Below are 72,089 nucleotides of genomic sequence, written 5' to 3'. Positions count from 1 at the left end.
ATACGTTGGAGACGATCAGTCATCCATCTAACAATTCTTGTGAGGAAAAGATGTGATAACAAATAATGAGAAAAACTCGAATCGGGGCTCGAGGACACTTTCCCCAGGACACGTTCTATCAATAAAAGAGATTGTGTCCCGCATTTAAGGGGATTCGAATTAATGACCCGAGCCAACCTACGAACATTTCAACGGTGCGGTTGTTTCGGCAAGTGGGAGAGCTGGTGGCGCAGTAAGCAGAAACCCTTGGTTTCACGGCCTCCCTTAAAAAGGGAAAAAAATATCCAAAGCCCACCACAAGCATTCCAAACCCTTGCTCCTTCTCCTTCCAAGCTCGAGCACCCAAATCCATTCCATCTCCCACCCTTTCCAGTCGCCCTGCGTTCGAAGCTCTGCAATGGCCGGCTCGGGCTGTCAGGGAAAATGGGAGATTGATGACCCACAAGTGTAGGGATCTATCATAGTCCTTTCGATAAGTAAGAGTGTCGAACCCAACGAGGAGCAGAAGGAAATGACAAGTGGTTTTCAGCAAGGTATTCTCTGGAGGCACTGAAATTATCGGTAACAGATAGTTGTGTGATAAGATAATTCGTAGCAAGTAGCAAGTAACAATAGTAACGAAGGTAGAGCAAGATGGACCAATCCCTTTTGTAGCAAGGGACAAGCCTGGACAAACTCTTATAGGAGGTGAAGCGCTCCCGAGGACACATGGGAATTTCTGTCAAGCTAGTTTTCATCATGTTCATATAATTCGCGTTCGCTACTTTGATAGTTTGATATGTGGGTGGACCGGTGCTTGGGTTCTGCCCTTACTTGGACAAACATCCCACTTATGATTAACCCCTCTCACAAGCATCCGCAACTACGAAAGAAGAATTAAGGCAAAGTCTAACCATAGCATTAAACTAGTGGATCCAAATCAGCCCCTTACGAAGCAACGCATAAACTAGAGTTTAAGCTTCTATCAATCTAGCAACCCATCATCTACTTATTACTTCCCAATGCCTTCCTCTAGGCCCAAATAATGGTGAAGTGTTATGTAGTCGACGTTCACATAACACCACTAGAGGAAAAACAACATACAATGTATCAAAATATCGAACGAATACCAAATTCACATGACTACTTATAGAAAGACTTATCCCATGTCCTCAGGAACAAAAGTGACTACTCACAAAGCATAATTATGTTCATGACCGGAGAGGTATTGAATAGTATCAAGGATCTGAACATATAATCTTCCACCGAGTAATCCAACTAGCATCAACTATAAAGAGTAATTAACACTACTAGCAACCTTACAAGTACCAATCGGAGTCGCGAGACGGAGATTGGTTACAAGAGATGAACTAGAGTTTGGAGATGAGATAGTGCTGATGAAGATGTTGATGGTGATGAGTCCCCTCTGATGAGAGGAGTGTTGGTGATGACGATGGCGACGATTTCCCCTCCGGGAGGGAAGTTTCCTTGGCAGGATTGCCCTGCCGAAGCTCTAGATTGGTTCTGCTCAAGTTCCTCCTCGTGGCGGCGGCGATTCCTTCCGAAAGCCTCCTCTTGATTTTTTTTTTTCTGGAACGAAACCCTCCTTATAGCAAAAGATGGGAGCCAGAGGGGCAACAGGGGGCCCACAAGCCACCTAGGCGCGACTAGGGGGGTAGGCCGCGCCTGGCAGGCTTGTGGCCTCCTGGTGGCTCCCCTCTGATACGTCTTCCGCCCAGTATTTTTTATTAAATCTAGAATAATTCCTCGTTGATTTTCACGTCTTTTGGAGTTGCGCAGAATAGGTATCTCAAACAAGCTCCATTTTCAGACTGGAATTCCAGCTGCCAGCATTCTCCCTCTTCATGTAAACCTTATAAAATAAGAGAGAAAAGACATAAGTATTGTACCGTGAAGTGTAATAACAGCCCATAAAGTGATAAATATCAACATAAAAGCATGATGCAAAATGGACGTATCAACTCCCCCAAGCTTAGAACTCGGTTGTCCTCAAGCGGAAGCCGAGATCAATAAATATGCCCACAACTTTAGAGATAGAGGTGTCGGTAAAACAAAATACGGACATGCAGGCATCATGATCATAATTAGAACAACAATATCGTCATATAATCTCTTATGCTAAAGTGACAATTCCTTCACAAGTAAAGTATGGGTCAAGAACCCTATTGAGAATTAACAACCAATAGCCTATAGTCATTGAAGCAGTTGTAATTTATCATAACATCAGAAAGAGTCAAATAATAGCTTGTAAGGCAAATCCACATACTCAATCATCCTTTCGTCTCCTACAATTGCTAAAACTCAAGTGGTACTCATGAGATCAAGGTTTCAGTTGGACACAGAGAAAGATAGGGGCTTATAGTTTCGCCTCCCAACTATTTACCTCTAGGGTAATGTCAACAATAATAATTCATGAATACTTACTTCCAAGTTGACATATGAATATAGATCTTTCCCTAGCACATGACGTTAGCCAAGATAAAGGCGAAATAAGGAATTGGTGTCGATCACCATGACTCTTTTAAGGACGAAAAGTAAAGGTACAAGATAGGCCCTTCGCAGAGGGAAGCAGAGGTTGTCATGCGCTTTTGAGGTTTGGATGTGTGGCCTCTTAGTGCGAAGGAACGTCACTTTATATTGCCTCCTGTGATAAAGAACTTTATTATGCAGTCTATCGCTTTTATGTCTTCCTCATCACAGGTTCGTACAAAGCTTATTTTCCACACACTAATAGATCATACATATTTAGGGAGAAATTTTTATTGCTTGCACCGATGACAACTTACTTGAGGGATCTTCTTCAATCATAGGTAGGTATGGTGGACTCTCATGGCAAAACTGGGTTGAAGGTTTATGGATGCACAAGTAGTATCTCTACTTAGTGCAGAAGTTTTGGCTGATATGAGGTGGAAGAAGGCGTCACATGCTAAGGGATCTCTAATCATATAACATTTTTCGGACCAAGCAAACATAATTAATTATGTTGTCTTCCTTGTCCAACATCTACTTCTAAGCATGTAATAGTTTAATGAGTGTTCACAATCATAGACGGTGTCAAAGATGATATATTTATATGTGAACCTCTCTTTCTTTATTACTTCCTATTAATTGCAATAATGACCAAGGTATATGTTTGTCCACCCACAACAAGTTTCAATATACATTCTTTTTATATGTGAAGTCATCACTTCCCATAAGATCATTACATGATCTTTCATGCTTTTGTTCTTTTCTTATTCTTTTCTTTAGATCATGGCATGAAGCAAGGCCCTTAACTAAAACACTCTTTATTATATGACTCACGAGCTCGAATACATTGGGGCTGACACAAAGCAAAACTCAAGCCTAGAACACTAAGAACTTTATTCTACTAAAAATGATAAAACCAAAAAGGATCGAACTAAGAAAAAGATAAAGGCAAAAGATGTGATGGTGATACGATACCGGGGCAACAACCCCAAGCTTGGCACAAGCCAAGAAGAGCGCCCATACCCGTGCTTAATTGTCTTCCTTCGAAGGTGATGGTGGTGGAGTTGTTGCAACCTGGGTTTGATCCTCCGTCTTCCAAGGCATAGGTGCTCCATCATGGAAAGATGATCGAGTCTTCGGAATCCTCAAATCTGCAGCCAACCGTATTGATTTAAATCTATACTCATACTCACAGTTTTGGTTTTGCAGGTCGTATATCTGGGCTTGGAGGTGATCAATTTTGTCATAGAGCCTGGAGAGGTGCTTCCCGATGTGGTTGGTGAACTCCGTGATAATCATGTGGTTGGCATTGAGTCCGCGTTCCACCATCCCTTGGCACTTGAAGACTTGCTCATCCATTGCTTCGAGCCTCGCCCCCACGCTTCCGGTCGTCTTGGGCCCCTCAACATCATGGATGTGCAGCACCCCCTCATGCATCTCGATAGATTGAGGGTGCTGCAGCACGCCCGCGAGGTAGGGATTGATGACCCTCTCGAATAAGTTGTCCTTCGGAATTTTGGGGATGCCATAGCGATCCAGATCTGTCTGCACAGTAGCTCAAAACAAAAACAGAGGATATTTGCATGATACGAGGGTCAGACTTTCAGGAGAATATATAATGAATTTTTCCCGACCAAAAGGAGTACTACGCAAGAAAACGGAGTTCGGGAGGCACACGAGGTGCTCACAAGCCCCCCAGGCACGGCCAAGGGGGTAGGTCGCGCCTGGCAGGCTTGTTGCCTCCTTGTGCGCTTTCAGGACTACTTTAGTTTTTTCTATTTTTTCTAAAAATTCCAAAACGGAGAAAATTGCTACTGGAAAAGTTTTGGAGTCGGTTTACTTACCGAATCACATACCTCTTCATTTTTGGATTCTGAAACAGGCTGATAAATATCCCTTATGTACTCCTCCGGAGTTATGGTATTAATAACATTGCTTTCAACATTTATGGGAGTACCTGAGATATAATGCTTGAATCTTTGCCCATTTACCACTCTCGGAAAATTACCTTCCGTGTTGTTGATCTTGATGGCACCGGAACGATATACTTCCTCAACAATGTAAGGACCTTCCCATTTACAGAGAAGCTTGCCTGCAAAAAATCTTAAACGAGAATTGTATAGAAAGACATAATCACCTACATTGAACTCACGTTTTTGTATCCTTTTATCATGCCACCTCTTAACTTTTTCTTTAAACAATTAGGGATGTTCATATGCCTGAGTTCTCCATTCATCAAGTGAGCTAACATCAAATAACCTCTTCTCACCAGCAAGTTTTAAATCAAAGTTGAGCTCTTTGATTGCCCAATAAGCCTTATGCTCTAGCTCAAGAGGTAAATGACATGCTTTACCATAAACCATTTTGTACGGAGACATGCCCATGGGATTCTTATAAGCAGTTGTATAAGCCCATAGTGCATCATCAAGCTTCTTAGACCAATTCTTTCTAGACCTATTAACAGTCTTTTGCAGAATTAGTTTAATCTCTCTATTACTTAGCTCTACTTGACCACTGGACTAAGGATGATAGGGAGATGCAATTCTATGGTTGACATCATACTTAGCAAGCGCTTTACGGAAAGCACCATGAATAAAATGTGAACCACCATCAGTCATTAGATATCTAGGGACTCCAAATCTAGGGAAAATAACTTCTTTAAGCATCCTAATAGAGGTGTTGTGATCAACACTACTAGTTGGGATAGCTTCTACCCACTTAGTAAAGTAATCAACACCAACTAGGATATGAGTATACCCGTTGGATTTTGGAAAAGGTCCCATATAATCAAAACCCCAAACATCAAATGGTTCAATGACAAGTGAATAATTCATAGGCATTTCCTGACGTTTACTAATATTACCTATTCTTTGACATTCGTCACAAGACAAGACAAACTTACGGGCATCCTTGAAGAGATTAGGCCAATAGAAACCGGATTACAATACCATGTGTGCAGTTCTATCTCCCGCATGGTGTCCTCCGTAAGCCTCGGAGTGACACTTCTATAGGATTTGTCCCTGTTCATGCTCAGGTACACAACGTCTAATAACACCATCTACTCCTTCGTTATAAAGGTGAGGATCATCCCAGAAGTAATGTCTCAAATAAAATAAGAATTTCTTATTTTGCTGGTATGTGAAACTAGGTGGTATATATTTGGCAATGATATAATTTGCATAATCAGCATACCAAGGTGTACTACATGAAGCATTGATGACATCCAATTGTTCATCAGGAAAACTATCATCAATAGGTTGTGGGTCATGAAGAACATTCTCCAACCTAGACAAGTTATCTGCTACGGGGTTCTCAACACCCTTCCTATCAACAACATGCAAATCAAATTCTTGTAGAAAGAGAACCCATCTGATATGTCTAGGTTTAGCATCTTTCTTTTCCATGAGATACTTAATAGTAGCAGGATCAGTGTGAATAGTAACCTTGAAATCAACAATATAAGATCTGGACTTTTCACATGCTGCCGGAGATCTTCCCCGACCTCTCCCTCCTCCTTGCTGGATCAAGGTGCGGGAGACGTCACCGGGCTGGACGTGTGTTGAACGCGGAGGTGCCATGGTTCGGCACTAGATCGAAATCACACCGCGATCGGAATCGCCGCGAGTACGACTCCATCAACTGCGTTCTAGCAACGCTTCCGCTTAGCGATCTTCAAAGGTATGAATATGCACTCACCCCTCTCTCGTTGCTGGTCTCTCCATAGGAAGATCTGAATATGGCGTAGGAAAATTTTGAATTTATGCTACGTTACCCAACAGTGGCATCCGAGCCAGGTTTTTTATGCGTAGATTCTATTCATGAGTAGAACACAAAAGGTTGTGGGCGATGATTTTTCAATTGCTTGCCACTGCTAGCCTTATTCTTTTCCGGCGGAATTGTGGGATGAAGCGGCCCGGACCTACATTACACGTACGCTTATGTGAGACTAGTTCCACCGACAAACATGCACACCGTGCATAAAGGTGGCTAGCGGGTGTCTGTCTCTCCTACTCTAGTCGGATTGGATTTGATGAAAAGGGTCCTTATGAAGGGTAAATAGCTTTGGCATATTATCGTTGTGGCTGTCACGTATCTAAGAAAGCGTTCTTGCTAGAAACCCAAATCACCCACGTAAAACTTGCAACAACAATTAGAGGACGTCTAACTTGTTTTTGCAGGGTTTGACATGTGATGTGATATGGCCAAAGTTGTGATGTTGCATTTATGATGTATGAGATGATCATGTTATTGTAATAGGTTTCACGACTTCCATGTCGATGAGTATGACAACCGGCAGGAGCCATAGGAGTTGTCTTAATTTATTGTATGAGATGCAACGCCATGTGCTTACTACTTTTACTTCATTGCTAACGGTTAGCTATAGTAGTAGTGATAGTAGTAGTTGGCGTGACGACTTCACGGAGACACAATGATGGAGATCATGATGATGGAGATCATGGTGTCACGCCGGTGACAATGATGATCATGCGATGCCTGAAGATGGAGATCGAAAGAGCAAGATGATAATGGCCATATCATGTCACTATATGATTGCATTGTGATGTTTATCATGGTTTTCATCTTATTGCTTAGAACGACGGTAGCATAATAAGATGATCCCTCTTAAAATTTCGAGAACGTACTCCCCTAAGTGTGCACCGTTGCGAAGGATCGTTGTCTCGAAGCACCACATGATGATCGGGTGTGATAGATTCTAACGTTCGCATACAACGGGTGTAAACTAGATTTACACACGCGAAACACCTAGGTTGACTCGACGAGCTTAGCATGTACAGACATGACCTCGAATACAAGAGACCGAAAGGTCGAACATGAGTCGTATGGTTGAATACGATCAGCATGAAGTTGCTCACCATGGTGACTAGTCCGTCTCACGTGATGATCGGACACGGGTTAGTCAACATGGATCATGTATCACTTAGATGACTAGAGGGATGTCGATTTAAGTGCGAGTTCATACTTAATTTGATTAAATGAACTTAATTTTCATGAACTTAGTCTAAAAATTGTCTTTATAAATATTGTAGATGGCCAACTCAACCTCAATTTCAACGCATTCCTAGAGAAAAACAAGCTGAAAGATGATGGTAGCAACTATGCGGACTGGGTTCGCAACTTGAAGCTCATCCTTGAAGCAGCTAAAAAGGCTTATGTGCTTGATGCGCCGCTAGGTGACCCTCCCGCTCCCGCAGCAGCCCAGGACATTCTGAACGTCTGGCTAACGCGAAGTGATGACTACTCTCTGGTTAGGTGTGGCATGTTATACAGTTTAGAAACGGGGCTCCAAAGGCGTTTTGAGCAACACGGTGCATATGAGATGTTCCAAGAGCTGAAGCTAGTTTTCAAGCTCATGCCCGTGTCGAGAGATATGAAGTCTCCGACAAGTTCTTTAGCTGTAAGATGGAGGAGAACAGTTCTGTCAGTGAACACATACTCAAAATGTCTAGGTTACACGGTCGTCTAACTTCACTTGGAGTCGAACTTTCGGATGATGCTATAATTGACAGAATCCTCCAGTCTCTCCCACCAAGCTACAAAGGTTTTGTGCTGAACTACAACGTGCATGGGATGGAGAAGACCATTCCCGAGTTGTACTCGATGCTCAAGTCTGCAGAAGTAGAAATCAAGAAAGAGCATCAAGTGTTGATGGTCAACAAGACCACTAGTTTCAAGAAGGGAAAGGGTAAGAAGAACTTCAAGAAAGACGGCAAAGCCGTTGCCGCGCCCGGTAAGCCAGATGCCGGGAAGAAGAAAAAGAATGGACCCAAGCCTGAGACTGAGTGCTTCTATTGCAAGGGAAAGGGTCACTAGAAGCGGAACTGCCCCAAATACTTAGCGGACAAGAAGGCCAGCAACGTTAAAGGTATATGTGATATACATGTTATTGATGTGTACCTTACCAGCGCTCGTAGTAGGTCCTGGGTATTTGATATTGGTGTTGTTGCTCACATTTGCAACTGAAAGCAGGAACTGCGGAATAAGCGGAGACTGGCCAAGGACGAGGTGACGATGCACGTCGGGAATGGCTCCAAGGTCGATGTGATCGTCGTCGGCACACTACCTCTACATCTACCGTCGGGATTAGTTTTAAACCTTAATAATTGTTATTTAGTACCAGCTTTGAGCATGAATATTGTATCAGGGTCTTTCTTAATGCGAGACGGCTACTCATTTAAGTCAGAGAATAATGGTTGTTCTATTTATATGAGTGATATGTTTTATGGTCATGCTCCGCTGGTGAATGGTTTATTCTTGATGAATCTCGATCGTGATGTTACGCATATTCATAGTGTGAGTACCAAAAGATGTAAAGTTGATAATGATAGTCCCACATACTTGTGGCACTGCCGCCTTGGTCATATCGGTGTTAAGCGCATGAAGAAGCTCCATACTGATGGACTATTAGAGTCTCTTGACTTTGAATCATTTGACACATGCGAACCGTGCCTCATGGGCAAGATGACTAAGACTCCATTCTCAGGAATAATGGAGAGAGCAACCGACTTATTGGAAATAATACATACTGATGTGTGTGGTCCAATGAACGTTGAAGCTCGCGGTGGCTATCGTTATGTTCTCACTCTCACCGATGATTTGAGTAGGTATGGGTATATCTACTTGATGAACCACAAATCTGAGACGTTTGAAAAGTTCAAGGAATTTCAAAGTGAGGTCGTGAATCAACATGACAGAAAAATCAAGTGTCTACGATCTGATCGTGGAGGAGAATATTTGAGTCACGAGTTTGGCACACACCTAAGGAAGTGTGGAATCGTTTCACAACTAACGCCGCCTGGCACACCGCAATGCAACGGAGTGTCTGAACGTCGTAATCGCACTTTATTAGATATGGTACGATATATGATGTCGCTTACCGACTTACCGCTATCATTTTGGGGATACGCATTAGAAACTGCAGCATTCACTTTAAATAGGGCACCGTCTAAATCCGTTGAGACGAAACCGTATGAACTATGGTTTCGCAAGAAACCTAAGTTGTCGTTTCTTAAAGTTTGGGGCTGCGATGCTTATGTGAAGAAACTTCAACCAGAAAAGCTCGAACCCAAAGCGGAGAAATGCGTATTCATAGGATACCCTAAGGAAACTATTGGGTATACCTTCTATCTTAGATCCGAAGGTAAAACCTTTGTTGGCAAGAACGGATCCTTTCTAGAGAAAGAGTTTCTCTCGAAAGAAGTAAGTGGGAGGAAGGTAGAACTTGATGAGGTAATTACACCCCCTCTCGAACAGGATAGTAGCGCAGCGTGGGAAGTTGTTCATGTGGCACCTACACCAACTGAAGAGGAAGTTAATGATAATGATCATGAAGCTTCGGATCAAGTTACTACTGAGCCACAAAGGTCCACAAGGGTACGCTCCGCACCAGAGTGGTACGGCAACCCTGTAATGGAAATCATGTTGTTAGACAACTGTGAACCTTCGAACTATGAAGAAGCGATGGCGGGCCCGGATTCCAACAAATGGCTTGAAGCTATGAAATCCGAGATAGGATCCATGTATGAGAACAAAGTATGGACTTTGGTGGACTTGCCCGATGACCGGCGAGCCATAGAAAATAAATGGATCTTCAAGAAGAATACTGATGCAAACGGTAATGTAACCATTTATAAAGCTCGACTTGTCGCAAAGGGTTTTCGAAAAATTCAAGGAATTGGCTACGAAGAGACTTTCTCTCCCGTAGCAAAGCTGAAATCAGTCTGAATCATGTTAGCAATTGCTGCCTTTTATGATTATAAAATTTGGCAAATGGACGTCAAAACAGCGTTCCTTAACGGGAACCTTAAGGAAGAGTTGTATATGATGCAACCAGAAAGTTTTGTCGACCCTAAGGGTGCTAACAAAGTGTGCAAGCTCCAGCGCTCCATCTATGGGCTGGTGCAAGCATCTCGGAGTTGAAACATTCGCTTTAATGAGGTGATTAAAGCGTTTGGGTTCATACAGGTTTACGGAGAAGCCTGTCTGTACAAGAAAGTGAGTGGGAGCTCTGTAGCTTTCCTCATACTGTATGTGGATGACATATTATTGATGGGGAATAATATAGAGATGTTGGAGAGCATAAAGACCTATTTGAACAAGAGTTTTTCAATGAAGGACCTTGGAGAAGCTGCATACATATTAGGCATCAAGATCTATAGAGATAGATCGAGACGCCTCATAGGTCTTTCGCAAAGTACATACCTTGACAAGATATTGAAGAAGTTCAATATGGAAAACTCAAAGAAAGGGTTCTTGCCAGTTTTGCAAGGTGTGAGATTGAGTAAGACTCAGTCGCCGACCATGGCAGCAGATAGAGAGAAGATGAGTAGTGTCCCCTACGCTTCAGCCGTAGGCTCTCTTATGTATGCCATGCTGTGTACCAGACCTGATATAAACCTTGTCATAAGTTTGGTAGGGAGGTACCAAAGTGATCCCGGTATGGAACACTGGACAGCGGTCAAGAATATCCTTAAGTACATGAAAAGGACTAAGGAAATGTTTCTCGTTTATGGAGGTGACGAAGAGCTCGTTGTAAAGGGTTACGTCAACGCTAGCTTTGACACAGATCCGGATGACTCTAAGTCACAGACCGGATACGTATATGTTTTGAATGGTGGAGCAGTGAGCTGGTGCAACAGCAAGCAAGAAGTCGTGGCAGCATCTACATGTGAAGCGGAGTACATAGCTGCTTTAGAAGCGGCTCATGAAGGAATTTGGATGAAGGATCTCATCACCGACCTTGGAGTGGTTCCAAGCGCGTCGGGTCCAATGACGCTCTTCTGTGATAATACTGGGGCCATTGCCATAGCCAAGGAGCCCAGGTTTCACCGGAAGACGAAGCACATCAAACGCCACTACAACTCCATCCAGGACCATGTCCAGAGTGGAGTAATAGAGATTTTTAAAGTACACACGGATCTGAATGTTGCAGACCCGTTGACTAAACCTCTTCCACGAGCAAAACATGATCAACACCATAATGCTATGGGTGTTCGATACATCACAATGTAACTAGATTATTGACTCTAGTGCAAGTGGGAGACTGTTGGAAATATGCCCTAGAGGCCATAATAAAATGGTTATTATCATATTTCCTTGTTCATGATAATCGTCTATTGTTCATGCTATAATTGTATTAACACGAAACAGTAATACATGTGTGAATAAATAGATCACAATGTGTACCTAGCAAGCCTCTAGTTGGCTAGCTCGTTAGTCAATAGATGATCATGGTTTCCTAATCATGGGCATTAGATGTCATTGATAACGGGATCACATCATATTGGGAGAATGATGTGATGGACAAGACCCAATCCTAAGCATAGCACTAGATCGTATTGTTCGTATGCTAAAGCTTTTCTAATGTCAAGTGTTTTTTCCTTCGACCATGAGATTGTGAAACTCCCGGATACCGTAGGAGTGCTTTGGGTGTATCAAACGTCACAACGTAACTGGGTGACTATAAAGGTGCACTACGTGTACCTCCGAAAGTGTCTGTTGGGTTGGTACGAATCGAGATCAGGATTTGTCACTCCGTGTGACGGAGAGGTATCTCTGGGCCCACTCGGTACAACATCATCATGAGCTCAATGTGACTAAGGAGTTAGTCACACGATGAAGTGCTACGGAACGAGTAAAGAGACTTACCGGTAACGAGATTGAACAAGGTATAGGTATACCGACGATCGAATCTCGGGCAAGTTCTATACCGACAAACAAAGGGAATTGTATACGGGATTGATTGAATCCTTGACATCGTGGTTCATCCGATGAGATCATCATGGAGCAAGTGGGAGCCACCATGGGTATCCAGACCCCGCTGATGGTTATTGGCCAGAGAGGTGTCTCGGTCATGTCTGCCTGTCTCCCGAACCCTTAGGGTCTACACACTTAAGGTTCGATGACGCTAGGGTTATAGGGAATTGTTATACAAGGTTATCGAAAGTTTTTCGGAGTCCCGGATAAGATCCCGTTCGTCACGAGGAGCTTCGGAATGGTCCGGAGGTAAAGATTGATATATATGACGGATGGTTTCGGACACCGAAAGTGTTTCGGGCGTCGCGGGTAACGTACCGGGACCACCGGGAGTGGCCCCGGGGGTCCACCGGAAGGGGGCCACGACCCCGGGAGGCTATATGGGCCAAGTGCGGGAGGGAACCAGCCCCTAGGTGGGCTGGTGCGCCCCCCAGACTAGGCGCTGGTGGGCCTAAGGCCCACCTAGGGGTGCGCCACCCCTCCCCCCTGCCTTGGCCGCCGCACCTCCCATCTGGGGGGGCTGCCACACCACCTAGGGTGGGAACCCTAGGGGTGGCACCCCCCTCCCCTCCTCCTATATATAGTGGGGGTTTTGGGGCTGTTTTGCACACAGTTTTCCATCTCCCTCGACGCAGCCGTGCTCTTCTTTCTCCTCCTTTGTGTCGGTGCTTGGCGAAGCCATGCCGGGAGACCTCGTCTCTCCATCGACACCACATTGTCGTGCTGCCGGAGATCTTCCCCAACCTCTCCCTCCTCCTTGCTGGATCAAGGTGCGGGAGACGTCACCGGGCTGCACGTGTGTTGAACGCGGAGGTGTCGTGGTTCGGCACTAGATCGGAATCACACCGCGATCGGAATCGCCGTGAGTACGACTCCATCAACCGCGTTCTAGCAACGCTTTCGCTTAGCGATCTTCAAAGGTATGAAGATGCACTCACCCCTCTCTCGTTGTTGGTCTCTCCATAGGAAGATCTGAATATGGCGTAGGAAAATTTTGAATTTATGCTATGTTACCCAACACGGACACATCATGTTGATCCCGAAAACGGCTTCGCCTGAGACAGTAAGTGACTATCGTCCAATTACGTTGCTTAACTGCTGCCTCAAGATGATCACCAAGATACTGGTGCATCGGCTTCAGAAAATCATCCTACAGATTGTCACATCGCAACCAGTACGGGTTCCTCCGAGGTAGATCTATACATGATTGCTTGGCATGGGCTTTCGAGTACATCCATCAATGCCAAAGCTCTCGAAAGGAGGTAGTTCTTCTTAAGCTGGATTTCGCTAAAGCATTCGATACTGTTGAACATTCGGCAATGATCAAAATCATGCAACGTATGGGGTTTAACTCGAGGTGGATTCAATGGATCAAATGCATCTTCTCGTCAGGAAAATCATTGGTCCTACTGAATGGAATCCCTCACAAACAGTTTCCTGTAGATGTGGAGTAAGACAGGGAGACCCTCTCTCCCCATTGATTTTTGTTCTGGCGGCTGACCTCCTTCAAACTGAGATTAACAAACAGCTGAATCTTGGCACGTTATCGCACCCCATGGATCCTAGAGGTGATGCTGAGTTTCCAATAATCCAATACGCCGATGACACCATCATCATCATGCCAGCGTGCCCCGTCCAGGCTGCGAGAATGAAACGAATACTGGATGACTACACTATGACTATAGGCCTCAAGATTAACTATCAGAAATCAACCTTAGTCCCCATTAACGTGACGACAGGCACCTGCAACACCATCATATCGATCTTTGGGTGCGCACAAGCATCCATGCCATTCACTTATCTAGGGCTCCCGCTTGGTATGTATAAACCCACTGTTTTGGACATGATGCCGCTGGTCTGTAAAGCAGAGATGAAAATCACGGCTGCCATGTCACTGATGTCGCATGCGGGTAGATTAGCTCTGATGAACTCGCTCATCACGTCATTGCTTGTGTTTTCGATGGGGACTCTCAGAATCCCCCCGACAATTGTGGAGCAATTTGATAAGATCCGGAGGTGGTGTCTGTGAAGGAAGAAGACTGCGGATGGGTTTAAGAGCAATGCCCTAGTAGCCTGGGAATCAGTTTGCCGCCCCAAAGAAAATGGGGGCCTCGGGGTCTTGAATCTCAAGCTGCAGAAGGATGCCATGCTCCTGAAGATGCTACACAAATTCTACAACCAAAGAGAAATCCCATGGGTATCACTAATCTGGAACACACACTACGGTGATGCAATACCCCATGCACGAGATCAGTGTGGCTCTTTTTGGTGGGGGAGCTGACTAAACTCATGTCGGTGTTCCGAGGAATAACGGGGTCAAGATTAACAATGGGCTCTCATCGCTCTTTTGGAATGATGACTGGAACAATGCCGTCTATGCAGAAAAGTTCCCATGTGCTTTCTCTTTCACTAGCTCTGAGGATGTTTCGGTTCAGTCCTTCCTGGGAACGAGCTCGCTGCAAGAAGCTTTCTCGCTGCCGCTGTCGGAACAAGTGCATGAGGAGATCAAGGTGATGCAACAGGAAATTAGAAGTGTTCACCTCAACCCTAGAGGAGATGACTGGGTGTGTGCTTGGGGAGCTGACACTTTTACGACGGCGGCGTACCGTCGATTCTACTTTGGAGGAGCCACGGTTCATGAGGCGTTTAACTGGCTGTGGAAAACAAAATGTGTCCCAAAGATTAAGGTATTTTGGTGGTTCTTGTTGATGGACAGACTTAATACGAGGAATATGCTCAAAAGAAGGCATTACAATATCGGGTCTACTTTGGACTGCATGCTATGTGACCGCTGCGTCGAGGAAACCCTTGAACACCTCTTCTTCGAATGTCACTTTAGCCAACGTTGTTGGGATATGCTGAACATCAAATGGGCGGATCGACGACATAGGCTGGAGATACTGCAACATTAGAGGACGGCGCACCCTCGAAGCATGTTCATGGAGATTTCCCTAGTGGCGGCCTGGAGTCTATGGAAAGAACGAAATAACAAGTGCTTTGAACATGTAACCCCCTCTCTGGGAGCTTGGCGACGTAGATTCGTTATAGACTACTCCAACCTTAGATATCGTGTGCCTGCTAGCGAGGTGCAGATCATAGATAACATTGTTGCAACCCTAGTTGACGCCTCCTAATATGTAACTCTTCCCCTCCCCACCTCACCCCCCCCACACACACACCACCCCCCCCCCCTCCTGTATATGTGTAATTGTTGGCTTCATATATACATGCAGTAGGAGCATATCCTACTGTCCTACATTCAGAAAAAGAGTGTTGACCACTACTGTAAGTCACTAGATGTGATTCTCTCTTATTAAATAGGGTGTTAGCTACGATCATGCCGTAGGCTAGCGCAAAGCTTACGACATCTTCTTCTTCTTGATTCCTCATGCTATAGACAAATCCCTCATGCACCACTTCAAAATCTGTGTTAGATGTGCCCACGTGGCCATTGATGTCTCCTCCTATAAGAGTCTCTCGCTAATCGGTACTCTCCTAACCATGTCCTGCAGGCTTTTCCAGAACTCCATCTTGGTGTTCTTGTTGTGGCCTACTTGCGGGGCATGCGAACTGATAACATTGAGAACTAAGTCCCCAACTACTAACTTAATCAGGATAATCTGGTCCCCACGTCTCTTGACGTCTACCACTCCATTCTTGAGGCTCTTGCTGATCAAGATGCCTACTCCATTTATGTTTGCAACCGTCCCCGTGTACCACAGCTTGAAGCATGTACCTCCACCTCCTTCGCCTTATGTCCCCTTCAATTGGTCTATTGGATGAAAAGGATATCAATGCCTCTCCTCACCGCATAAATACAAATTTAAAACTTAAATTTACTACAAAACATAGAACCGGATATTTCAGAAATGCTAACACCGCATAAAAAATGTTATGCAATTTTCAAAAAAATTGCTAGCTTTCAAAAAGTGTTCGCGACAATGAAAACAGAACTTGCGTTCCAAAAAGATGTATTAATTTGTTTAACATAATTATATACACTATATTTATTTTTGCAAAGTATTAAACAATGTTCACATAATTCAAAAAATTGGTCGTGACACTTAAAGTGATTATACAATGTAAAAGATGTTGACCATGTACTTCAAAAAGTGTTCAAAAATATGTATTGAAAGAAAAAAAATTGCATCATAAAAATACACAATGTTAAAAAAATGTTCATGTAGCATAAAAAATCTGTGTTGTGCAATTTGAAATAATGTACATGGCAATTTGAGGAAAAGTCCTTGAGTTTTATAAAAATGTTGTGACGTTTTAAAATGTTTTACAATGTAGAAAATGTTTGCATGGTTATAAAAAATGTTGCATAACATTTAAAAACGTGGCATTTAAAACTATATTCATGTGTTTCTAAAATGATGTCCATGAAAACTTTAAATATGTTTGTCCTACGGATAAAAGATTATGGTGGTTTTGAAAAAAATATTGCCACTCAAAAAACCATGTATTTGCAAAGGACAATATTTCTGCAAAGTGTTAGAGATGTTTTAAGATGAAAAAAATACACAATGTATTTGAGAATGTACAATATGTGCCCAAAAAATGTTTCATGCGTACACTGAAAATAAAAATAGGTTTTTTATATAAAAAAAGATGAAACTGATAAAAAAATACAAACAAAAACAAAAAATGGAAATATGGTGAATAAAATATTAATTAAAGTACAACAAAGAGAAAATAAATCAAAGAAAATTGGTGAAGACACAAAACTGGTGAAGAAATAAATAAAACTGAAGTACAACGTAGAAAACAGAAACCAAAAAATACCAATGAAGAAATAAAGTAAACCAAAAGAAGAAACAAAAATAATAAGAAAGAAAAATTGGACAAGTCCAACGAAGCTACAACAAACGAGAAATAAAGAAATGAAACGGACCAGCCAAGTTACGCTGAGGGAAGCAAAACCTTCGTGCAAGAGTGAAGCTATACACGCTATAAGTCCATCTACACCCGCAACTTGCTAAATTGATCCTTCAAAGTCTGTGGATGGGTCCGATCACTGATCGTGCGTATTTATTTTGATACCTCATATTTCGATTTGTACATTCACACCTCTCAAATTACTCTCCTTATTTTCAGTCATTTTAACAAACACGATTATGTGCAACATTAGTAGAGCACGCAAGAAGGCCGATGCGGATGCGGGCGGGCACGCGCTTGCGGCCACGGCCACGGCGGGCTCAGGGCCACGACAACTGTGGGCGCGAGGTCAGGCCACAACAACGGCGGGTAGTGGGCGCGCGGCCACGAGGGTGTGGGCCCACGGCCACGGCGGGCGTCGAGAGTGGGCGCGCGGCCACGACGGGCGGCGGACGCTAGGCCACGACCACAACGGGTGCAGGCGCGGGCGCGGGCGCGCTGCCATAATGGGCGCCCTGCCACTACGACTGCGAAATCCGGCTCGGGCGCCACAGCGGGCGCGAGGCACAGCCACGGCGCGCGTGACCTCCAGCTCGGCCGCCACGGGTGCGAGCTCTAGCTCAGTAGCCACGGCGAGCGCAAGGCGCGGCCATGACGAGTGTGAGCTTCAGCTCTGCCGCCACGACGAGCGCGAGAGCACCGTGGTGGGTTGTTGCATGTGGAGCAGGGTGCAAGAGCCGGACATGATCGGGCAGCCTCATATTGTCCTCATATTTGAAACGGGTTTGAAGGTTGTTGGTCAATCCGGACGTATAGAGACAAAATAAGGTGTCCGTTCACGTCATCTTTTTTGATTGAATACTGACTAGGCAGGCATTTTATACACTTAGGGAAAACTAGGAATTATGCACGTGCGATGCAACAGAAAAGAATTATTTTTGTTAGAGACAACGAGAGAGATAATTAAGGGGTCAAGCAAAAACGGTCACCGCAGCGAGGAGTTGCATTCTTCTCGCGAGTCATGTTTGTCATATGAGATCTTGATAATGATGGGGTTGATCGGTGTGACGGCGACCATCGAACTCATGCTTTTTTTTCTTCTAGGTCCACCTTCGTCTTTGGACATGGTTGTTTCGATCACTATCTCATACGACGGTGTAACGAGATGGATTACTAACTCTATGCATAAATCTCATTTCATTAGCTTAATCAGCTTATAATCAAGCATGAATGTCTATCCTTTATCATGGTTTATCTGGGCCAGCCATTACCTAAACAACATGTGTTTGTAAGGCAATACTACTTTCTTTAAAGGCCTAGAAGAATCAAACTCACGACCTCAAACATCCGACCACGTATTGATAGCCAACGCGTCCTCCTAGTTCACGGACAGCACAAATATTTAAGTACATTTGTAGTGTGAGATTCGAAACCTTTCTTCTTGTTTATTTATTCTTTATGAACTTTTCAAAATAATAATAAAAGTTATGAACTGCCGAATATTTCTAGGAACGTGAATATTTTTAAATCTTGAACATTTCGAGAAAATGCTAATATTTTTTTGAAAGCGACATACATTTTTAGAAAAAAACGAACATAATTTGAAATGAGAACAATTTTTCTAACTAAAAAACATTTTATGAAAACAGTAAAAAAAATAAAAATACGAACATTTTTTAATTTGTGGCAACTATAAAAAACAGGAAACATTTTGGAGCACTAAAAAAATAGAAAACACTTTTAAATCCAACAATATTTTTAAAATTTAATATTTCAACAAAGTAAAGAAATCGAATTTTCAAACAATTAAATGCATTTTCAAATCACTTTTTGTAAAATACAAGAACATTCATAAAATATAAATATTTTCTAATTATTGGATTTTTAAATTTTGATTTTGATTTTATAATCATTTTATAAAACAAAAGATTACAAAAGGAAACAAAAAAGAAAAAGAGAAAAAACAGAAGAAGAAAACGAACACAGAAAAAAAATGGGAATGCGCTGGCCCCGTCTCGGAGATCTGTGATAAGCTCTTCATGCAGTAAATACTATTTTACCTGTTTTTCTTAATTTTGAGATAAAGTGTTTTATCCGAAATCATTAATTAGCGAGTACACCTTCAACGATTACTTCCATCACTACAGGTTGCGACAAGTGACATATTGCATGCGTGCTACTTGTCACAACTTGGAAGTTTTTCCTTTTTTCCTAGATCCGTATATTTAAAACATTTTATCTCCTAAACCGTGTGTCCAAATCCGAACCGTTTTCACCGTTGGTTTTTTCGCCTCGAGATCTTTAAAACTAGATCCCATGTTAACAGGTTTTGACAAACTTTTTTTTCACAAAAAAACGGAAGAAAAAACCGAAAGAAAAAAAAAGACGAAAAAACCATGCCTCACGCAATAGAAAAAACAGAAAAACACGTAGTTTTCCCTTTTCGAGAGGCACGGGTTGTGCCTCTCGCGAAGGCAAAACCGTGCCTCCCGCGGAAGCAAATAATGCCTCTCGCAGAAAAAAGAGAGCAGAAAACGCATTTCTCCTTTTTGGGAGAGGCACGGGCGTGCCCCTCGCGGGAAAAAAGAGAGCATAAAACGTGTTTTTTTTCATTTGAGAAGAGGCACGGGCGTGCCTCTCACAAACGTAAAACCGTGCCTTTCGCGGAAGCAAAATCATGTCTCTCGCAAAAAAACAGAAAACGCATTTTTCCCCTTTCCAAGAGACATGAGCGTGCCTCTCACAAAGGCAAACCCGTGTCTTTCGCGCAACCAAAACCGTACCCCTCGCAAAAAATAAAAAACATGTTTTTTCCGTAAAAACAGAAAACAAGGTTTTTTTAAATGCATTTTTTTCGTCCAAAAGCTACGAAAGACTGGTAAAAAACCTAAACATAAAAACATCTAAAAAACCACTCAAAAAAGACGAAAACGCGTGCGAACAAATAAAAAAGCAAAATCTGAAGAGAACGCTTAGAGCGCTTTACGTGGCGGCGACTGAAAACACGTTAAGTGACGACGCGTGAAAGTGATCGCAAAAACATTTGTAAGGGAACGCTCTCTAACTAGTTGCTCTCTGTTTTACCAGCTGCTTTGGTAGAATATACAGTGGGCTAGGTTCGGCGTGACACAGTGTACGCAGCACACGTATGAAAGTCTGGAAACATTGCTTTTCGTTTCGTAGCAGGCGGATACACAAACTTCTCAACAACAAAAAGCACACGGATACTCAAAAAATCAGTATCATCTTGCATAGATTTTTTTTCTTTTCACCGCCAAATGGACCAATTTTTTTAAATCAAACATTATTTACAAAAACTTAATATTTCTGTAAAATATAAAAAAATAATTCGGAAACAACTAATTGCATTTTTTTCTTAATTCTCGAATTGGTTTGGAAATCAAAAAAATCGAAAAAAGTTTTTTTTATTTTTTTAGAATTATTAACTTTTGATTTGGAAATTTTGAATTATTTTCCAAAATTTAAATGTACAAAATATTAATAAGGTAAAATAAACATGGAAGGAAAAGAAAAGAAACAGAAAATAAAAATAGAAATGAACAGGAAAATAGAAATAAAAGCAAGCACAGAAGAAAAGGGAAATGGGCCGGCCCACTCCAGGAGGCCAAGTGTAAGCTCTGACTATGTACCGCGTGCGCGGTAAGTATTGTTTTTCAGCTGCATTGGCAGAAAAGGTCTGCGGGCTGGGCTTGGTGGGCCACAGCGTATGGGGCCCACTTATGAAATTCTGGACAAATTGTTTTTCGCTTTGTAGTAAACGAATACACAAAAATTTATTACCACCTTGAATTGATTTTTTTTCTTTTCATTGACCCAAGAAAATCAGAAAAACACACCTTCTTTTAATATTAGGTATAGAAATAGGGATTCGATTGTAGATGCTCTAAGCGAGACAATCTTGCCACCGCCGTTCTCCCCGTTGACCAAATCCCACACCTAAGAAAATCTCTCTCATGTTGACTTCCCTAGAAAACTGTCCCATGCTGAAACTGAAATAGTCGGCAGATATGATCGCCCAATCAAGTGTATGACTGGCATGTCAAGTCGTTACATCAAAGGGCACTTCGTTTCATTCTGCTCATCCACCCTTTTCTTTACTGAAGTTTCTTTCTTTCCGCACACCGCTTGCCCGTCCTCACTGTCTTGCTACAACACTGGCTCGTCGGTCGTGGCCCTTGTAATATTGCCCTGCGCGACGATGTTCCATCTGTGAAAGAATAAAAGCAAATGACCGAACAGTCTTTCTCATTAAATGAAAACTGGATATTTATACCCTTCTTACAAGGCAGTTAGAGTTACAATGTCGGTAACCACAACCGACGTAAACAACCGACTTAAGCATTGATTATTAGGATTAAATTAATCCTTAACACTCCCCGTAATCTATGCTAGTCTAATACGCTTCATCTTGATAAAGATTCCTTCCGGTATGTGTTTGCCTTGAAAATGTTCATCGTCTTCATTTTGAGAAACACTTGTATAATCTTTATAGTCTCCTTCAAAAACCCTATGGGAAAAATATGAGGAGTATAGTATAGATATGTTGCTAAAACCCCTTTAAACCCAGTGGAAAAAATAATAAGGAGAAAATAATGCAACATATAATGATTATTGTCTCTTGATAACTCATATGAGAAAAACCTTTGAAGAAGGAGAAAACTCATTGGTGAGTTTAGAGAACAATTGATATGTCTTGAGTACTTCCTTTAAAAACCCCAATAGGGAAAATAGAAAGTATGACATATGATCTTTGATAAGATATTGCCTCATTAAAAAACCATTATGAGAAACTTTTGAGAGAAAAACTCATAAGGGAAAAGAGTGCATTTGACATGCCATTGAAAACTCCTTTATAACCCAGTGGAAAAAATATAAGGTGAAAATGATATGGCATATATATATATATATATACTTGTGTTTATATTATCTCGTTAAAAACCTTTTACGAGAAACCATTATGGAAAAACTCATCAAGGGAAAAAGAATACAATATATGCAATCTGATGATTGTTAATAGGTTATAGTCTGGGAGATTACTCCCCCCCGAACTTTGCAAATATGGAGGATGTCTCATACCAATGCCATTGACATGAACATGGGATTGTGTATAATCTGTTGGATTATCACAATATTTTGTTTGCAATTTATTTCCTCAACTTTCTATAATCCATGAGGATAAGTAATTTCTAAACAATGCGATTTATGATATTGCTCTTCATATAACCTGTAGGTATTGAGTAACACAAGTGGAAGTATCTTGATAAATCAAGTTATGTGATTCTGATGAATCTCAACCACACGATTTTGAGTGTGGTTAATCATTCTGCCAAGCCATACATATTTTTGCAATGCTTTTAGATAAAGCAATTATGTCAGAATGATAAGTGAGAATAACCATTAAAGTCCATTTAGATGACTTCCATATAAAGGCTATTCCAACAAATTCAGTCATTGATATGGCGTCATTGGGATCAAATAAAGAGCCAATATCATCATATCATATCGTGGTCATATCTTGTAGTTCTTGATGGAATTGTCCAATATTTATTCTGAGCTTAAAATATAAGATGATATTCCATATATCAAGCATGTACCTTTTGTTGGGGGTTGCACTCTGAACAAACATAGCAAATATGGTGTCAGGCCTAACATAGTTTGCAATCATATGAGTGCTTTGACATTAATGAGATATAGAACTCCAGGTCTTTATGTCACTTCATTATCAACCCTAGGTATGTACCTTATCAAAGGTAGTATGACCATACATGTCTTTTGTTGTTATGATATATCCACACTGAACTTCTCGTATATGTTTTGGATATATGTAGACTGATATGTATTCTTGAGAGAATGCTCAAGTTGTAAGCTTAAGCTAAATTTGGTTGAATCCAAATTTTCCGTCTTGAGATGATTTTGTGTATGTTTATGTCTTGTAGAGACATTGATGATAAAATCATCGATATACACTGAGGTGATGTAAGGAAATAAAATTTTGGGGTTCCTTTATTAACACATGAACAATCATCATCCTTTGAGTAATCCTCTGAAGAAGGAACTCGTCTAGTCGGTAGTACTATATGATTCACGACTATTTCTAGTCATAGAGTGACTTATGAAGTTTTACACAATACATGTTGCGATTTGTTTTTGGATTCGGAAATGAAGCCCTTCAGGGACTTTAATATAGATTTCCAAAATGAGTGACTCATATGGGTATGTAGTCACTGCATCCATTAACTGCATGGATAATATTATTGTACTGCCAACTGTGTTTATTATCGAAACATAGTTCCACTCATACCAAGAAGGTATGTTACATCGTAATCGATGTTTCGGTCTCTGCGTGAACCCTTTTGCTACAAGCCTTGCTTTTTCACCACCTCATTGACTTTGTCTATGAATGAGAAGTTTTTCGTATTCCATATGGAAGATACTTATGAGGAGTAGGTATTACCGTGGTAAATACCACTCTTTGATTGGCGAGTGCTATTCTTCATTACTTGCTTCCTTTTATGTGAACCAATATGAGTACAAGAGGCACTCTACCATGGATTTTGGTTCACGGCCCAAAAGGTTTTAGCAATCTTTAGAAGAAATATATGTCGACAAATGTAGACTTATGTTATATGATTCTAGAGGAATAGATGAAATCTGTGGAAATGTATTTATTCCTTTTAACTCCTTGAGATTTCTTACAACAATGGAGTCAAGGTGTTTCGATGTCCCGACACCAAAACATGTGTGCACATTTATGTCGGGCTTTGGATGATGAGCATCCAGTGAGGTGTCTTTCAACTTGATGTTGAATTACATTTACTGGTTGAGGATTTGATTTCCTCTGTTTCCGCGGAAGCATATGCGATATTATATCTCATGTGGTCAGATTTCTCCCCCTCTCGCTCTCATTTGGGGAGAAGAGTGGTTTATCAGGTACCTCCACTCTTTATGACACTTTACTGCAGGAATATAAATTCGAGTGACACCTTTGTCATGAGTAAATGTATATGGCAGATTTGCAATAAGTTGCACATATGTGATTCTAAACTTCTTGTTTAGATTCTTTGAGTACGTGGATATAAGGACTGAATGTAAATAACATGTCTAATTTATTTCTCGGCATTCTTTGTGGTACTAATCTCTCCCTAATGCTGGAAATGTCCTTATTGCTGATGCAATCAACATACGGGTTGTGAATAATTTTGATTGACGGATAAATTGTTATTCCTCACATAGTTCCCTAAATCATTTGTGAGAGCCCATTGATGTATGCTGGAGTGGTGTTATCGGTATGTAACCGAATTATCGCAGATAGGAAATGCTTTGTTGATTTCCACGTAATTACTACAAGGGGAAAGTAGTATGCTATGCAGTTGGTATGATTTAGATCATACTTACGGTGTGTAATGCCGTATTTGTCTAGCATGAGGCTAGTAAATTACGATTCTTTAAGTTTGGTCATATTATTAATTTCACTATCTTTGATAAGATATTGAACTAAACCATTATGTCTATGTACATAAAGTATTAGGTATAATCAGATATTGCTTGTGAAATGAGTTCAACGAAGTTGTCCATTCGAATGGATTTATCCCTTGTTTAGGATAACTAGCTTGCTCTTACTTTGAGAATTTGAGCAATTAATTTAGTTATATCATTCATGGTTTGTGTGATAAGAGACACACTGGAAATCATTTTATAAATGTTTTCATGAGTACCATGAAGTATCTATATAATACCACACAATTGTTGAGTAATGCACATATCTTTTGAATGTGTTAAAGGAAGAATGAGTTGGCTCATTTAGAATTGTAAGGTGAGAGTTCCTTAAATTAATTTCCCTTATGGCACATGTGGTGCACATAAAATCTGATGATTTGGGAAATTTTGCAACTTGTTAAGTTATGACCAATAGAATTGTCAATAATTTTCTAATCATCCCCAAACCAGGATGGCTAAGGCTATTAAGCTTTATATTTAATTTATTAATACTTAGAAAATCATTGTGTATGCAACAATATTCAGTATGAATGGATTCATACATTCAAAATTTATCAAATATAATGTCCAATAAATAGGATATTGGACATTACACTACATGTAGTAGTACAAGTATAGGCAAACAATATTCTGGGAATAATCAGGATATTGCATGAGATCTCCCATATTAGTGAGAAATAATTACGCAAACATATCATAGGCGCAAAAGAATTGATCATTCTTTTTGTGCACTATATTTTTGGTTCTCCTTCTGATGAAGATTTGAGAACATCATTTACGAGAATATTTTCTGGTTGTATGTTTGCAAATTTTCAAATACCCCAATGAACTTATTTGCCTTTTAATAAACTCATTGTGTGGTTTGACCATATGTTTGAGGGTTTGGTAATCATATGTACGATATTTATGTAACCACACATTTGACAAACTTAAGAGTTGTCTCTGTGATCATTTGGAAATGATCAATTCCCAATTAAAAGATAATTCTGTTATTGGTTGTCTTTAGCCTCCACTTTACTTTGAATTCCTCATGGTTCTATTTTGTGACCACTGACTTGCATAGTATTCTCAATGCTAGCAAATATTTGAAGCACCCGTTCGGTGAATATGATGATTTTAAGAAATAACATGTTTCTTTACCATGAAAATGGTAATACCATCATAAGGAGATGTAAAGTGTATCAAAGGCTTTTCAACCCGATCTGCATATAAAAATGTCAGATCATGAGATCTCAACTTCAAGTTGATTTTATAATTACCAAAATTGTAAGTTACTATAGGCTTGAGGCCTTGAAAAAATATTGGGTGATCATTCCAAATGTGCTCATGGCAACATGTTTCTCTTAAGGGAAATATTCAAGATGAATAAATATTCGTTCATTATGTACTTAGTTTGAGAACTAAGTGAAGTTGGTGGCAAACGAAATACATATAAACATATTTAGCTATTAAGAGAATAGCCATGACACATATTTCGAAGGTGGAGTTGTAGTGGCCACAAATGCCGCATGTGGATATAATGACTGATGTCATGAATCATCTTACAATAAATAATATCACCTAACATGTACTTACTGCATTTGGAAATGTCAACCATGCTTACTTGAAAATGCTAATGCATTTATTTAATTTACTTGTAGGAGTAAGTGACATCTATGAATAAATGATTTGTTTGAGAACAATCATGGCCAAGGTGATCCTTGGTGAACCTGGATATATCCTTGAGTACAACACACTGATGTGATGAAATTATTGCTAATGTTTTGGACTTCATTCTTGAGGAAGTGTGTGACTTTAGAGTCAGTGCCAAAATGTACAGACTTGCATGCTTAACATTGGTTAGTCACTATGAAAGTATAACCATGATGTGATGTGAACCTTGTGAAAGTGTTGATCCACTCTATTATTTTCATAAATTATGGGGTCCATCTTGATAGATGGACGACCCTTTAATTAGAAATAGTGACGTAGGCTCCATTGCCATGTATTTTATCAATGTAATAAAAGGTAATCATTGGAGTATGCAAATATTTGCATAATTCTCTATGACATATTCAAACAAAATGAGGCTTGAATAATTGATATTGGTAGATAGTACCATCAACATGTAATAATCATGCATGAATTTACTATGATAGTAAATCATTTTAGTGAACAACAACAATTGCTTCAGAGGAGTAAATTTTAGTACGACTGATGCCATATAGCCATATGTGTAGACCTCGGTTTATATAGGATAACACTTTAAAGATAATCACCAATATGGTGTAGATCTCGCAGTAATAGAAAACATAGTCTGACTTTTATCAGTAGATGTTCATATATCTATTACCTTATGTTATTCTATATTTAAGAAAATCACTTTGAAGGTAGTCATATGTCCGAATGACATGATGTAGACCTTGCACTAATAGTGGATAGTCTGTAAATTTTTTTTTACAGTAGATGCCAATATTACCTTATGATATTCTAAGGTAGTCACATCTAACATTAATATTAGGAAGAGCACTTTGAAGGTAATCATCTTGTAAAATTGACAAGATGTAGACCTCACAGTAATGATGAATAATCTACAAATGGTGCAGTAGATATCACCACACCAATACCTTGTGATTCACAAATAAGTGTATGTAGTCATATTGAGTATGACACTTCATAATCATTATTTTTTACTTCGTCAATATTTGCGGGGAAATTTAATTCCAATTGCAAATATATAGTTGTTGTATTAAAATGACATATCATAGAAAAATATTGAGTCTAGTATTAGGAAAATGCCATAAATTTCAAAGGCCTGTGTGAAATGAAGCAAAATATTCATTTCACAACAATTTTCTACGAAAATACATGCAATATATGAACATCTGAGGGCTTTAAAAAGAAATTTTACTTGTTGTAAAATGATGCATAATTATATTTTATGCAACCTTCGAAGATCCCTGCGGCCTAACATATGTATTTCTTTTAAAGCTGAGGCTTTATATAAATATAAATAATAATAACCTGAGCCTGAGGCTGAACCGTAAAGTCTAGTATGATGGCTCGTTCATAACATTCATTAAGCCAGATGGCTTAATCACAAAGATTTGTTAACCCATGGGTTCAGCAATAAAAAAATGCAGAAACTTATTTGTGATTATGAGAAACCACAAGGGCTGAAGTGAAAACACCCGAAGAGATAAGGTTCTCTTCTTTTTCTCTGCAGAGCAATTCCTCATGGGGATTTCTCCCGTAACCGCCGCGACCGTCCAAGGACGACGCCGCACGGACGGGCGGTGGCTCGGCGCAGCGTGGCCATGGCACCGGCGACCGTGGCGCACGGCCGGGCGCGAGACGCGGCGTGGTACGGACGCGTGGCACAGGAGGCTGGGCGGGCGAGGCCAGAGGCGGCCACGGCCTGGCGCTGCCGGCCACGGCGCGGGCGGGCGAGGGCGAGCACTGCCAGGCGGCGAGGTCACGACGCTGGAACGGGCGAGCGCGGCGCGGTGGTTGCGTCCTGCAGTACGGTGGCCGCGTCGTCGCCTCGGTCGAAGGACGCCGCTGCGTGCGCACCCGAAAGAGCCGCATCCGACGGTGTTGCCTTGCCATGGAGGTAGGGAGACGGGGTCGAGCGCCTGAGGGCCCGCCACCATTTCCGTTGCGGGAGGCGAGGTTTGTGGTGCTGGTGTTTCAGTCCAGTGCGAGCCGAGGCCAGATGAAACTGATGCAGTCGTCGTTCGCATCCTGATGGCGACGAGCGTCACCACCAAGTCCAACGACGATGCTAATCAAGTGAGACGTTTTACCTTTTCTTGATTCATGTTCTCAATTTGAAAGGTTCGATGGATGCTAATGCCCCTGCAACCCCGTTCTTCTTTCTCTCGTTCATCCCATGTATTCCTGTAGGAATCGAAGGGGCAGTTAGAGATTGAAGCCGTTCATGGTGTGAGGCTGCCGATTGGATGTGCTTCCGCCAGGCTGAGGGACGGCATGTTAGCGGCGCCACCACGCTGAATCAAAAGTTGTTGCCGACGAACTCGCGGGCGGGCGATGTTGTAGTCGGAAACCGTCGCACCGATGGAATCGCTCAGCGGGAGCGTGCTGATAACGTGTGAAAGAATAAAAGCAAATGACCGAACAGTCTTTCTCATTGAATGAAAACTAGGTATTTATACCCTTCTTACAAGGCAGTTAGAGTTACAATGTCGGTAACCACAACCGACGTAAACAACCGACTTAAGCATTGATTATTAGGATTAAATTAATCCTTAACACCATCCAAGCTTGCAGCACGGTGGTTGGCGGGTGGCGCAAGACCGCAGATGGTTGCAGGCTTGTAGCACAGCTGGCATGGATTGCGACTCTGCCGTCAATTGCCGCAACATCGACATGGACCCATCGTAGTTTTCCACATTTTTCGATACATGCCTACACCGATTGCAACATTTCATGTGTCCCTCCCATACAAAGCATGTCGCTCGCATCAACTCAACTCGATAGTTGTGCACGACGAGGGGCGGCCGATCGATTTGTCGATCTTTACCTTTTTATGATATTCAACTGCCACTCTTTCCTGCATGTACCCCCTATGTTCCTTTTTGCTATGAGAATAAAATTTGTGTCAAGTCAAATTTACAAAGTTTGATCAGACTTATGTTAATAAATTTTAATATATATATAACATTAAATATATAAAATATGAAACTACATTCCATAATAAATTCAATGATATTGATTTGGTATTGTAAATGTTCATATATTTTTATAAGTTTGATAAATTAGAGATACTTTATGATCTCGACAAAAAACTTATATGCAGATTAAAAACCGAGGGGAGTGTGTGTTTTGACATTTTGACTTTTTTATGGTAGTGCTTGGCTGCTTGAAGATTCCTGTGGTTGGGTCGTGCATGTGGCAAACGCGCACCATGAGCGCCACGTGCTGCCTTTTCTAAGAAGATCTCATGCACGAGTTTTTTTTTTTGAGCACCCTTATGCACGAGTTCCGACGCGTGATGGGCCGTCTGAGATAAGACATGGTAGTATGCACAACTTTGACAATGTGTCTTCGCCGCACAAGGTCATCTTGGTCTTCGTACGCGTTGCATGGCCACGCACGCATGCCATGCATGTGATCGCGTATGAACTGCAGCGATCAAGCCAAGCAGACCCGCAAAAAACGCATCGTCCAGCGCGCGCGCGTGTCACCGCGTGTCCCGCAGCCGGTGCCACGTCGCGCCCATGGACGCCCCCTTCCATCGAGGTGGGCACGGGCGCGGTCAACCCGATCTCCAAATCCAGCCATGCACAGATGCAGTTTCCTCCACCTCCACGTCAAGGCGTCAACCGGTCCGGGAGCGGGAAAAAGGAAAAGCATCATGCCACACGACACGCTACACCGGCCGTAGTTCCCACGCGGCCGGCGCACCCTCCTTTTTCCGGTTCCATAGTCCCCGGACCCGGCCAGCGTTTCGCCGCGACGCGAACGCGTGCAGAAACCCAAGCGGCGCCGGTGATCAAGGAAGGAAGCAACCACCGCGACGCCCGCAACCCCTAGTCAACGCAAGGCATGCGGCGACGCCACCTGACGACGCCGGGCGGGCGTGCCGCACGAGACGGGGACAACGCGGTATCCGGCCCCTGCCGGTCACGTACAGCCGCGGCGACCGTATCACTGCACAACGCGATCATCGGGGCCACACCCACCCCACCCCGGCCACGATTCTGATCCCGGATGTCGACGCACGGATCCACGGATGGCCGGCGCGCGATCGGAAGCAACGCGCGGCCTCCCCCGCAGCCTCACGTCGATCTCGGACACAACATTATTGTATTGGTTTTTTCTGTGAATGACCACAGGATGAATGGATGCGGTGACCGGCAATCGCGCATACGGAGTATATGGACGAGAAGCGGTCCTGCCGCTCGTCTATCATACGTACAGTACACACACCTCCTGTCGGGATCACTCTGTCATGTGGTACAGGTTACTACTTCATTTGGTTAGGCCAACTTTGCTTCATTAACAGGTTGAGTAGATCATGCCGTGTAATTTTCTTTACTACTCCCGTCGTCCGGAAATATTTGTCCTATATAAATAGATAAAATGAATGTATTTATAACTAAAATAAGTATGGATGCATCCATTTTTAGGACAAGTATTTTTGGATGAAGAGAGTAGATGGAAAGCAACAAGCCAGTCGATTAAGGTGGTGTTTCTTTCCAAGTGACTAGACTTTTTTAGTCCTAGGGACTAAAGAAAAAAGTCCCTTCAAGAGAGTCTTTTTGTAGTCCCTTAAGGAAAAGTCCCTCCTGTTTCTTTATCTAGGGACTAAAAGGGACTTTTTAGTCTAGTCCCTGGGTAAAGAAACACCACATGAGGAACATGATGCTAATACATGACTAGGGGTGCAGGGCGAGCGGGACTGGCCACTAAGCCGCAACGCCGCCCCGCAAAAAAGGCCTAGCTGACGCCGCTGAGCTGACTGCATCAGCTCAGGCGGGATCAGGCGGCATGACTAATCCATCCCGCTAGGTGTCCCGTGTATCCGCACCAGGAAGCACCGACGGTCGCACCACAGGGATCAGCATCTGCAGCATCGTCGTGGAGGTGAAGTCGGCGCTGACGTTGTTGGCCGCAGCGATGGCCCTAGCGTCGGATCCCATCAGCTTGCTCACCCAGGACATCGTGTCGACAGGTTGCCACATGTAGGTGATCTCCTGCTGCACCCCGGCACTCCGCTCCGTCGGCGTGGGGCACAGACAGAAGAGCGGTACGGTGACCAGCTGGGAGACATTGAGCTTGTTGAAAACCGCCTGCGGGTTGAGCTCCTGGATGACGTCGGGGGTGGTGAGGTTCTCGAAGCCGATGAGCGCGAACGCGTAGAAGGTGTCGCCGGTGACGTTGACGAAGGAGTTGTCGCCGATGCAGCCGCACCTGACGGGCACGAGGAACGGCTGGTCGGGCAGCAACGCCCGCGTCCTCGTCGGTCAAGCTCGGGTTGTTGGCGGCGGTCATTCATGGCCCGGCTCACGCCGAAGAGGTCCGAGATGGCGCCGAGGTTGAGGGACCCCGGGGACTTCGTGTGAGCGAGGTACTTCGAGGTCCTCGTACGCACTGCGCACTGACGGGCGCACCATCTTCGTATCCGCCCACGCAACGCGGCGCGACGGCTACGCGGACACCTTTTCCCTCAACACGGCAGACAACTCGTTGGGCGGGGACGCCGAGTAGACGCCCCGCGGCGACTGGCTGCTGCCGTTCCAGGGCCAGGGCCACTACGACGCCGCCCTGGACGCCTGGGTCGGGCTCCACTCGCCGGGGCCGGTACGAGGCAGGCGAAGCGCCCGGTGCCGGTGCCGTCTCGGACCTCGGGGTCCCTCGACCTCGGCGCCATCTCGTGCTAGAACTCCGGATACAGTAGTGGCTTCGGCGGCGGCACGACACCCTCGCCGCTCTCGGTCTCGTTGCCCTCGGGCCCTGCCCCCGGTGTTCTCGAGGAGCAACAACAATGCCGCTGCATAGTACATGCATTGATTGTTTGGCGGGTCTTTAGCGGGTTCATGCGGTCTACCGCGTTGTGTGCCAAAATGAAGTGGCATGAGGCGAGCAGCACGCGGTGCCTGCTAAAAATGCAGCCACCCGCTTCGGTGTTCGACGGGCAGCCGCATCCCGTCCCCTCTGCAACCTGACGCATGACCTTTCACAATTGAAATATGGCCGAGACGCACTTAGGTTGCACCCCTTTTTTTCATACCCTGATATGAAGAACACAATTGTTATTCTTCCACGCATTCGAAAATAGATAAACAACCATCGAGAAGCCAAAAGGCAATCAGTTCGTGGAATTCAAACTAACGAGTACAATATTTGACAGCTTGTGTCCTCTCGCAGCGATAATAACTTCACCTTGACCTCTTCTCCAATTCAGACTCTCAAGAGTAGCTCGAGTCAGCGGCCACGTGGTGGAGGCCGCCGCAGCTACCTCCGCCATGGTTTGAGCCTCGCGGGCGGGGGATGAGATGCGTGTAGTACTAGTCTTAATAGACTCATAGTTGTTGGAAATATGCCCTAGAGGCAATAAAATGGTGGTTACTATTATATTTCCTTGTTCATGATATTTTTTTGTTATTCACGCTATAATTGTATTAGCCGGAAACAGTAATACATGTGTGAATATATAGATCATAATGTGTCCCTCGTGAGCCTCTAGTTGGCTAGCTCGTTGATCAATAGATGATCATGGTTTCCTGATCATGGACATTGGATGTCATTGATAACGGGATCACATCATTAGAAGAATGATGTGATGGACAAGACCCAATCCTAAGCATAGCACTAGATCGTGTTGTTCGTCTGCTAAAGCTTTTCTAATGTCAAGTATCATTTCCTTAGACCATGAGATTATGCAATTCCCGGATACCGTAGGAATGCTTTGGGTGCATCAAGCGTCACAACGTAACTGGGTGGCTATAAAGGTGTACTACGGGCATCTCCAAAAGTGTTAGTTGGGTTGGTACGAATCGAGACTGGGATTTGTCACTCCCTGTGATGGAAAGGTATCTCAGGGCCCACTCGGTAGAACATTATCATCATGAGCTCAATGTGACTAAGGAGTTAGCCACGGAATGATGTGCTACAAAATGAGTAAAGAGACTTGCCAGTAATGAGATTGAACAAGGTATGGGGATACCGACGATCGAATCTCGAGCAAGTTATATACCGGTAGACAAAGGGAATTGTATACGGGATTGATTGAATCCTTGACATCGTGGTTCATCCAATGAGATCATCGTTGAACATGTGGGAACCAACATGGATATCCAGACCCCCGTTGTTGTCATTGACCACAGAGGTGTCTTGGTCATGTGTGCATGCTTCCCGAACCCGTAGGGTCTACACACTTAAGGTTCGATGACGCTAGGGTTATAGGGAAATAGTGTATGTGGTTACCGGAGGTTGTTCGGAGTCCTGGATGAGATCCCGGACCTCACGAGGAGTTCCGGAATGGTCCGAAGACAAAGATTCATATATAGTAAGTGAGGATTTGGATGCCGAAAGTGTTTCGCGCATCACCGGTAACGTACCGGGACCACCGGAAGGGTGTCGGGAGTCCACCGGGAAGGGGCCACCAGCCCCAAAGGGTATATGGGCCGAAAGGTGGGAGGGGAACCAACCCAAGGTGGGCTGGTGCGCCTCCACCACCCAGCCCAAGGCGCAAGAGGGCAAGGTGGGCCAAACCCTAGGGCGTGAGGGCTTGCCTTGGGTGGCAAGCCACCCCTAGGGCTGCCGCGCCACTTGCCATGGCCGCCGCCCTTTGCCTCTCATCTGGGAGGGCTGCCGCACCACCTAGGGGAAACCCTAGGGTCGCCAACCCCCTCTCCCTTCCTTCTATATATAGTGGGGCATTAGGAGAGCTGCAACGCACAATCTCTCTCTCTCTCTCTCGGCGCAGCCCAAAACCTCCTCCTCCTCGTCCTCCACATAGCTTGGCGAAGCCCTGCCGGACTACCACCTAGCTCCACCGCCACCACGCCGTCGTGCTGCCGGAGCTCTCCCTCAACCTCTCCTTCCTCCTTGCTGGTTGAAGGCGTTGGAGACGTCACCGGGCTGCACGTGTGTTGAATGTGGAGGTGCCATTGTTAGGCACTTAGATCGGAATCCACCGTGAACTGAATCGCTGCGAGTACGACTCCATCAACGGCGTTCATAGCAACGCTTCCGCTTAGCGATCTTCAAAGGTACGAAGATGCTCTACCCCATCACTCGTTGCTGGTTTCTCCATAGATAGATACTTGCATGACATAGGAAAATTTTGAAATTACTACGTTCCCCAACAGTGACAACCGAGCCAAGGTTCTGTGCGTAGATTCTATGCACGAGTAGAACACAAAAGTTGTGGGCGCTGATTTTGTCAATTGCTTGTCATTACTAATCCTATCTTTATTCGGTGGTATTGTGGGATGAAGCGGCCCGGGCCGACCTTACACGTACGCTTACGTGAGACATGTTCCACCGACTGACATGCACTTGTTGCATAAGGTGGCTAGTGGGTGTGTGTCTCTCCCACTTTAGTCGAATTGGATTCGATGAAAAGGATCCTTATGAAGGGTAAATAGCATTGGCATATAAACGTTGTGGTTGTCACGTAGGTAAGAAGCGTTCTTACTAGAAACCCAAATCAGCCACGTAAAACTTGCAACAACAATTAGAGGACGTCTAACTTGTTTTTGTAGGGTATGCTATGTGATGTGATATGGCCAAAAGGATGTGATGTAACATGTGTGATGTATGAGATTGATCATATTCTTGTAATAGATTCACGACTTGCATGCTGATGAGTATGACAACCGACAGGAGCTATATGAGTTGTCTTAATTTATTGTATGAGATTCAATGCCTTGTGGTTATTACTTTACTTTATTGCTAACGGTTAGCTATAGTAGTAGAAGTAATAGTTGGCGAGACGACTTCACGGAGACACAATGATGGAGATCATGGTCTCATGTCGGTAACAATAATGATCGTGCGATGCCCCGAAGATGGAGATCAAGGGAGCAAAGATGATAATGGACATATCATGTCACTATATGATTGCATGTGATGTTTATCATGTTTTTCATCTTATTGCTTAGAATGACGGTAGCAAAGATAAGATGATCCCTCATAAAATTTTGAGATAAGTATTCCCCTAAGTGTGCACGGTTGCGAAGGATCCTTGACTCGAAATACCACATGATGATCGGGTGTGATAGATTCTAACGTTCGCATACAACGAGTGTAAGCCAGATTTACACACGCAAAACACTTAGGTTGACTCGACGAGCCTGGCATGTACAGACATGGCCTCGAATACTGGAGACCGAAAGGTCGGACATGAGTCATATGGTTGATACGATCAACATGGAAATGCTCACCATCGATGACTAGTAGGTCTCACGTGATGATCGGACACGGGCTAGTCGACGTGGATCATGGCACACTCGGATGGCTGGAGGGATGTCGATCTAAGTGGGAGTTCATTATATAATTTGATTAGATGAACTTAAGTATCATGAACTTAGTCTTAAAGTTGTCTTTACAAATATTGTAGATCCAATGGCCAACGCACCTGTCAACCTCAATTTCAATGCGTTCCTAGAGAAAACAAAGCTGAAAGATGATGGCAGCAACTATGCGGACCGGGTCCTTAACTTAAAGCTCATACTGATTGCATCCAAGAAGGCTTATGTCCTTGATGCACCGCTAGGTGAACCTCCCGTTCCCGCGACAGCCCAGGACGTTCAGAACGCTTGGCAGTCACGGAGTGATGACTACTCTCTGGTTTAGTGCGACATGATATACAGTTTAGAACCAGGGCTTCAAAGGCGTTTTGAGAAGCACGGAGCATATGAGATGTTCCAGGAGGTGAAACTAGTTTTTCAAGCTCATGCCCGGGTCGAGAGATATGAGGTCTCTGACAAGTTCTTTAGCTGTAAAATGGAGGAGAATAGTTCTATCAGTTAGCACATACTCAGAATGTCTGGGTTGCACGATCGTCTGACCCAGCTTGGAGTTGAACTTCTGGATGATGTGGTCATTGATAGAATCCTCCAGTCGCTTCCACCTAGCTACAAGAGCTTTGTGATGAACTACAACATGCAAGGGATGGAGAAGAGCATTCCCGAGTTATACTTGATGCTGAAATCTGCAGAGGTAGAAATCAAAAAAGAGCATCACGTGTTGATGGCCAATAAGACCACTCGTATCAAGAAAGGCAAGGGAAAGAAGAACTTCAAGAAAGATAGCAAAGTTGTTGCCGCACTTGGTAAACCAGTTGCCGGGAAGAAGAAAGAGAATGGACCCAAGCCTGAGACTGAGTGCTATTATTGCAAGGGAACCGATCACTGGAAGCGGAACTGCCCCAAGTACTTAGCGGATAAGAAGGCCGACAACGTCAAAGGTATATATGATATACATGTTAGTGATGTGTACCTTACCAGTGCTCGTAGTAGCTCCTAGGTATTTGATACCGGTGCCGTTGATCACATTTGCAACTCAAAGCAGGAACTGCGGAATAAGCGAAGGTTGGCTAAGGACGAGGTGACGATGCGCGTAGAGAATGGTTCCAAGGTCGATGTGATCGTCATCGACATGCTACCTCTACATCTACCTTCGGGATTAGTTTTAAACCTTAATAATTGTTATTTAGTACCATCTTTAAGCATGAACATTGTATCGGGATCTTGCTTGATGCGAGATGGCTACTCATTTAAATCTGAGAATAATGGTTGTTCTATTTATATGAGAGATATGTTCTATGGTCATGCCCCACTGGTCAATGGTTTATTCTTAATGCATCTCGATGGTGATGTTACACATATTCATAGTGTGAGTACCAAAATATGTAAAGTTGATAATGATAGTCCCACATACTTGTGGCACTGCCGCCTTGGTCATATCGGTGTCAAGCGCATGAAGTAACTCCATACTGATGGACTTTTGGAGTCTCTTGATTTTGAATCATTTGACACATGCAAACCGTGCCTCATGGGCAAGATAACCAAGACTCCGTTCTTCGGAATAATGGAGCGAGCAACCAACTTATTGGAAATAATACATACCGATGTATGCGGTCCAATGAACGTTGAGGCTCGCGGTGGCTATCGTTATGTTCTCACCCTCACCGATGACTTAAGCAGATATGGGTATGTCTACTTAATGAAACACAAGTCTGAAACATTTGAAAAGTTCAAAGAATTTAAGAGTGAGGTTGAGAATCAACGTGATAAGAAAATAAAGTGTCTACGATCTAATCATGGAGGAGAATATTTGAGCCACGATTTGGAACACACATAAGGAAATGTGGAATTGTTTCACAACTCACGACGCGTGGCACACCGCAAAGTAACGGAGTGTCCGAATGTCATAGTCGCACTTTATTGGATATGGTGCGATCTATGATGTCTCTTACCGACTTACCGCTATCATTTTGGGGATATGCATTCGAAACCGCAGCATTCACTATAAATAGGGCACCGTCTAAATCTGTTTAGACGACACCGTATGAATTATGGTTTCTCAAGAAACCTAAGCTATCGTTTCTGAAAGTTTGGATCTGCAATGCTTATGTGAAGAAACTTCAACCAGAGAAGCTCGAACCCAAAGCAGAAAATTGTGTCTTCATAGGATACCCTAAGGAAACTATTGGGTATACCTTCTATCTTAGATCCGAAGGCAAAGTCTTTGTTGCCAAGAACGGGTCCTTTCTCGAGAAAGAGTTTCTCTCGAAAGAAGTAAGTGGGGGGAAAGTAGAACTTGATGAGGTAATTGTACCTCCACTCGAACCGGTAAGTAGTGCAGCGCAAGAAAATGTTTTTGTGGTGCCTGCACCGACTAGAGAGGAAGTTAATGTTGGAAATATGCCCTAGAGGCAATCATAAAATGGTTATTATCATATTTCCTTGTTCATGATAATCGTCTATTGTTCATGCTATAATTGTATTAATAGGAAACAGTAATACATGTGTGAATAAATAGATCACAATGTGTCCCTAGCAAGCCTCTAGTTGGCTAGCTCGTTAATCAATAGATGATCATGGTTTCCTGATCATGGACATTAGATGTCATTGATAACGGGATCACATCATTGGGAGAATGATGTGATGGACAAGACCCAATCCTAAGCATATCACTAGATCGTATTGTTCATATGCTAAAGCTTTTCTAATGACAAGTGTCTTTTCCTTCGACCGTGAGATTGTTCAACTCCTGGATACCGTAGGAGTGATTTGGGTCTATCAAACGTCACAACGTAACTGGGTGACTATAAAGGTGCACTACGGGTACCTCCGAAAGTATCTGTTGGGTTGGTACGAATCGAGATCGGGATTTTTCACTCCGTGTGACGGAGAGGTATCTCTGGGCCCACTCGGTAGAACATCATCATAATGATGTCAATGTGACTAAGGAGTTAGTCACGGGATGATGTGCTGCGGAACGCGTAAAGAGACTTATGAGTAACGAGATTGAACAAGGTATAGGCATACCGACGATCGAATCTCGGGCAAGTTCTATACCGACAGACAAAGGGAATTGTATACGGGATTGATTGAATCCTTGACATCGTGGTTCATCCGATGAGATCATCGTGGAATATGTGGTATCCAGATCCTGCTGATGGTTATTGATCGGAGAGTGTCTTGGTCATGTCTGCATGCCTCCCGAACCCGTAGGGTCTACACACTTAAGGTTCAACGACACTAGGGTTATAGGGAATTGTTATACGAGGTTACCGAAGGTTGTTCGGAGTCCCGGATGAGATCCCGAACGTCACGAGGATCTCCGAAATGGTCCGGAGGTAAAGATTTATATATAAGATGGATGGGTTTGGACGCCGGAAATGTTTCGGGCACCACCCGCAAAGTGCCGGGACCACCGAAAGGGTTCCGGATGCCCACCGGGAGGGGCCACAAGCCCCGGGAGGCTACATGGGCCAAGTGTGGGAGGGAACCAGCCCCTAGGTGGGCTTGTGAACCTCCACACCCAGCCCAAGGTGCAGCCTAAGAGGAGAGGGGGACAAACCCTAGGCGCAGGAGAGGCCCAAGGCCCACCTAGGGCGTCGGCCCCCCTCTCCCCTGGCCTGGCCGCCGCACCTCCCATCTAGGAGGGATGCTGCACCACCTAGGGTGGGAACCCTACGGGTGGCGCACCCCCTCCCCTCCTCCTATATATAGAGAGGGTTATGGGGCTGTTAGACACAAAGTTTTCCATCTCTCTCGGCGCAACCCTGTTTCCCTCCTTCCTCCTCTCCCATGGTGCTTGGCGAAGCCGTGCCGGGAGACCTCGTCTCTCCATCGACACCACGTCGTCGTGCTGCCGGAGATCTTCCCCAACCTCTCCATCCTCCTTGCTGGATCAAGGTGCGGGAGACGTCACCGGGTTGCACATGTGTTGAACGCGGAGTTGCCGTGGGTCGGCACTAGATCGGAAGCACACCGCGATCTGAATCGCCGCGAGTACGACTCCATCAATCGCGTTCTAGCAACGCTTCCGCTTAGCGATCTTCAAAGGTATGAAGATGCACTCACCCCTCTCTCGTTGCTGGTATCTCCATAGGAAGATCTGAATATGGCGTAGGAAAATTTTGAATTTATGCTACGTTTCCCAACAGTGGTATCAGAGCGAGGTTTTCTATGCGTAGATTCTATGCACGAGTAGAACACAAAAGGTTGTGGGCGCTGATTTTCAATTGCTTTCCGCTACTAGTCTTATTATTTTCGGGCGGTATTGTGGGATGAAGCGGCCCGGACCGACCTTACACGTACGCTTATGTGAGACAGGTTCCACCGGCAGACATGCACACCGCGCATAAAGGTGGCTAGCGAGTGTTTGTATCTCCCATTCTAGTCGGATTGGATTTGATGAAAAGGGTCCTTATGAAGGGTAAATAGCTTTGGCATATCATCGTTGTGGCTGTCACGTAGGTAAGAAGGCGTTCTTGCTAGAAACCCAAATCAGCCACGTAAAACTTGCAACAACAATTAGAGGACGTCTAACTTGTTTTTGCAGGGTTTGACATGTGATGTGATATGGCCAAAGTTGTGATGTTACATGTGTGATGTATGAGATGATCATGTTATTGTAATAGGATTCACGACTTGCATGTCGATGAGTATGACAACCGGCAGGAGCCATAGGACTTGTCTTAATTATTGTATGAGATGCAACACCATGTGTTTACTACTTTTACTCCATTGCTAACGGTTGGCTATAGTAGTAGTGGTAGTAGTAGTTGGCGTGACGACTTCACGGAGACACGATGATGGAGATCATGATGATGGAGATCATGGTGTCACGCCGGTGACAATGATGATCATGCGACGCCCGAAGATGGAGATCGAAAGAGCAAAGATGATAATGGCCATATCATGTCACTATATGATTGCATGTGATGTTTATCATGTTTTTCATCTTATTTCTTAGAACGACGATAGCGTAATAAGATGATCCCTCTTAAAAACTTCGAGAACGTATCCCCGTAAGTGTGCACCGTTGTGAAGGATCGTTGTCTCGAAGCACCACTTGATGATCGGGTGAGATAGATTCTAACGTTCGCATACCATGGGTGTAAGCCAGATTTACACATGTGAAACATTGCTACTGCAACAAAAGACCTTCCAACGGCGCTAGAAACAAGCATGCTGACGGGAGAATATTCTTGTCTTGATACTCCTCAGCAACAGCACCAGGAATCCTTCTGCTACGGCTACTCCTTTAGGGACTTCCTTGGCAAATATGCAAAGGATTCCCCCGTGGCCTTGGAGCCTTGCGTTGGTGTTCCGTCGAAGCGGAAAGGGTGATGTAGCACAGCGGCGGTAAGTATTTCGCTCAGTTCTGAGAACCAAGGTATCGATCCAGTGAAAGATTGTCACAAGTACCTGCACAAACACAAAGAGCTTGCACCCAACACTATGAAGGGGTTGTCAATCCCTTATAGATTGTTTGCCAAGTGAGAACTGAAACCAAAAAGAAACGAAGCAAAGTAAAAGCGAAAGTGGAAACGATAGGTGTGAATAGACCCGGGGGCCGTAGTGTTCACTAGTGGCTTCTCTCATGAAAGCAAGTAGACGGTGGGTGAACGAATTACTGTCGAGCAATTGATAGAACCGCGCAAAGTCGTGACGTTATCTATGGCAATGATTATATTTATAGGCATCACGTCCAAAACAAGTAAACCGATACTTTCTGCATCTACTACTATTACTCCACACGTCGACCGCTATCCAGCATGCATCTAGTGTATTAAGTTCATGAGAACAGAGTAACGCCTTAAGCAAGATGACATGATGTAGATGGACAATCTCATATCTATGATAAAATTCCATCTTGTTACCCTTGATGGCAACAACACGATGCATGCCTTGCTGCCCCTTCTGTCACTGGGAAAGGTCACCACACGGTATGAACCCAAAACCAAGAACTTCTCCCATTGCAAGAATCATAGATCTAGTTGGCCAAACAAAACCCAAGACTCGGAGAGACTTACAAGGATATCAAATCATGCAAATAAGAAATCAGCAAAGACTCAAATATAAATCACAGATAATCTGATCACAAATCCACAATTCATCGGATCTCGACAAACACACCGCCTAAGAGGATTACATCAGATAGATCTCCATGAAGATCATGGAGAACTTTGTATGGAAGATCCAAGAGAGAGAAGAAGCCATCTAGCTACTGATACGTCTCCAACGTATCTATAATTTTTTATGGTTCCATGCTATTATCTTGTCAACTTTGGATGTTTTATATGCATGAATATCATATTTTATATCTATTTCAGTACTAACCTATTAACTCAGTGCCAAGTGCCAGTTTCTATTTTTTTCGTGTTTTTGGCCCATTTTCAGACGGAGTCCAAATGGAATGAAACTTTACAATGATTTTTTCTGACCAAAAGAGACCCCCAAAGCTTTGGGAGAAGGCCAGATGGGCCACGAGGGAGTCACAAGCCCTCACGCCGCCACCACCCCACCCGATGGTGGCGCGCAGGCTTGTGACCTCATGGGCCCAACTGACGCAATTCCACCGCCATAAATTCCTATAAAGTCAGAAAACCCCAGAAAGAAACCTAGATCGGGAGTTCCGCCGCCACAAGCCTCTGTAGCCAGCTTAAACCAATCTGGAGCCCGTTCTGGCACCCTTCCGGAGGGGGAATCCATCTCCGGTGGCCATCTTCATCATCTGAATCCATCTCCGGTGGCCATCTTCATCATCCCGGCGATCTCCATGACGAGGAGGGAGTAGTTCTCCCTCGGGGCTGAGGGTATGTACCAGTAGCTATGTGTTTGATCTCTCTCTCTCTCGTGTTCTTGAGATGTCTTGATCTCAATGTACCATGGGCTTTGCTACTATAGTTGGATCTTATGATGTTCTTCCCCCTCTCCCTCTTGTAATGAATTGAGTTTCCCCTTTGGAGTTATCTTATCGGATTGAGTCTTTGAGAACACTTGATGTATGTCTTGCACGTGTCTATCTGCTGTGATCAACTTGCGGGTTTGTTAAAATTGGGAACCTATGCATATGGGTTGGCACACGTGGATTCATGTAAGTACTTGATGTATATATGTTTTGGTGATCAACTTGCGGGTTCGTGACATTGGGAACCTATGCACAGGGGTTGGCACACGTTTTGACTCTCCGGTAGAAACTTTGGGGCACTCTTTGAAGTTCTGTGTGTTGGTTGAATAGATGATACTGAGATTATGTGATGCATATCGTATAATCATGCCGACGGATATTGAGGTGACAATGGAGTATCTAGGTGACATTAGGGTCTTGGTTGATATGTATCTTAAGGTGTTATTGTAGTACGAACTCTATGATGGATCGAACGGAAAGAATAGCTTCGTGTTATTTTACTACGGACTCTTGAATAGATCGATCAGAAAGAATAACTTTGTGGTGGTTTCGTACCCAACAATAATCTCTTCGTTTGTTCCCCGCTATTATTGACTTTGGAGTGACTCTTTGTTGCATGTTGAGGGCTAGTTATATGATCCAATTATGTTATCATTGTTGAGAGAACTTCACTAGTGAAAGTATGAACCCTAGGCCTTGTTTCCACGCATTGCAATACCGTTCGTGCTCACTTTTACCATTTGTTACCTTGCTGTTTTTGTAATTTCAGATTACAAAAACGTATATCTACCATCCATATTGCACTTGTTTCACCATCTCTTCGCCGAACTAGTGCACCTATACAACTTACCATTGTATTGGGTGTGTTGGGGACACAAGAGACTCTTTGTTATTTGGTTGCAGGGTTGCTTGAGAGAGACCATCTTCATCCTACGCCTCCCGCGGATTGATGAACCTTAGGTCACCCACTTGAGGGAAAATTGCTTCTGTCCTACAACCCTCTGCACTTGGAGGCCCAACAACGTCTACAAGGAGAAGGTTGCGTAGTAGACATCAAGCTCTTTTCTGGCGCCATTGCCGGGGAGGCTAGGTAAGCGACACTAACATCCCGTCAACAAAGCTCTTTTCTGGCGCTGTTGCCGGGGAGGTGAGCGCTTGAAGGTATATCTTTAGATCTTGCAATCAAATCTTTTTGTTTCTTGTTCTTTCGCTAGAAAACTACAAAAAAATGGAATTGAGGATGCCTCATATGCTCCATCTTTTCAATGTATTTCGTGAGCATGATGGGAAAGAAAATTGTGCTCAAGTGCTGAAAGAAGAATTACATAGAATGCTTGGCATAGAATATGTGAATGATGAGCTTGATTGCAATGTTCTTAGCATGAATTCTTTGAATACCCATGATGCTAATGATATGCAAAGCCACAAGCTTGGGGATGCTATATTTCATGAAGATGATCTTTTTAGTTCTTCCACTTTGAATGATCAAAATTATTTTGATGAAAGCATGCCCCCTATCTATGATGATCATTGTGAGGGTACTTATGCTTTAAAGAAGAGGGATGATAAAACTTGTCATAATCTCGAGAATCCTTTTGCTAAACCTTGGTTTTTAATTATGGACACAATTTGTAGTGCTCAAGTCTTTTACGATACTCCAACTACTATTCTTGAGAATAGATTTCCTTATGTGGAGAGTAGTAAAATTTTTATGCTTGTAGATCATGAAAAGAATGCTTTAGGTGCTGGTTATATTGTTGAATTCATTCATGATGCTACTGAAAATTACTATGAGAGAGGATCATATGCTTCTACTTATTGCAATAGTATCAAGCTTCCTCTCCATATGTTGAAATTTTTGAAGCTATGCTTGTTTTGCCTTCGTATGCTAGTTGATTCTTGCTCCAATAAATTGTTTGATCACAAAATCCCTATGCATAGGAAGTGAACTTCACTAGTGAAAGTATGAACCCTAGGCCTTGTTTCCACGCATTGCAATACCGTTCGTGCTCACTTTTACCATTTGATACCTTGCTGTTTTTGTAATTTCAGATTACAAAAAGTATATATACCATCCATATTGCACTTGTTTCACCATCTCTTCGCCGAACTAGTGCACCTATACAACTTACCATTGTATTGGGTGTGTTGGGGACACAAGAGACTCTTTGTTATTCGGTTGCAGGGTTGCTTGAGAGAGACCATCTTCATCCTACGCCTCCCGCGCATTGATAAACCTTAGGTCACCCACTTGAGGGAAAATTGCTACTATCCTACAACCCTCTGCACTTGGAGGCCCAACAACGTCTAGAAGGAGAAGGTTGCGTAGTAGACATCAGCTACTAACTACGGACCCGTAGGTCTGAAGTGAACTACTCACGAGTCATTGGAGGGGTGATGATGTTGATGTAGAAGCCCTCCAACTCCAAAGTCCCCTCCGGCAGGGCACCGGGAAGGGTCTCCAGATGAGATCTCGCGGAAACGGAAGCTTGCGCGGGCGGAAAAGTGTTTTCGTGGATTCCCCCATTTTTTTGTATTTTTGGGAATATATAGGCGAAGGAGCTAGGTCAGGGGGGCGCCAGGGAGGCCACAAGCCTGGTAGCCGCCGCCCCTGGTGGCGGCCACACGGCTTGTGGGCCCCCTGTGGCTCTCCTGCCTTGGCCCTCAAGTCCCCTGATCTTCTTCCGTTCTGGAAAAATTTATTTCGGGGATTTTATTACGTTTGGACTCCGTTCCAAAATCAGATCTGAAAAGAGTCAAAAACGAACTGGCACTTGGCACTGAATTAATAAGTTAGTCCCAAAAAAGATATAAAAGGTACATAAAACATCCAAAGTTGACAAGATAACAACATGAAACCATCAAAAATTATAGATACGTTTGAGACGTATCAAGCATCCCCAAGCTTAACTCCTGCTCGTCCTCAAGTAGGGAAGTGATAAAGAATGAATTTTTGATGCTTTCATGCTACCTAGCATAGATGTCCTTTGTAACTCCTCTTATGTGACGTGAATGTTCAGATCCATTAGATTCAAAACAATAGTTTGCTATTGACGTGGAAACAATAATACTTCAAGCAAACTAGCAAGGTAATCATGAACTTTCAAATTAACAAGGCCAAAAGAAAGTTATCCCTACAAAAGCATATAGTCTGGCTATGCTCTATCATCCCTGCACAACAAATTTAAATCATGCACAACCCCGGTATTGGCCAACTAATTGTTTTCACACCTTTACTTTCTCAAACCTTTCCAACTCTCACGCAATACATGAGCGTGAGCCATGGTCTTAGCAATATAAGTGGAATGGAGTGTGGTGGAGGTTGCAAGACAAACAAGGAGAAGATGGTCACATTAACTAGGCATATCAATGAGCAGTGGAGATGCTCATCAATAAATATCAATGTGAATGAGTAGAGATTGCCATACAAATGATGCACTAGAGCTGAGAGTATGTGAAAGCTCTTAAAGAAAACTAGTGGGTGTGCATCCAACTTGCTTGCTCACGAAGACCTAAGGAAAATTTGAGGAAGCCTATCATTGGAATATACAAGCCAAGTTATATAATGAAAATTTCCCACTAGCTATATGGTGGTGACAAAACGAGAGACTCTCAATCATGAAGATCATGGTGCTTAATAAGCACAAGTGTGGAAGGATAGTAGCATTGTCCCTTCTCTCTTTTTCTCTCATTTTTTTGGTGGGCTCTTTGGCCTCTTTTTTTTGGTGGGCATCTTTGGCCTCTTTTTGTATATGGGCTTCGCTGGCCTATTTTATTCCTCACATGGGACAATGCTCCATCAATGATGATCATCACACTTACAACTCAAAACTTAGAACAATGATGACTCTATATGGAATGCCTTCGGTAGCGTACCATGACAATGATATAGCATGGCATAGACATTAATGGAAACATCATGCTAGCTATCTTACGATCATGCAATGGCAATGTAGACGTGGTGGCACATGTCATGGTGGTAGTTGCATGGCAATATATCTCGGAATGATTTTGAAAAAACCATAGTAGGTAGGTATGGTGGGTGTTTTGAGAGAGGCTAATGGTGGGTTTTGTGCACCGGCGAAAGTTGCACGACACTAAGAAGATAGTGATGGTGGAAGGTGAAAGTGCATCTACACCATGGACTCAACATTAATCATGAAGAACTCATATACTTGCTGCAAAAGTTTTAGTAGTAATCGAAACAAAGGATTCGACGCATACTCCTAGGGGAAGGGTTGGTAGGTATAAACCATCGTGCGGTCCCGACCGCCACACAAAGGATGACAATCAATAGACTAATCATGCTCAGACATCATGACATAGTGGTTCACCATACGTGCATGCTACAGGAATCACTAACTTCAACACAAGTATTTCTAGATCCACAACACCTTACTAGCATAACTTCAATATTACCACAACCACAACTCAAAACTAATTGAGATGAATCAAACTTCTCTAACTATTCAATGCACATGAAAGTGGAAGCTTTCATATCCCTTTGGATAACTACCCCTTTTTGAGACTACTTTCATAGCATAGATCAACTCAAGCCACGCACCGCCGTGCTCTAAAATATATAAGTGAAGCACATAGAGAAAAATCAACTAGCTCAAAAGATGTAAGTGAAGCACATGTGAGCTGAATTGTCTACCAAAGGATATAAGTGAAGCTCAACAAAATCACGGTGAGTGCATGTCTCACTCTCTAGGTGTACAGCAAGTATGATTGTGACACAACAAAAATAAAAGACTCCTACGATACAATACGCTCCAAGCAAAACACATAACATGTTGTGAATAAAAATATATCCCCAAGTAACGTTACCGATGGATTGAAGACGAAAGAGGGGATGCCTTCCCGGGGCATCCCCAAGCTTAGGCTTTTACGACATCCTTGAATCATCTTGGGGTGCCTTGGACATCCCCAAGCTTGATCTCTTGCCACTCTTTATCTCTTTGTCCATAAGAACTTCACCCAAAACTTGAAAACTTCACAACACAAAACTTAAACAGAAACCCGTGATAACATTAGTATAAGAAAGCAAACCACCACTTCCTTAGGTACTGTAGCAAACTTAAATTATACTTATGTTGATGTTGGGTTACTGTATTTTCAATCTTCCATGGCTAATACCCCCCGATACTATCCATAGTTTCATCAAAATAAGCAACCAACTCAACAAAAACAGAATCTGTTAACAGCAGACCAGTCTGTAGCAATATGTATACTTTGTATACTTCTGTTACTTCAAAAATTCTGACAAATTACGAAGGTCTGAAGAATTTGCATAGAAATCACCTGCACAAAGAATCAACTCAAAAGCTCTTATAGAAAAAATTTAAAATTCTTTTCGTGAGCAGAAAGTTTCTGTCTTTTCCAGCATGACCAAATGATCATCCCCAAGACTAATCATAACGGTTTTGCTTGGCACAAACGCAAAAAGAAACACAAAAAACACAATCATTAAAGAATTATGAAAGTGTGGAAAACATAAAACAGAAATAAAAAGGATAGATTCATTGGGTTGCCTCCCAACAAGCGCTATTGTTTAACGCCCTTAGCTAGGCAAAAGGTGATGAAATCACGTATAGTCATCTTTGGTGCTCAAACCATAAGTAGCCCTCATCATAGATTCATAAGGCAATCTTATTTTCTTTCTAGGAAAGTGCTCCATGCCCTTCTTTAGAGGAAATTGAAATCTAATATTCCCTTCCTTCATATCGATGATAGCACCAATAGTCCTTAGGAAAGGTCTACCAAGAATAATGGACATGAAGGATTGCAATCTATGTCAAGTACAATGAAATCCACAGGTACATAGTTCTTATTTGCAATAATAAGAACATCATCGATCCTTCCCATGCGTTTCTTGACAGTAGAATCCGCAATATGCAAATTAAGAGAACACTCTTCAATCTCATGAAAACCAAGAATATCACATAAAGACTTTGGAATCGCGGAAACACTAGCACCCAAATCACACAAAGCATTGCACTCATAGTTTTTGATCTTGATTTTGATAGTAGGTTCCTACTCATCATGAAGTTTTCTAGGTGTAGAGACTTCTAATTTGAGCTTCTCTTCAAGAGATTTCATCATAGCATCTACGATATGCGCGGTAAAGGCTTTGCTTTGGCTATAAGCATGTGGAGAGTTTGCAATGGATTGTATCAAAGAAATGCATTCAAACAAGGAACAACTATCATAATTGAATTCCTTGAAATCCAAAGTGGGAGTTTCATTACTACCCAAAATTTTGATTTCTTCTACTCCACTCTCCACACCTTTATCATCAAGATAGGTGGCCTCCGAATCATTGGGGCGTTTTTCACCCAAAGTGGATTCATATCCAGCCCCTTCATCAATAGGTTTGACACGTGAAAACAAAGATTCAAGAGGAGTCACACCAAGAACTTTAAGATCTTCGTGATTTACATCACTAGAACGCACCCTTTTAAACCATTCATGCCTTGCGCAAATTTGGACGGTTCTTTCTTTGCTCTCATTCATGGAGACGCGCATAGCTTTTAAAGTTTCATCCAAGTTGACCTTGGGAGGAGCACATCTAACTTTCAAAGCATCAATATCACAAGACATCCTATCAACGCTCTTAGCCAAATCGTCAATTTTGAGTAGTTTTTCCTCTATGGACGCATTGAAAATCTTTTGAGAGTTGATGAACTCTTTGATATTACTCTCTAAATCAGAGGGTAATTTGTTGTGATTTCCATAAGTGTTGTTGTAGGAATTTCCATAATTGTTAGAGGAGTTACTAGGAAAAGGCCTAGGAACATAGTTTCCTCTAAAAGCATTGTTGTTCCCAAAATTGTTCCTACCAACAAAATTAACGTCCAAACTAGCGTTGCTACTCTCAATCAAGGAAGATAGTGGCATGTCATTAGGATCTAAAGGAGCATTTCTACTAGCAACCAAATTCATAAACTCGTCCATCTTAGCACTAAGCGAGTAATTTCTTCTATAGCGTGTACCTTTTTGCTAGCAGGTGACCTTTCAGTGTGCCACTGAGAGTAGTTGGTCATGATATTGTCTAGGAGTTTTGTAGCGTCTCCTAACGTGATTTCCATGAACGTTCCACCTGAGGCGGAGTCCAAGATATTTCTAGATGCAAAATTCAAGCCAGCGTAAAAGATTTGTATAATCATCCACAAACTCAAGCCATGAGCGGGACAATTTCTGATCATTAACTTCATCCTCTCCCAAGATTGTGCAACGTGTTCATGATCAAGTTGCTTGAAATTCATGATATCGTTACGTAAGGAGATACTATTAGCCGACGGAAAATACTTGGATATGTAAGCATCTTTGCACTTATCCCAAGAATCGATACTATTTTTAGGCAAAGAAGAAAACCAAGTTTTTGCGCGATCTCGCAACGAGAAAGGAAAAAGCTTCAACTTAATCACGTCATTATCCACATCTCTTTTCTTTTGCATATCGCAAAGCTCAATGAAGGTATTGAGATGGGATGCGGCATCTTCACTAAGAAGGCCAGAGAATTGCTCTTTCATAACAAGATTTAGCAAAGCTGCGTTGATTTCATACGATTCCGCACTAGTGGCGGGAGCAATCGGAGTACTAATAAAATCATTATTATTGGTACTCGATAAGTCGCAAAGTTTGGTGTTTTCAGCCATGATGACTTCAACAAACAAACAAGCACACAAGCAAGCAAGAAAACCGGCAAAGGAAAACGGAAAAAAGGCAAAAGGCAAAAGAAAACGACAAAGGAGAAAGGCAAATGAAAACGGAAAATGTGAAATGGGGGAGAGGGAAACGAGAGGCAACTGGCAAAAAAGGTAAATGCAAGAGATGAGTTTGTGAGACCTACTTGGATAGATCTCTCCTTCCCCGACAACGATGCCAGAAATACTTCTGCTACTGCAACAAAAGACCTTACAACAACGCCAGAAACAAGCATGCTGACGGGAGACTATTCTTGTCTTGATACTCCTCAGCAACGGCACCAGGAATCCTTCTGCTACGGCTATGCCTTCAGGGACTTCCTTGGAAAATATGCAAAGGATTCCCCCGTGGCCTTGGAGCCTTGCGTTGGTGTTCCCTCGAAGCGGAAAGGGTGATGTAGCACAACGGAGGTAAGTATTTCCCTCAGTTTTGAGAACCAAGGTATCGATCCAGTGAAGGATTGTCACAAGTACCTGCACAAACACAAAGAGCTTGCACCCAACGCTATGAAGGGGTTGTCAATCCCTTATAGATTGTTTTCCAAGTGAGAACTGAAAGCAAAAAGAAACAAAGCAAAGTAAAAGCGAAAGTGGAAACGATAGGTGTAAATAGACCTGCGGGCCGTAGTGTTCACTAGTGGCTTCTGTCATGAAAGCAAGTAGACGGTGGGTGAATGAATTACTGCCGAGCAATTGATAGAACCACACAAAGTCGTGACGTTATCTATGGCAATGATTATATCTATAGGCATCACATCCAAAACAAGTAGACCGATACTTTCTGCATCTACTACTATTACTCCACACGTCGACCGCTATCCAGCATGCATCTAGTGTATTAAGTTCATGAGAACAGAGTAACGCCTTAAGCAAGATGACATGATGTAGATGGACAATCTCATATCTACGATAAAAGCCCATCTTGTTACCCTTGATGGCAACAACACGATGCGTGCCTTGCTGCCCCTTCTGTCACTGGGAAAGGTCACCACACGGTATGAACCCAAAACCAAGCACTTCTCCCATTGCAAGAATCATAGATCTAGTTGGCCAAACAAAACCCAAGACTCGGAGAGGCTTACAAGGATATCAAATCACGCAAATAAGAAATCATCAAAGACTCAAATATAAATCATAGATAATCTAATCACAAATCCACAATTCATCGGATCTCGACAAACACGTCGCCAAAGAGGGTTACATCGGATAGATCTCCATGAAGATCATGGAGAACTTTGTATTGAAGATCCAAGAGAGAGAAGAAGACATCTAGCGACTAACTACGGACCCGTAGGTCTGAAGTGAACTACTCACGAGTCATTGGAGGGGCGATGATGTTGATGTAGAAGCCCTCCAACTCCAAAGTCCCCTCCGGCAGGGCACCGGGAAGGGTCTCGAGATGAGATCTCGCGGAAACGGAAGCTTGCGGTGGCGGAAAAGTGTTTTCGTGGATTCCCCCATTTTTTCTGTATTTTAGGGAATATATAGGCGAAGGATTTAGGTCAGGGGGCGCCAGGTAGGCCACAAGCCTAGTAGCCACCGCCCCCCTGGTGGCGGCTACAGGGCTTGTGGGCCCCCTGTGGCTCTCGTGCCTTGGCCCTCAAGTCCCCTGATCTTCTTTCGTTCTGGAAAAATTTATTTCGGGGATTTTATTCCATTTGGACTCCGTTCCAAAATCAGATCTGAAAAGAGTCAAAAACACAGAAAAAACAGGAGCTGGCACTTGGCACAGAATTAATAAGTTAGTCCCAAAAAAGATATAAAAGGTACATAAAACATCCAAAGTTGACAAGGTAACAACATGAAACCATCAAAAATTATAGATACGTTTGAGACGTATCAAACACTTAGGTTGACTCGACGAGCATAGCATGTACAAATATGACCTCGAATACAAGAGACCGAAAGGTCGAACATGAGTTGTATGGTTGAATACGATCAACATGAAGTTGCTCACCATGACGACTAGTCCGTCTCACGTGATGATCGGACACGGGTTAGTCAACATGGATCATGTATCACTTAGATGACTAGAGGGATGTCGATTTAAGTGGGAGTTCATACTTAATTTGATTAAATGAACTTAATTGTCATGAACTTAGTCTAAAAGTTGTCTTTATGAATATTGTAGATGGCCAACGTCAACCTCAATTTCAACACATTCCTAGAGAAAAACAACCTGAAAGATGATGCTAGCAACTATGCGGACTGGGTCCGCAACTTGAAGCTCATCCTCGAAGCAGCTAAAAAGGCTTATGTCCTTGATGCGCCGCTAGGTGACCCTCCTGCTCCTGCAGCAGCCCAGGACATTCAGAACGTATGGCAGACGCGGAGTGATGACTACTCTCTGGTTAGGTGTGGCATGTTATACAGTTTGGAAACGGGGCTCCAAAGGCGTTTTGAGCAACACGGAGCATATGAGATGTTCCAGGAGCTGAAACTAGTTTTTCAAGCTCATGCCCGTGTCGAGAGATATGAAGTCTCCGACAAGTTCTTTAGCTGTAAGATGGAGGAGAACAGTTCTGCAGTGAGCACATACTCAAAATGTCTGGGTTACACGGTCGTCTGACTTCACTTGGAGTCGAACTTTCGGATGACGCTATAATTGACAAAATCCTCCAGTCTCTCAGACCAAGCTACAAGGGTTTCGTGCTGAACTACAACATGCAAGGGATGGAAAAGACCATTCCCGAGTTGTACTCGATGCTGAAATCTGCAGAAGTAGAAATCAAGAAAGAGCATCAAGTGTTGATGGTCAATAAGACCACCAGTTTTAAGAAGGGAAAGGGTAAGAAGAACTTCAAGAAAGACACCAAAGCCGTTGCCACACCCGGTAAGCCAGGTATCGGGAAGAAGAAAAAGAATGGACCCAAGCCTGAGACTGAGTGCTTCTATTGCAAGGGAAAAGGTCACTGGAAGCGGAACTTCCCCAAGTACTTAGCGGACAAGAAGGCCGGCAACGTTAAAGGTATATATGATATACATGTTATTGATGTGTACCTTACGAGCGCTCGTAGTACCAGCTTTGAGCATGAATATTGTATCAGGGTCTTGCTTAATGCGAGACGGCTACTCATTTAAGTCAGAGAATAATGGTTGTTCTATTTATATGAGTGATATGTTTTATGGTCATGCTCCGCTGGTGAATGGTTTATTCTTTATGAATCTCGATCGTGATGTTACACATATTTATAGGGTGAGTTCCAAAAGATGTAAAGTTGATAATGATAGTCCCACATACTTGTGGCACTGTCGCCTTGGTCATATCGGTGTTAAGCGCACGAAGAAGCTCCATACTGATGGACTGTTAGAGTCTCTTGACTTTGAGTCAATTGACACATCCGAACCGTGCCTCATGGGCAAGATGACTAAGACTCCATTCTCAGGAATAATGGAGAGAGTGAACGACTTATTGGAAATAATACATACTGATGTGTGTGGCCCAATGAACGTTGAAGCTCGCGGTGGCTACCATTATGTTCTCACTCTCACCGATGATTTGAGTAGGTATGGGTATATCTACTTGATGAAACACAAATCTAAGACGTTTGAAAAGTTCAAGGAAATTTAGAGTGAGGTTGAAAATCAACATGACAGAAAAATTAAGTGTCTATGATCTGATCGTGGAGGAGAATATTTGAGTCACGAATTTGGCGCACACCTAAGGAAGTGTGGAATTGTTTCACAACTGACGCCGCCTGGCACACCGCAACGCAACGGAGTGTCTTAACGTTGTAATCGCACCTTATTAGATATGGTACGATCTATGATGTCTCTTACCGACTTACCGCTGTCATTTTGGGGATACACATTAGAAACTGCAGCGTTCACTTTAAATAGGGCACCGTCTAAATCCATTGAGACGACACCGTATGAACTATCATTTGGCAGGAAACCTAAGCTGACGTTTCTAAAAGTTTGGGGCTGCGATGCTTATGTGAAGAAACTTCAACCAGAAAAGCTCGAACCCAAAGCGGAGAAATGTGTATTCATAGGATACCCTAAGGAAACTATTGGGTATACCTTCTATCTTAGATCCGAAGGTAAAACCTTTGTTGCAAAGAACGGATCCTTTCTAGAGAAAGAGTTTCTCTCGAAAGAAGTAAGTGGGAGGAAAGTAGAACTTGATGAGGTAATTACACCCCTCTCGAACCAGAAAGTAGCGCAACGCGGGAAATTGTTCTTGTGGCGCCTACGCCAATTGAAGAGGAAGTTAATGATGATGATCATGAAGCTTCAGATCGAGTTACTACTGAACCATGAAGGTCCACAAGGGTACGTTCCGCCAGAGTGGTACGGCAACCCTGTGATGGAAATCATGTTGTTAGACAATGGTGAACCTTCAAACTATGAAGAAGCAATGGCGGGCCCGGATTCCAACAAATGGCTTGAGGCTATGAAATCCGAGATAGGATCAATGTATGAGAACAAAGTATGGACTTCGGTGGACTTGCCCGATGATCGGCGAGCCATAGAAAATAAATGGATCTTCAAGAAGAAGACTGATGCAAATGGTAATGTGACCATTTATAAAGCTCGACTTGTCGTAAAGGGTTTTCGACAAATTCAAGGAGTTGACTACGAAGATACTTTCTCTCCTATAGCGAAGCTTAAGTCAGTTCGAATCATGTTAGCAATTGCCGCTTTTCATGATTATGAAATTTGGCAAATGGATGTCAAAACAACGTTCCTTAACGGGAATCTTACGGAAGAGTTGTATATGATGCAACCATAAAGTTTTGTCGACCCTAAAGCTTCTAACAAAGTGTGCAAGCTCCAGCGCTCCATCTATGGGCTGGTGCAAGCATCTCGGAGTTGGAACATTCGCTTTAATGAGGTGATTAAAGCGTTTGGGTTCATACAGGCTTATGGAGAAGCCTGTCTGTACAAGAAAGTGACTGGGAGCTCTGTAGCTTTCCTAATACTATATGTGGATGACATATTATTGATGGGGAATAATATAGAGTTGTTGGAGAGCATAAAGGCCTATTTGAACAAGAGTTTTTCGATGAAGGACCTTGGAGAAGCTGCATACATATTAGGCATCAAGATCTATAGAGATAGATCGAGACGCCTCATAGGTCTTTCACAAAGTACATACCTTGACAAGATATTGTAGAAGTTCAATATGGAAAACTCAAAGAAGTGGTTCTTGCCAGTTTGCAAGGTATGAGATTGAGTAAGACTCATTCACCGACCACAACAGCAGATAGAGAGAAGATGAGTACTATCCCCTACGCTTCAGCCGTAGGCTCTCTAATGTATGCCATGCTATGTACCAGACTTGATATAAACCTTGCCATAAGTTTGGTAGGGAGGTACCAAAGTGATCCAGGTGTGGAACACTGGACAATGGTCAAGAATATCCTTAAGTACCTGAAGAGGACTAAGGAGATGTTTCTCGTTTATGGAGGTGACGAAGAGCTCGTCGTAAAGGGTTACGTCGATGCTAGCTTCGACACAGATCCGGATGACTCTAAGTCACAGACCGGATACGTGTATGTTTTGAATGATGGGGCAGTGAGCTGGCGCAGCAGAAAGCAAGAAGTCGTGGCAGCATCCACATCTGAAGCGGAGTACATAGCTGCTTCAGAAGCGGCTCATGAAGGGATTTGGATGAAGGAGCTCATCACCGACCTTGGAGTGGTCCCAAGCGCGTCGGGTCCGATGACACTCTTCTGTGATAACACTGGGGCCCATAGCCAAGGAGCCCAGGTTTCACCGGAATACCAAGCACATCAAACGCTGCTACAACTCCATCCAGGACCATGTCCGGAGTGGAGTAATAGACATTTGTAAAGTGCACACGGATCTGAATATTGCAGACCCATTGACTAAACCTCTTCCTCGAACAAAACATGATCAACACCACAATGCTCTGGGTGTTCGATGCATCACAATGTAACTAGATTATTGACTCTAGTGCAAGTGGGAGACTGTTGGAAATATGCCCTAGAGGCAATAATAAAATGGTTATTATCATATTTCCTTGTTCATGATAATCGTCTATTGTTCATGCTATAATTGTATTAACAGGAAACAATAATACATGTGTGAATAAATAGATCACAATGTGTCCCTAGCAAGCCTCTAGTTGGCTAGCTCTTAATCAATAGATGATCATGGTTTCCTGATCGTGGACATTAGATGGCATTGATAAGGGGATCACATCATAGGGAGAATGATGTGATGGACAAGGCCCAATCCTAAGCATAGCACTAGATCGTATTGTTCGTAAGCTAAAGCTTTTCTAATGTCAAGTGTCTTTTCCTTCGACCGTGAGATTGTGCAACTCCAGGATACCGTAGGAGTGCTTTGGGTGTATCAAACGTCACAACGTAACTGGGTGACTATAAAGGTGCACTACGGGTACCTCCGAAAGTATCTGTTGGGTTGGTACGAATCGTGATCGGGATTTGTCACTCCGTGTGTCGGAGAGGTATCTCTGGGCCCACTCGGTAGAACATCATCATAATGAGCTCAATGTGGAACGAGTAAAGATACTTACCACTAATGAGATTGAACAAGGTATAGGCATACCGGCGATCGAATCGTGGGCAAGTTCTATACCGATAGACAAAGGAAATTGTATATGGGATTGATTGAATCCTTGACATCGTGGTTCATCCGATGAGATCATCGTGGAACATGTGGGAGCAACCATGGGTATCTAGATCCCACTGATGGTTATTGACCGCAGAGTGTCTCGGTCATGTATGCATGCCTCCTGAACCCGTAGGGTCTACACACTTAAGGTTCGATGACGCTAGGGTTATAGTTATACGAGGTTACAGAAGGTTGTTCGGAGTCCCGGATGAGATCCCGGACGTCACGAGGAGCTCCGGAATGGCCCGGAGGTAAAGATCGATATATAGTATGGATGGGTTTGGACGCCGGAAATGTTCCGGGCACCACCGGCAAAGTGTCGGGACTACCGAAAGGGTTCCGGAGGCACACCGGGAGGGGCCACAAGCCCCGGGAGGCTACATGGGCCAAGTCTGGGAGGGAACCAGCCCCTAGGTGGGCTGGTGCACCTCCACACCCAGCCCAAGACGCAGCCTAAGAGGAGAGGGGGCAAATCCTAGGCGCAGGAGAGGCCCAAGGCCCACCTAGGGCGCCGGCCCCCCTCTCCCCTGCCCTGGCCGCCGCACCTCCCATCTAGGAGGGCTGCCGCACCACCTAGGGTGGGAACCCTAGGGTTGGCGCACCCCCTCCCCTCCTCCTATATATAGAGAGGGTTTTGGGGCTGTTTGACACACAATTTTCCATCTCTCTCGGCGCAGCCCCGTTTCCCTCCTTCCTCCTCTCCCACGGTGCTTGGCGAAGCCGTGCCGGGAGACCTCGTCTCTCCATCGACACCATGATACGTCTCCAACGTATCTATAGTTTTTGATGGTTTCATGCTATTATCTTGTCAAACTTTGGATGTTTTGTATGCCTTTTATATATTTTTTGGGACTAACTTGTTAACTGAGTGCCAAGTGCCAGTTCCTGTTTTTTCCATGTTTTTGACCCCTTTCAGAGGAGATTTTGAAACAGAGTCCAAACGGAAGAAAATCCCCGAAAATATTTTTTCTGGAATGGAAGAAGACCGGGAAGCTTGGGAGCCAAGGCAGGGGAGCCCCAGGGGCCCCACAAGCCCCCACCCTGCGGCCAGGGGGAGGCCGCGCCATCCAGGCTTGTGGGCCCCCTGGACGCTCTTTGCCCTAGGTCTTTCGCCTATATATTCCCATAAATTCCAGAAAAAATCACGAGATCATCGAAAGTACTTTTCCGCCGCCGCAAGCTTCTGTCTCCGCAAGATCCCATCTGGGGCACGTACTGGTGCCCTACCGGAGGCGGGATTCTTCATCAACACCATGACCTCTCTGATGTTGCGTGAGTAGTTCACCATAGACCTACGGGTCCATAGCTAGTAACTAGATGGCTTCTTCTCTCTCTTGGATCTTCAATACAAAGTTCTCCATGATCTTCATGGAGATCTATCCGATGTAATCTTCTTTTGCAGTGTGTTTGTCGAGATCCGATGAATTGTGGATTTATGATCAGATTATCTATGAATCTTATTTGAGTTTCTTCTGATCTCTCTTATGCATGATTTCATATCCTTGCAATTCTCTTCGAGTTGTGGGTTTTGTTTGGCCAACCAGATCTATGATTCTTGTAATGGGAGAAGTGCTTGGTTTTGGGTTCATACCATTTGGTGACCTCACCCAGTGACAGAAGGGGTAGCAAGGCATGCATCGTGTTGTTGCCATCAAGGGTAAAAAGATGGGGTTTTCATCATTGGTTTGAGATTATCCCTCTACATCATGTCATCTTGCTTAAAGTGTTACTCTGTCCGTCATGAACTCAATACACTAGATGCATGTTGGATAACAGTCGATGTGTGGAGTAATAGTAGTAGATGCAGAAAGTATCGGTCTACTTGTCTCAGACGTGATACCTATATGTATGATCATTGCCTTAGATATCGTCATGACTTTGCGCGGTTCTATCAATTGCTCGACAGTAATTTGTTCACCCACCGTAATACTTGCTATTTTGAGAGAAGCCTCTAGTGAACACTATGGCCCCCAGGGTCTACTCCACACCATATTTTCAGCCTTACACTTCTTACTTCGTTGCACTTTCCGCCTTCACATCTCACTTTGCAAACAATCTTGAAGAGATTGACAACCCCTTTGAAGCGTTGGGTGCAATCTTGATTGTGTTTGCGCAGGTACTCTGTACTTGACGAGACCCTCCTTCTGGATCGATACCTTGGTTCTCAAACTAAGGGAAATACTTACTGCTCCTGTGCTGCATCACCCTTTCCTCTTCAAGGGAAAAACCAACGCAAGCCCAGCCTTTGTCAACGTGTCAATTTCTGGCGATGTTGTCTGTGGTATAGCAGAAGAATTTCTGGCGCCGTTGCCGGGGAGGAAGATCAAGTCAAGAACTCATCCAAGTAGGTATCGCAAACTCATCTCTTGCATTTACTTTGTTTGCCACTTGCCTCTCGTTTTCCTCTCCCCCACTTGCCTTTTTCGTTCGCCTTTTCGTTCGCCCTTTTTCTCGCCTGCTCTTTGTTTGCTTGTGTGCCTGCTTGCCTGCTACAAACCGTATGGCCCCACTAAGCGATTTTGATGCTCATTTTGCGAATATAGAAGAGATTGATACTGGTGTTAAAGGCTTCATGTCTACACAGTTTGAATATAATATTACTTCCATAGAGAGCTGAAGGAGCAAAATTCTTTTCTGGCTTTTATGAGTAGAGAAGTTGATGATATGGCGAAAGAATTCCTTGCGCTAAATTCTCAGTTTGCTCGTCTTGAAAAGCTAGTGGGCCAGATTTCTGATAAGCAAGCTACTTTAGTCAATAAAATGGCTACTAAACCTGAAACTCGTGATGAGAATCACGAAGATCTTAAAAGTCCTTGGTGTGACTCCTATTGAATCTTTGTTTTCTTGTGTCAAACCTAATGATTATGGGGCTGTATATGAATCCACTTTGGTTGAAAAGTGCCCCAATGATTCGGAGTCCATCTATCTTGATGCTAAAAGCATTAAAAGTGGAGTAGAAGATGTTAAAACTTTGAGTAGTAATGAAATTACTACCGTGGATTTCAAGGAATTCAGTTATGATAGTTGCTCCTTGATTGAATGCATTTCTTTGATGCAATCCATGTTAAACTCTCCACACGCTTATAGCCAAAACAAAGCCTTTACCGATCATATCGTCGAAGCTATGATAAAATCTCTTGAAGAGAAACTTGAATTGGAAGTCTCTATCCCTAGAAAGCTTCATGATGAGTTGGAACCTACCATCAAAATCAAAATCAAAAACTATGAGTGCAATGCTTTGTGTGATTTGGGTGCTAGTGTTTCTGCGATTCCAAAGTCTTTATGTGATGTTCCGGGTTTTAATGAGATTGAAGAGTGTTCTCTTAATTTGCATCTTGCTGATTCTACTGTCAAGAAACCCATGGGAAGGATCAATGATGTCCTTATTATTGCAAATAGGAACTATATACCCGTGGATTTCATTGTGCTTGACATTGATTGCAATCCTACATGCCCCATTATTCTTGGTAGACCTTTCCTAAGGACTATCGGTGCTATCATCGATATGAAGCAAGGGAATATTAGATTTCAATTTCCTTTAAGGAAGGGAAAGGAACACTTTCCTAGAAAGAAAATAAGATTTCCTTATGAATCCATGATGAGGGCCACTTATGGTGTGAGCACCAAAGACGACGATACATGATTCTATCGCTTCTATGCCTAGCTAAGGGCGTTAAACAATAACGCTTGTTGGGAGGCAACCCAATGAATTTATCTTTTTCTTTCTGTTTCGTTGCATCCAGACTTTCATAATTCTGTTGTGATTGTGTTTTTTGTGTTTCTTTTTGTGTTTGAGCCAAGCAAAGCCTTTATGACTAGTCTTGGTAATGGTTGTTTGATCCTGCTGGAAAAGGACAGAAACTTTTCACTAACGAGATGATTTTTCATTTTTATTCAGAAAGAGATTTTGAGTTGATTCTTTTTTATCCTGATTGATATGCTTTTTTCCCAGGCCTTCATAATGTTTCAGATTTTTTGAGGTACTAGAAGTATACGAAGTATACAGATTGCTACAGACTGGTCTGTTTTTTGATAGGTTCTGTTTTTGTTGACTTGGTTGCTTGTTTTGATGAACCTATGGTTAGTATCGGGGGGGGGGGGGGGGTACTAGCCATGGAAAAGTGAGAATACAATAGCCCATCATCAATATAGATATAATTCAAGTTTTCTACAGTACCAAAAGAAGTGGAAGTTTGTTTTCTTGTACTAATGTTATCACAAGTTTCTGTTTAAGTTTTGTGTTGTGAAGTTTTCAAGTTTTGGGTGATGTTCTCATGGACAAAGAGATAAGGACTGGAAAGAGCTCAAGCTTGGGGATGCCCAAGGCATCCCAAGCCAAATTCAAGGACACCAAAAACCCTAAGCTTGGGGATACCCCGGGAAGGCATCCCTACTTTCGTCTTCAATCCATCGGTAACATTACATGGAGCTATATTTTTATTCACCACATGATATGTGTTCTGCTTGGAGCGTCTTGTATCATAGGAGTCTTTTCTTTTTGTTGTGTCACAATCATCCTTGCTGCACACCTTTTTGAGAGAGAGAGACATGCACTCATCGTGATTTTGCTAGAATGCTCATAGTGCTTCACTTATATCTTTTGAGCTAGATACTTTTGCTCTTGTGCTTCACTTATATCTTTAGAGCACGGCGGTGCGTGACTTGGTAGTTGGCTTATGCTATGAAAGTAGTCCCAAATGTGATAGGTACCCAAATAGGATGCAAAAACCTCCATCTTCATGTGCATTGAGTAGAAAGGGAAGTTTTGATTCCTCTCAAATAGTTTTGAGACGTGAACTCGGTAATATTAAGAGTTATGATAGTAGGGTGTTGTGAATCTAGAAATACTTGTGTTGAAGTTAGTGATTCCCGTAGCATGCACGTATGGTGAACCGCTATGTTAGGAAGTCGGAGCATAATTGATCTATTGATTGTCATCCTTTGTGTTGAGGTCGGGATCACGCGATAGTTAACACATACCAACCCTTCCCCTCGGAGTATGCGTTTAGCACTTTGTTTCGATTACTTATAAAAACTTTTGCAACAAGTATGTGAGTCCTTCATGACTAATGTGAGTCCATGGTATAGATGCACTTTCACCTTCCACCATTGCTAGCCTCTCTAGTGCCGCACAATTCTCGCCGGTGCACAAACCTACCAAATTCTTTCCTCAAAACAGCCACCATACCTACCTACTATGGCATTTTCATAGCCATTCCGAGATGTATTGCCATGCAACTCCCACCGTTCTGTCTCATGACTTGCGTCGTCACTCTCATATTGCCATTGCATGTTCGTAAGATAGCTAGCGAGATGTTTCAACGTCATACGCCATGCTAGATCGTTGCACATCCCGGTACACTGCCGGAGGAATTTCCTATGGAGTCATCATCATTATGATCTTTGAGCTGTGAGTAAATAAAAGTGTGATGATCATCATTATTAGAGCATCATCCCATGTGAGGAAATAAAAAAAGAGGCCAAAGAGCCCAAAAACAAAAACAAAAAAAAAGAGAGAAAAAAAGAGAGGCCTAAGAGCCCAAATAAAAAAGAGAGAAAAAGAGAGAAGGGACAATGCTACTATCTTTTTCCACACTTGTGCTTCATGATAGCACCATGTTCTTCATGATTGAGAGCTCTTGCTTTGTCACTACCATATGCTAGTGGGAATCTTCATTATATAACTTGGCTTGTATATTCCAATGACGGGCTTCCTCAAAATTGCCCTAGGTCTTCGTGAGCAAGCAAGTTGGATGCACACCCACTAGTTCTACTTTTGAGCTTTCATATACTTATAGCTCTAGTGCATCCCTTGTATGGCAATCCCTACTCATTCACATTGATATCTATTAATGGGCATCTCCATAGCCTTTTTGATACGCCTAGTCAATCTGACCATCTCCTCCTTTTTTGTCTCACAACCACCACCACACTCTATTCCACCTATAGTGCTATATCCATGGCTCGCGCTCATGTATTGCGTGATAGATATAAAAACTTTGAGAAAGTAAGAGTGTGAAAACAATTACTTGGCCAATACCGGGGTTGTGCATGATTTACATTAGTTGTGTGAGGATGATGGAGCATAGCCAGACTATATGATTTTGTAGGGATAACTTTCATTGGCCTTGTTATTTTGAAAGTTCATGATTACTTTGCTAGTTTACTTGAAGTATTACTGTTTTCATGTCAATAGCAAACTGTAGTTTTGAATCTTACGGATCTGAACATTCATGCCACGTGAAAGAAGTTGAAAAGGACAACTATGCTAGGTAGCATTCCACATCAAAAATTCATTATTTATCACTTCCCTACTCGAGGACGAGCAGGAGTTAAGCTTGGGGATGCTTGATACGTCTCCAACGTATCTATAATTTTTTATGGTTTCATGCTATTATCTTGTCAAACTTTGGATGTTTTGTACGCCTTTTATATATTTTTTGGGACTAACTTATTAACTCAGTGCCAAGTGCCAGTTCCTGTTTTTTCCATGTTTTTGACCCCTTTCAGAGGAGATTTTGAAACGGAGTCCAAACGGAAGAAAATACCTGAAAAGATTTTTTCTAGAACGGAAGAAGATCGGGAAGCTTGGGAGCCAAGGCAGGGGAGCCCCAGGGGCCCCAGAAGCCCCCACCCCGCGGCCAGGGGGGAGGCCGCGCCATCTAGGCTTGTGGGCCCCCTGGACGACCTTTGCCCTAGGTCTTTCGCCTATATATTCCCATAAATTCCAAAAAATAACACGAGATCATCGAAAGTACTTTTCCGCCGCCGCAAGCTTCTGACTCCGCAAGATCCGATCTGGGGCACGTCCTGGTGTCCTGCCGGAGGGGGGATTCGAACACGAAGGGCTTCTTCATCAACACCATGACCTCTCCGATGATGCGTGAGTAGTTCACCATAGACCTACGGGTCCATAGCTAGTAACTAGATGGCTTCTTCTCTCTCTTGGATCTTCAATACAAAGTTCTCCATGATCTTCATGGAGATCTATCCTATGTAATCTTCTTTTGTGGTGTGTTTGTCGAGATCCGATGAATCGTGGATTTATGATCAGATTATCTATGAATCTTATTTGAGTTTCTTATAATCTCTCTTATGCATGATTTCATATCCTTGTAATTCTCTTCGAGTTGTGGGTTTTGTTTGGCCAACCAGATCTATGATTCTTGCAATGGGAGAAGTGCTTGGTTTTGGGTTCATACCGTGCGGTGACCTCACCCAGTGACAGAAGGGGTAGCGAGGCACGCATCGTGTTGTTGCCATCAAGGGTAAAAAGATGGGGTTTTCATCATTGGTTTGAGATTATCCCTCTACATCATGTCATCTTTCTTAAAGCGTTACTCTGTTTGTCATGAACTCAATACACTAGATGCATGCTGGATAGCGGTCGATGTGTGGAGTAATAGTAGTAGATGCAGAAAGTATCGGTCTACTTGTCTCAGACGTGATGCCTATATGTATGATCATTGCCTTAGATATCGTCATGACTTTGCGCGGTTTTATCAATTGCTTGAGAGTAATTTGTTCACCCACCGTAATACTTGCTATTTTGAGAGAAGCCTCTAGTGAGCACTATGGCCCCCAGGGTCTACTCCACACCATATTTTCAGCCTTACACTTTTTACTTCGTTGCACTTTCCACCTTCATATCTCACTTTGCAAACAATCTTGAAGGGATTGACAACCCTTTGAAGCGTTGGGTGCAAGCTTGTTTGTGTTTGCGCAGGTACTCTGGACTTGACGAGACCCTCCTTCTGGATCGATACCTTGGTTTTCAAACTGAGGGAAATACTTACTGCTCCTGTGTTGCATCACCCTTTCCTCTTCAAGGGAGAAACCAACGCAAGCCCAGCCTTTGTCAATGTGTCAATTTCTGGCGCTGTTGTCTATGGATAGCACACCACGCCGTCATGCTGCCGGATATCTTCCCCAACCTATCCCTCCTCCTTGCTGGATCAAGGTGCGGGAGACGTCATCGGGCTGCACGTGTGTTGAACACGGAGGTGTCGTGGTTCGGCACTAGATAGGAATCACACTGCAATCTGAATCGCTGTGAGTACGACTCCATCAACCGCGTTCTAGCAACGCTTCCGCTTAGCGATCTTCAAAGGTATGAAGATGCACTCACCCCACTCTTGTTGCTGGTCTCTCCATAGGAAGATCTGAATATGGCGTAGGAAAGTTTTGAATTTATGTTACGTTTCCAAACAGTTAATGATGATGATCATGAAGCTTCGGATCAAGTTGCTATTGAACCTCGAAGGTCCACAAGGGTACGTTCCGCACCAGAGTGGTACGGCAACCCTGTGATGGAAATCATGTTGTTGGACAATGGTGAACCTTCGAACTATGAAGAAGCGATGGCGGGCCAGGATTCCAACAAATGGCTTGAAGCCATGAAATCCGAGATAGGATCCATGTATGAGAACAAAGTATGGACTTTGGTGGACTTGCCCCATGATCCGCAGGCCATAGAGAATAAATGGATCTTTAATAAGAAGACTGACGTGGACGGAAACATGATCGTCTATAAGGCTCGACTTGTCGCAAAGGGTTTTCAACAAGTTTAAGGAGTTGACTATGATGAGACTTTCTCACCCGTAGCAATGTTGAAGTCTGTCTAAATCTTGTTAGCAATTGCCGCATTTAATGATTATGAAATTTGGCAAATGCACGTCAAAACGACATTCCATAATGGTTTCCTTAAGGAAGATTTGTATATGATGCAACTGGAAGGTTTTGTCGATCCTAAGAGTGCTGACAAGGTAGCAAGCTCGAGCGCTCCATCTATGGGTTGGTGCAAGCATCTCAGAGTTGGAACATTCGCTTTAATGAGGTGATTAAAGAATTTGGGTTTATATAGACTTATGGAGAAGCATGTATTTACAAGAAAGTGAGTATGAGCTCTATAGAATTTCTCATATTATATGTGGATGACATATTGTTGATGGGAAATGATATAGAATTATTGGAGAGCGTGAAGGCCTACTTGAACAAGTGTTTTTCAATGGACTTTGGAGAAGCTGCTTATATATTAGGCATCAAGGTCTATAGAGATAGATCGAGACGCCTCATAGGTCTTTCACAAAGTACATACCTTGACAAGATATTAAAGAAGTTCAATATGGATAAGTCAAAGAAGGGGTTCTTGCTTGTATTGCAAGGTATGATATGGAGTAAGACTCAATGCCCGACCACAACAGAAGATAGAGAGAAGATGGGTACCATCCCCTATGCTTCAGCCGTAGGCTCTATTATGTATGCCATGTTGTGTACCACACCTGATGTGAACCTTGCCATAAGTTTGGCAGGTACCAAAGTGATCCGAGTATGGAACATTGGACAGCGGTCAAGAATATCCTTAAGTACCTGAAAAGGACTAAGGAAATGTTCCTCATTTATGGAGGTGACGAAGATCTCGTCGTAAAGGGTTACACCGATGCTAGCTTCGACACAGATCTGGATGACTCCAAGTCACAAACCGAACATGTGTATATTTTGAATGGTGGGGCAGTCAGCTGGTGTAGCTGCAAGCAAGGAGTCGTGGCGGCATCTACATGTGAAGGAGAGTACATAGCAACTTCGGTAGCAGCACAGGAAGGCATCTGGATGAAGGAGTTCATCACCGACCTAGGAGTGATTCCCAATGTGTCGGGCCCGATGACACTCTTCTGTGACAACACTGGAGCTATTGCGATAGCCAAGGAGCCCAGGTTTCACTCGAAGACCAAACACATCAAGCGCTGCTTCAACTCCATCCGTGATTACATTCAGGAAGGAGATATAGATATTTGTAAAGTACATACGGATCTGAATATCGCGGATCCGTTGACTAAACCTCTTCCACGAGCAAAACATGATCAACACCAGAATGCTATGGGTGTTCGATTCATCACAACGTAACTAGATTATTGACTCTACTGCAAGTGGGAGACTGTGGAAAATATGCCCTAGAGGCAATAATAAAGTGGTTATAGTTATATTTCCCTGTTCATGATAATTGTCTATTATTCATGCTATAACTGTATTAGCCGGAAACAGTAATACATGTGTGAATATATAGATCGTAATGTGTCCCTAGTGAGCCTCTAGTTGGCTAGCTCGTTGATCAATAGATGATCATGGTTTCCTGATCATGGATATTGGATGTCATTGATAACGGGGTCACATCATTAGGAGAATGATGTGATGGACAAGACCCAATCCTAAGCATAGCACTAGATCGTGTTGTTCGTCTTCTAAAGCTTTTCTAATGTCAAGTATCATTTCCTTAGGCCATGAGATTGTGCAACTCCCGGATATTGTAGGAATGCTTTGGGTGCATCAAACGCCACAACGTAACTAGGTGGCTATAAAGTTGTACGACGGGCATCTCCGAAAGTGTTTGTTGGGTTGGTACGAATCGATACTGGGATTTGTCACTCCGTGTGACGGAAAGGTATCTCAGGGCCCACTTGGTAGAACATCATCATCATGAGCTCAATGTGACTAAGGAGTTAGCCACGGGATGATGTGCTACGGAACTTGTAAAGAGACTTGCCGGTAACGAGATTGAACAAGGTATGGGGATACCGATGATCGAATCTCGGGCAAGTTATATACCGATAGACAAAGAGAATTGTATACGAGATTGATTGAATCCTTGACATCATGGTTCATCCGATGAGATCATCGTGCAACATGTGGGTGTGATTATTTTTATTTGTCGCATCATCATGTTGTGACAACCCTAGACCGACATTCCAGAAGATTCCCCCTTTTATTCCGTTTTCGTCGTGTGATTATTTTTATTTGTCGCATAATCATCGCATCATGCACATCATCAGCATTGCATCGGCATCCCATTGCCGCCAGTTTGCAAAGTTACATCGGTTATGAGTTCCCGGTTCTCTCCGTGTTCGTCATTGCCCGTTCTGAGCCCGACCACACTCGCACGCACCCGCGGCATCGTCAAACTTTTTTTTAAAGTGTGTGTAAAACTTGCTCTGATTGGGTTGAAACTTGCCGTGCGGTCGGGTTTTATTATAGGTAGGCCGCCTGCCAATTTTCGTCGCAAGCGGAGTCCGTCTGGTACCCGAACGGTCCACCGTAGCGGCACGGTATTCGGTCTATCGTCAGACGTTTTATCGGTGTTTTTCAAAATACGTTGCTGGGTGCCCGTTTTCCCTCTTATACCGACCTAGCCTTCTCTACACGGCCGCTTAGCCCGTCCCGTGTTCGAAATTGTTTGATTCCGATCGTGCGGTTGAAACCGGGGCGAAATTCTGCTAAACCTAGCCCCCTTCCCTATTTAAATAGCCACACCTACCTAATCTAGCCCCTCCTCCCACCTCTACCTCGGAATCCGCGCCACCAAACCCTAGCCACACCAGCGCTCTCTCTCTCCTCTCTCTCCCAGCCGCCAGGCCCGCTCGAGCCCGAGGCAGGCTCGCCCGAGCTCGTCCGGGCCGAGGCAATCGCCGCCGCCTGACCCTGGCCCGAGGCCGCTGCCGCGCCCGAACGTCCCTGCCCGAGCGACGCTTGGTGCTGAAACTCCAGGCGTCCCGTTGCCTTCGTCGCGTTGCCGCCGGGTGCCTTCGCCGCCGGCCGCCGTCGCGGACCTCCCGCGCGCCTCCCCATCTCCCCGAGGCAGCCGCCGCCGTCTGCCAGAACCAGCCGCGCCGGAGCGCTGATGACCCACAAGTATAGGGGATCAATCATAGTCCTTTCGATAAGTAAGGGTGTCGAACCCAACGAGGAGCAGAAGGATCTGTGAAGTGGTTTTCAGCAAGGTAAAATCTGCAGGCACTGAAATTGTCGGTAACAAGTGATTGTTTGGTGAGATGATTCGTAGCAAGCAACAAGTAACAAAGTAGCAACGGTGCAGAAAAAGTGGCCCAATCCCTTTTGTAGCAAGGGAAAAGCCTGGAAAAAGTCTTATAGGAGGAAAAATGCTCCCAAGGACACACAGGAATTTCTGTCATGCTAGTTTCATCATGTTCATATGATTCGCGTTCGTTACTTTGATAGTTTGATATGTGGGTGGACCGGCGCTTGGGTACTGCCCTTACTTGGACAAGCATCCCACTTATGATTAACCCCTCTCGCAAGCATCCGCAACTACGAAAGAACAATTAAGACAAAGTCTAACTATAGCATTAAACTAGTGGATCCAAATCAGCCCCTTATGAAGCAACACATAAACTAGGGTTTAAGCTTCTGTCACTCTAGCAACCCATCATCTACTTACTACTTCCCAATGCCTTCCACTAGGCCCAAATAATGGTGAAGTGTTATGTAGTCGACGTTCACATAACACCACTAGAGAAAAAACAACATACAACATATCAAATTACCAAACGAATACCAAATTCACATGACTATTATTAGCATGACTTATCCCATGTCCTCAGGAACAAAAGTAACTACTCAAAAAGCGTAATCATATTCATGACCAGAGAGGTAATGAGTAGCATCCAGGTTCTGAACATAAACTCTTCCACCAAGTAATCCAACTAGCATCAACTACAAAGAGTAATCAACACTACTAGCAACCTTACAAGTACCAATCGGAGTCGCGAGACGGAGATTGGTTACAAGTGATGAACTAGTGTTTGGAGCTGAGATGGTGTTGATGAAGATGTTGATAGTGATGAGTCCCCTCCGATGAGAGGAGTGTTGGTGATGACGATGGCGATGAATTCCCCCTCCGGGAGGGAAGTTTCCCCGGCAGGATCGTCCTGCCGGAGCTCTAGATTGGTTCTGCTCAAGTTCCGCCTCGTGGCGGCGGCGAATCCACGAAAAAGATCCTCCATGATTTTTCCTGGACGAAACCCTCCATATAGCAAAAGAGGGAAGCAAGTGTGCCAGTGGGCTGCCCACAAGCCCTCATGGCGCGGCCTGGGGGTGGTCGCGCCGTGCAGGCTTGTGGGCACCCCCTCGTGCCCCTCTGGTACTTCTTCGGCCCAGTTTTTTGATAAATCGGGTAAAAAATCCGCGTTGATTTTTACGGCGTTTGTAGTTGCGCAGAACAGGTATCTCAACTTTGCTCCACTTTTGGGCCAGAATTCTAGTTGCCGGTATTCTCCCTCTTCATGTAAACCTTGCAAAATAAGAGAGAAAAGGCATAAGAATTGTACCTTGAAGTGAAATAACAGCCAAAGAAGAGATAAATATCAACATGAAAACATGATGCAAAATGGACGTATCAACTCCCCCAAGCTTAGACCTCGCTTGTCCTCAAGCGAAAGCCGAGCTCAATAAATATGTCCACATGTTTAGGGAGAGAGGTGTCAAGAAAACAAGATACGAACATGCATGCATCATGATCAAGATCAGAACAGCAATACCAACATATAATCTCTCATGCTAAAGTGATAATTCCTTCACAAAGTAAAGCATGGATCAAGAACCTTACCGAGAAGTAACAACCGATAGCCTTTAGTCATTGAAGCAATTGCAATTTATCACAACATCAGAAAGAGTCAGATAAGAGCTTGTAAAGCAAATCCACATACTCAATCATTCTTTCGTTCTCTACAATTGCTACAACTCACGTGGTACTCATGAGATCAAAGTTTCAGCTGGACACAGAGAAAGATAGGGGCTTACAGTTTTGCCTCCCAACTACTTACCTCAAGGGTAATGTCAACAATAATACTTCATGAATGCTTACCTCCAAGTGGACATATGAATATAGATCTTTCCCAAGCATATGACGTTAGCCAAGATAAAGGCGAAATAGGGAATTGGTGAAGATCACCATGACTCTTTCAAGGGCAAAAAGTAAAGCTACAAGATAGGCCCTTCGCAGAGGGAAGCAGAGGTTGTCATGCGCTTTTGAGGTTTGGATGCGTGTCCTCTTAGTGCGGAGGAACGTCACTTTATATTGCCTCCTGTGATAAAGAACTTTATTATGCAGTCTGTCACTTTTATGTTTTCCTCATCACAGGTTCGTATAAAGCTTATTTTCCACACACTAATAGATCATACATATTAGAGAGCAATTTTTATTGCGTGCACCGATGAAAACTTACTTGAGGGATCTTATTCAATCCATAGGTAGGTATGATGGACTCACATGGCAAAACTGGTTTGAAGGTTTATGGATGCACACGTAGTATCTCTACTTGGTGCGGGGGTTTTTGCTAATGTGAGGTGGAAGCAATCGTCACATGCTAAGGGATCTCTAATCATATAACATTGCTCAGAGCCAAACAAACACAATTCATTATGTTGTCTTCCTTGTCCAACATCTACTTCTAGGCATGCAATAGTTTGGTGAGTGTTCACAATCATAGATGGTGTCAGAGATGATATATTTGTATGTGAACCTCTCCTTCTTTATCACTTCCTATTAATTGCAATAATGACCAAGGTCTACGTTTGCCTACCCTCAACAAGTTTCAATCATCATCCTTTTTATATGTGAAGCCATCACTTCCCATAAGATCATTACATGATCTTTCATGCTTTTGTTCTATTCTCACTCTTTTGATCATGGCAAGAGGCAAAGCCCTTCAACTAAGACACTCTTTATTATAAGGCTCACGAGCAAGAATACATCGGGGTGACACAAAGCCAAACTCAAAACTAAAACACTAAGACTTTTAAACTAATAGAGAAAAAGAAAACTGAAAAGGAAAACTAAAACAAAGGTAAAGGCAAAAGATGTGATGGTGATACGATACCGGGGCAGCTCCCCCAAGCTTGGCACAAGCCAAGGGAATTGCCCATACCAATGCTCAGTTGTCTTCCTTTGGTGGTGAAGGTGGAGTTGTTGCAATATTTGACTCCAAGAGGGCCATTAATATTTTATTTATACCTTGGAGATCTGCGATATGTTTTTCCAGCAAAACAACTTCACGAGTAAGACAAGTATTGCGAGCACGAGTTGTTTCACAAAACCTCAAGAGTTCAATCAAAGATGGAGACAGTAGGTGAAGGTAGGGTTGCAGGAAATCCACTTCTTCAACTTCTTCCTTGTTGAGCACAGATTGCACTTCGTCACATGCCTGATCATTCTCCTTAGATTTGCCCTTGGTTTCTTTAGGTAGCCATTCCTTAGCCTCCATGACCTCCATCCTTTTCAGACCAGCATGAACTTCTCCATAGATTTGACGGAGATTGTTCTCCCCCACAGGTTCCTGGGATGACATCTTGCTCTAAAATTGCGGCACAAAACAGGCTCGAAACGAAAATCAGAGGAAATCTGCGTGATGTAGGGGTCAGAACAAACGGAAGTATATATAATGATTTTTTCCAGACTAG

The 72,089-nt window shown here is 43.4% G+C and overlaps 1 pseudogene; it reads left to right on the top strand.

The window, feature by feature from the left end:
- The first annotated feature begins 27,938 nt into the window (after positions 1 to 27,938).
- LOC123425547 lies at positions 27,939 to 28,369 on the top strand (annotated as a pseudogene).
- The last annotated feature ends 43,720 nt before the right edge of the window (positions 28,370 to 72,089 follow it).

This window comes from Hordeum vulgare, chromosome 2H (assembly GCF_904849725.1).
Source record: "Hordeum vulgare subsp. vulgare chromosome 2H, MorexV3_pseudomolecules_assembly, whole genome shotgun sequence".
Taxonomy (NCBI): domain Eukaryota; kingdom Viridiplantae; phylum Streptophyta; class Magnoliopsida; order Poales; family Poaceae; genus Hordeum; species Hordeum vulgare.
This window is presented reverse-complemented; position numbering and strand designations above follow the sequence as displayed.